Source organism: Procambarus clarkii, chromosome 36, assembly GCF_040958095.1.
Source record: "Procambarus clarkii isolate CNS0578487 chromosome 36, FALCON_Pclarkii_2.0, whole genome shotgun sequence".
In the NCBI taxonomy this organism is placed as follows: domain Eukaryota; kingdom Metazoa; phylum Arthropoda; class Malacostraca; order Decapoda; family Cambaridae; genus Procambarus; species Procambarus clarkii.
Genome location: NC_091185.1, coordinates 9,346,318 through 9,413,994, shown reverse-complemented (window position 1 = coordinate 9,413,994; position 67,677 = coordinate 9,346,318). Strand labels below are relative to the sequence as shown.

The following is a 67,677-nucleotide window of genomic DNA, read 5'->3' as shown; positions in this document are numbered from 1 at the left end:
GCACCAAGTGTTAGTGCCGAAGGAGTTTAGGGCGGCCGTGTTAGAACTAGCCCACTCCGTAGATATGGCAGGGCACTTGGGGGTGAAGAAGACCTTAAATAAGGTGCAGGAGCACTTCTACTGGCCGAACGTATGGAAGGAGGTAAAGAAATATTGTAGGACATGTTTGGCGTGCCAACGTGCAGGTAAGCCGGCTCCGGCTATACCAAAGGCACCCTTAAAGCCCATACCGGCATTTGGCGAGCCTTTTGAGAGAGTCTTGATAGACTGTGTAGGTCCGTTGCCGAGGACCAGAAAAGGCCACGAGTACTTACTGACCATAATGTGCACGGCCACCCGTTTCCCTGAAGCAATCCCCCTGAGAAGAGTGACGTCGAGAGCCGTTCTGGATAGACTACAGAACTACATTGCGTGGGTAGGAATGCCCAAGGTTATCCAGACGGACCAGGGGAGTGTCTTCCAGTCGAAGTTGTTTAGGGAAACTGTGAAAGGATGGAGAGTAGAGCAAGTGCGCTCGTCACCGTATCACCCTCAGTCGCAGGGAGCATTGGAGCGTTTCCATGGAACGCTAAAGAGCTTGTTGAGGATATACTGCGCTGAGGAAGGGAGTAGTTGGGACGAGGCATTACCATCCGTGTTGTTCGCCATCAGGGATGCGGTAGTAGAATCACTCGGATTCACCCCATTTCAACTGGTGTACGGACACTCCGTGAGGAGCCCAGTGGGCGCGCTGAAGGAGCAGCTCACCGTGGATAGGCCTAAGGTGGATGTGGGAAAATATGTGAAGACTTTTAGAGAGCGACTCTCTAGGGCCAGAGATTTGGCCAAGGAAAATTTGAGGACATCCCAGGCAGAGATGGTAAGGTACCACGACAGGAAGGCGAAGGGCAGGAAATTTCAAGAAGGAGATCAGGTGTTAGTCTTGCTACCGGTAAAAGGAAGTATATACGAGTCGAGATTTTGTGGACCATATACCATCCAGAAGGCATTAGGGGATGTGAATTATGTAATCCACATGCCAGATCGTCCGAGGAAGTCACAGGTTTGCCACGTGAACATGATAAAGAGGTACTATGACAGAGATAAGCCTCTAGGCGATGAAGAACCGATGGAAACCCCATTGCAGGCGACGGTGCTGTGTGGAGGAGACGGCAAAGGAATAGAAGAGGAGAACTGTAAGTTAGAGAGGGCCGATGGCGCGAAGATATCAAATACAGAAAGCCTGGCCAAGATAGGTGAGCGTCTGGGTCATTTGGAGGATGACCAACGCCAGGAGCTAGTGGAGATCCTACGGAGGAATAAGTCGTTATTCACGGACGTGCCTAGAAGACACCGCGGAACGGTGCACGAAGTGAATGTAGGGAGTGCTGAGCCCATCAAGCAGCACCCTTACAGAGTTAACCCGGAGAAAGCAGCGGCAATGAGAGCAGAAGTGAAGTATCTGCTAGATAACGACTTGGCAGAGGTTAGCGACAGTGATTGGAGTTCGCCGTGCCTCCTCGTGAAGAAGAGTGACGGCACGTACCGGTTCTGTACCGATTATAGGAAAGTGAATGCACTCACGGTCGCTGACTCGTTTCCGATACCGCGCATTGACGATTGCATAGATCGGATTGGGAGTGCACGGTATGTCTCGAAGATAGACCTGTTGAAGGGATACTACCAGATTCCCCTGTCTGAGGAGGCCAAGAGGATCTCAGCGTTCGTGACTCCCGACGGCTTGTACCAATATAAAGTGGTGCCGTTCGGAATGAAGAATAGTGGTAGTTGTTTTCAACGAGTAATGAATCAGGTATTACAAGGCGCGACCGGATGTGCAGTGTACATCGATGATATTGTGGTGTTCGCTGATTCCTGGAAGGATCACGTGGATCGACTTTTAGATTTGTTCGATCGTTTGGAGAAGGCCAACATGACGATCAACTTGGCAAAAAGCGAGTTCGGGAGAGCCCGCCTGGAGTACCTTGGATATATAGTAGGGCAAGGCGAGGTTGCTCCGGTAAGAACAAAGGTGGAGGCCATTGACAACTTCCCGGTGCCCAGGAGTAAGAAAGAATTGTTGAGATACCTCGGTATGATTGGATATTACCGGAAGTTCTGTGAAAATTTCTCCACCATAGCCGCTCCTATGACGAGTTTGCTATCAAAGAGCAAGAAGTGGGAGTGGAATGGAACAGCACAAGAAGCGTTTGAGAAGACCAAAAGACTGTTGACTGGGGCACCTGTACTAGTGTCGCCAGATTTTGAAGCGCCGTTTACGTTATTTGTAGATGCCAGTGATATAGGGGCCGGAGCTGTACTGACGCAGCAGAATGATGGAATTTACCGCCCCGTGTCCTTCTTCTCGAAGAAGTTCGTTAAGCACCAGAGGTCGTACAGTACAGTCGAGAAAGAGACTTTGGCCCTGGTGATGGCATTGAAACATTTTGAAGTGTATGTGAGTGGGGGAGGACACCCAGTAACGGTGTATACAGACCATAATCCCCTAGTTTTCCTGAAGAAAATGAAGCATGCAAACCAGAGATTAACCAGATGGTTTTTATCGCTCCAAGAGTATGACCTGGTGATAACGCACATAAGAGGGCGAGACAATGTAGTGGCTGATGCGTTATCTCGAGCCTAGCCACTGGAATAACTCTCAAAAATAAGGGGAGAGGAGTGTTATGATCTCAGCCTGCAGGAGAAACGCGTCTCCCTTCTTGAGAGTTATTCAGCAAGCCTGACCTGATTAGAAGGTCTAGCATATATTGAGGTGATAACCCATATGAAAAATAGTATGGTGGATTCAATGAGCAGTTTAAGATTATGGGCAGTAAGTAAGGAAATAGATAAATGACTGGCTAGGAGATGTGGACATTTTGCTGGAGGCGTGAGGCTCGCTTCCAGAGGACCTTGACCTCACTTGAGTGCCAGACATCGCAGGGGGAAGCCGCGCTCCGTTTGAGCTCCCGTCAGAAGGGAACCCCTAGTGATATATCTCTAAGAGAAGAGAAGTGTGCAGACGTGCCAGCTGTGGAATCGAGCTGGGGACGTGTGGTCTCAAGTCGTGGACGATAATTAGTGAATATTAAGCCGCCCGGAGGCATTATTGTGGGCCGTGGGAGCGCCCTGACCAGACGCCGTCAGAGGAAAAGCGCCCTCGATCAGTTAATCTGTGGTAAGCACGATATACGCCAGTTCATAGTGATCGCTTGTAGTTTGGTCGTGTGCCCAGCGACAGTAGCAATGTTTATTTATAAGTTAGACATGTTTTAATAAGGCAGAAGGCCTGAAATAAGAGAGTGGAGAGGGAGGAACACGGAGCGACGTCCGCCCCCTCTGAGCGCTGGCGGACGACTGAGGGAGCCTGGCTCCGGATGGAGGAAGACCCTCCAGCGAGTGAGGACCGCCGCCAGGCGAGGTGGAGTATGGACCCGCCCAAAACGGGGGAGTCCACTCTCACTGTATATAGAGGACAGATAGAGGTTTGAGGCAAGCATATTGTGTGGTTATTTTTGTTTATGTGTTAAAGGGGAACATTTTATTGGAACGTCGATGGGTTGCAGGTTTGTCTTTGGGGAAGAAGTTGCTGAGAACTTCGAAGCCAGCAGATGAAGTAGCTGATGAGATTCCAAGGTAGTGGAGCAGAGGACCTCGAGCTGTGAGGAGAAGCAGCAGTGAAGAGGAGTGTCACGTGCTTCTGTAGAGGTGGTGAAGCACCATAGTTACTCGAGGAAACTTCATGGTGTAGCAGCCAAGAGAGCTGTGGAGGAATCTAGCAGAAGGGTGAAGCACCGTAGGTACTCAAGGAAACTTCATGATAGCAGCCTGGAGGAGCTGCAGAGGATCCTGGTAGTGAAGCCCGGAAGAACCTAAGGATATTAGGGTTGTGAACTTCCAGAGGTGGAAGGGGAAGTTCTGGTGGATTACTTGTAGGGAGTTGATAGTGTTTGGTTGTCAGTAGCGTGCAAGACGCAGTGAGAGGTGAGTGACTGTTTGCATTCTTATGTCAAGGAGTGATTTATTCTGAAGTTTAGAGTTGCAGTCGTAGGCTTGATTACCTACAGATGTATGTGCTCGAGGACTGACAGTGATCGATTAATCATTGTTGTGTATCAATGAACATTTATACTGGTATATGTTATTGCATCCAAATGCTGATTTTCTATATATACATTATCTTGCTGATAGTGCAACAGTGTATGTAGGCTTGACCAACTTGAGGAGGTTAATAGAGTTCTGATGGTGTTGGAGTGCAACCTGATTGTGATATTATAGAGTATAGAATTCACTATTATTATATGTGTGTATGTATCGTGTATGTGCTTTGTCCAGTAAATGTGTCACAATTTGCTGGTGTTTGCCCTTGTCCTAGTGAGGCTTCCCAGGAGGTAGTAAAGAAGGAGAGAGAAAGAACCAAGAACCACTGCTGTGGACAGGGTAGGAGGTAATACTAGTAAGTCATAGGGGGATTGAGGAGATCATATCTCATAAGGAGAGAGTGGGGAGTCACAGCGGCTCGAGTGGGTGTGTGCACGTGACAACGAGGCTAAGTGTTGGAGCCGCATCCCCTGAACGTGTGACGTTGAGCCCCTCTCCAAGAGCCAGAAGCGCCAAGGGTGATCTCCTAGTATAATCACTCTGCCGAGTTGTGGGTTGGGTTGTCCATAGAGAAGGATCAACGACGACAACACCAACCAACCCACGAGTATAATAGTATGGATGGCAGGACAGTGAAGAAGAGGCGCCGACGTGGTGAAGAGGCCCTCCTGTGAGAGAGTGTGGGACTCCTGTCTTTCTGCCCAGTTGAAGGAGTGTTGGAGGTCGTGGAAGAAGAGGCTGACGATCTCCAGACTTATTATCCTTATTTTCATATTCATGTATTACTTGTGATTGTATGCGTGTTCATGTAATTTGCGTCAGTAAGTTCACACATTTTATCATTGTGTTTAAGTGTGCCTCCATTTATAATATTTCTCTACGAGCATACACGGAGGTTATCATAGTACCACCTAGGGAACACTACGTTCTCTATAGAAGTTCTTAGTGCCTGGAGAGTGGTTAAGACAGCACGTACTTATATAAAAGTGTACCCTTAGCCATCCGATCAGTATCAGTGCCTGAATGGTGGCAACTAGTAACGTGATGGCTAGAGAGAGGTAAAGCCACACAGACCTTCTTGGGAGAGTACCCTGGGCCGACAGTCTAGTAGCTATGGAAGTACTATGGGAGTAGCAATCTTCTGGCTACAAACAATATATAATACACCCACTGAATTGCATTGCTGGGGTGCAGATATAATAACCCAGCTGGCGACCTTGTTAAGAGGAAGATAGAGAAGACAGGCGGGAAAGGAGTTCCTGCAACCTTTTTGTCTGGCAGGCAAGACTCAGGGAGGTTATTGTTATAAGGTAAGCCTGAGTCTTCCTTCACTCCTCCACGGGTCTAGGCCGGAACTGTTAACAGTAGTTTCCCCGTGTTTGACTGAAGGGCTTCCAGGGTGAATCAGTGGCACCCCTTTTGTGGTGGAAGCGGAGGAACCTGCGGAGGTGGGCATTGTTGGTCCTCTCCCATGTGACCAAGGAGACTCCGGTGAATCCCGGGAGTCGGAGGGGCTGAGTATTCGGCCTTTTGAGCCCCTAGCAGCTGAGTGCTAGCAGAGCCCCGGCCCACCCCCCGTGACACTACATATTGATGTCTGTCACGAAGATAGGCTCGGATATAGTTCAGAGCAAAGCCTCGGACTCCATAATGGTGGAGTTTAAGTAAGAGGTAGTTATGGTTAACAGTATCAAAGGCCTTTCTCAGGTCGATGAAGAGTCCAATCGGAAACTCACTTTTGTCAAGGGCTGAGTAGATTAAGTCAAGCAGACTAACAATAGCATCGTTGGTACTCTTTTGGGAGCGGAAGTCAAACTGACAGGGATTTAGTATATTGAACTTTACAAGATAGGAGTAGAGCTGTTTGTAAATATTTTGTTCAAATATTTTTGATAATATAGGTAGATTCGATATTGGTCTGTAATTATTTATGTCTGCCGTGTTACCTCCTTTATGAACTGGCGTTACTCTTGCTTTTTTAAGGATATCAGGGAAGGTATGACACTCTAGAGATTTATTGAACAGCAGAGCTATGGGTGGTGTAAGGGCATAGGAGGCGCTCTTGTATACCATGGATGGCATTTCACTAATGTTCCCAGCTTTGGTTTTTAGCGAGTGAATGATGGACACAACATCTGTAGGGCTGACCGGAGAGAGGAGAAGAGAGTTTGGATAGCTGCGTGAAAGATATGTGGTAACATGTGTCTGAGTCTCTGGGATTTTTCGGGCAAGGTTAGCACCAATCTATGAAAAGAAACTATGAAATTCAGTTGCTGTTTCAAGATCTGTGGCAGGTGTATAACCATCCTTGGAGATTTTTATCTTATTATGTGAATGTTGTTTAGCTCCTAGGATGGTAGAGATGGCTCTCCATGCATGTGTTTTTCATGTTGCCTTTCGCTTCTTTGAATCTATTCTCGTAATAGGAACACTTTGCTCTTCTTATTATACTGGTAAGCACTGATGAGTACCTCTTAACTACTTCTTTTGCAACTAGGCCAATCTTAAGTTTTTTTCATATTCTTGTTTCTTGTCGATTGCTTTAAGTATGCCATTAGTGAGCCAGGGATTATTTAACCTTTTGCCAGTTACTTGCTTGGTGAGGAGAGGACAATAAGTATTGTAAAGGCTTAGAATTTTGGAAAGAAAGAGGCTAGTTAACGAATTATTATCCTGTATATTGATAAATTCAGATTCCCAGTTTATATTGTGGAGAGCATTTGAGAGGTTGCCTATTGCTGCTTCACTGTGTAACCTAAAGGTAATTTTCTTGTTACCTGGTGGTGTTATGGCCATGTTCGCTACAAGGAAGGTAGGATAGTGGTCAGTTGTTCTGTCAGTGATTATACCTGATGTAAGAGGAGCTGTTATTCAGATTCAGATTCAGATGTTTATTCAGGTAAGGTATATACATACAAGTGATGTTACATTAATGGATTGGTATATAGATAGAGCTAGTACATACAATGCCTAAAGCCACTATTACGCAATGCGTTTCGGGCAAGAAAACATTAATATCTAGAACTTAATACTAATTGAGCATAAAGAATAAAAGATGTTGAGAACAAATACAAATAAAGATAAAAAAAAGGGGGAAACATGACTGAAAAAGCAGCACAAATACAATAGGTTGACAAACAGTGTTGATTAAAAAAAAAAAAAAAAAAAAGAAAATAACAGACATGGGTTGACAATAGAGGAGTGAGGTAGATTACAGGGAATTTATTAGGTAGTGTTTAGTTTTTATCTTAAACTGGTTGAGAGAGGTACAGTCTTTAACATGGTTGGGAAGGTCATTCCACATTCTGGGCCCCTTGATTTGCAGAGCACTTCTAGTTTGATTAAGACGTACTCTAGGAATATCAAAACTGTATTTATTTCTGGTGTGGTGCTCATGGGTTCTGTTACAACCTACTATGAAGCTTTTAAGATCAGGATTGGCATTATAGTTTAGCGTTTTATATATGTATAATACACATGAGAGAATGTGCAGTGACTTAATATCTAACATATTAAGAGATTTGAGTAGGGGTACCGAGTGATGTCTGGGGCCAGAGTTGGATATTGTTCTAATAGCGGCTTTGTGTTGGGTAATTAGAGGACGTAAGTGATTTTGGGTAGTAGAACCCCAAGCACAAATACCATAGTTGAGATAAGGATAGATAAGGGAGTAATAGAGAGTCACCAGGGCAGGGCGTGGTACATAATATCTGATCTTAGAAAGAATGCCCACAGTTTTTGAAACTTTTTTAGATATATTTAGAATGTGTCCCTGGAAATTCAGCTTGTTGTCAATGAGAATGCCAAGGAATTTGCCATCTAATTTGTTACAAATTTGGGTATTGTTTATTTTGAGATTTATAAGACTAGAGGATTTATTGCCAAACAGAATATAGAAGGTTTTGTCAATGTTAAGGGTGAGTTTGTTGGCAGTTAGCCAAAGATGGACTTTATTTAGCTCAGTATTTACTGTGGCATTTAGAGCAAGAGGGTCAGGACTGGAGTAAATGAAGGTTGTGTCGTCAGCAAATAGAATTGGTTTGAGGTGTTGGGAGGCATTTGGAAGGTCATTAATGTAGATGAGAAAGAGGAGAGGGCCAAGTATGCTGCCCTGAGGAACACCAATGTTGATGGGTAGGGTGGGAGAAATTGTATTATTCACAGAAACATATTGGAGCCTGTCAGTAAGGTAGGACTCGAGGTATTGTAGGGAGTGTCCTCTGACTCCATAATGATGTAATTTAAGAAGAAGGTTATGGTGGTTGACAGTATCAAAAGCTTTACGCAGGTCCACAAATAACCCAACAGGGAACTCCTTTTTATCAAGAGCTGTATGAATCGAGTTAAGCATACTAATAAGTGCATCGTTAGTGCTTTTTTTGGGTCTGAAGCCATATTGGCAAGGGCTAAGTATATTGAGTTTGGCTAGATATGAGTAAAGCTGCTTGTATATAAGTTTTTCAAAAATTTTTGACAAGTTTGGCAGGATTGATATAGGTCTGTAGTTGTTAACATCTGTGGGGTCACCACATTTGTGGACAGGCGTTACTCTCGCTTTTTTTAGAATATCTGGAAAGGTTTGGAGTTCAAGTGACTTGTTGAAGAGCAAAGCAATAGCAGGGGCTAAAGATCTGGAGGCTTTTTTGTAAATTAAAGTTGGTATCTCCTCAAGGGCACCAGACTTGGTTTTAAGGGAAAGGATTATCTCATTGACGTCAGTGGAGTTAATAGGCTTTAGGTACAGAGACTGTGGATAGTTACCTGTAAGATAGTCCTTAATGTCAGTACTGGAAGATGGAATATCATTTGCAAGGGATGAACCAATGGAAGAGAAGAACCTATTAAACTCAATAGCAGAATCAGAGGCTGAAAGCTGACCATCGTTATTAGACAGGAGAGTCGGTTTGTTATTTAAAGATTTCTTTGATCCCAATATTTGTGAAATTGTGCTCCAAGTTTGTTTAATGTTGCTCTTTATTTGAGTAAATTTATCTTCGTAGTAATTAGTTTTGGCTCGTCTAATTATCTTAGATAGCAATAATGAGTAATTCTTTGAGAATTCTTTGGAGACAATTCCTAACCTATACTTCTTCTCAAGGTCGTGTTTTTTGTTAATGGATTTCAGTATTCCCTTTGTAAGCCAAGGATTGTTAAGCCTTTTGCTTGTGACTTGTTTTGTAAGCCTAGGACAGTGGGTGTTATAAAGGCTAAGAGTTGTTTGTAGAAAAGATTGCACTGCTAGGTTGATGTCCCCTATGTTACCTAACTCGGACTCCCAGTTGACATTATCAGCAGCAGTTATAAAATTGTTTATAGCAGTTTCATTGTGCAGCCTAAAGCTTAACTCCCTTGTTTCTAGAGGTGGTTTGCTAATGTTAGTTAAAAGAAATGTGGGGTAGTGGTCTGTAGTGCTATCGGTGATTATACCTGAAGTAAGCGGAGAGGTTATGTTGGTCCAGATGTGATCTAGAGTCGTGGCAGTGCTATCAGTGATTCTAGTAGGTCTAGTGATTAAGGGTATGAGGAGGCAGGAATTCATACAGTTGAGGAAGCTAACAGCAGTAGGGTGTTCTGGCTCGCAGAGGTCAATATTAAAGTCCCCTGCGATAATTAGGTGGTTTTTGTTCAGTCTGTTATCAAGTATTAGATTTCTAAGGTTTGAGTTGAATCCAGACACATCAGTGTTGGGAATTCTATAGACTGCACCCACAGACAGGACAGACTCGGCACCCTTGACTCTGAAGCTGGCGAAGATATACTCCCCATAGCAGTCTCTAGTTCTAATTTCTTTTAAGCATGTTAGTTCTTGGTGGTAGTAAAGAGCAGTGCCACCACCTCTCTGAAGTTGACGACAGTTGTGAATTGCTGAGTAGTTAGGCATGTTAAAGAGTTGAGTAGTATCCTCTTTCAACCATGTTTCAGTAAGTATAATAAAAGAGAATTTGTTGCCAATAGTTTCAATCAAGGCACTAACATCATCGAAGTGTTTACCTAGGGATCTAACGTTCAAATTGATTACAGAGATATTGTGATTATGAGTTAATACATTGTTTACATCATGTGCTGCAAAATATCTGCAATTTAGATCATTAAAGTGATTATTGTCATAGATAGTGGATAAGAGGTTAAGTTCAGGGTCTATACTTGACTGCATAAAAAAAGCTGATTGTAGAATCAGAAATAAGTAGAAAAAAACTATAAAATAGGGAAAAATATATACACAATACTGTACAAAACAAACACAAAAGGGGCTTACAGGGGTACAAAGGAGTAAGGGAGTATGGCTAGGCTAGGCAACCTAGGCAATTAATGAGATTAAAGAAAAAACATGTAAACATGAACTATACAAAACACAAGATATGGAAATACAAAACAAAAAATATAAGCAAGACTAAGCAATACAAAAAAAAAAAAGAAAAAAAAACAAATTGAGCAAAAAAGAGGTAGATTGCTTACGAGTACTCACAGGTACACTGTGAGTAACAATTTGCAATTTGAGATGCAGGCAAAGCCAGGGGTACAATGGAGTAAGGGAGCATGGCAAGGCTAGGCAACCTAGGTAATAAATGAAATCAAAGAAATGTTGAATAATAAACATAGGCAAATTTAAGCTAATGATTAATAACTATAGATAGTTCAGTAATGACTGTATAATTAAAAAGACCTGAAGAACTACTTAAAACTCAATTAAATAATTTCGGTAAATGACTAGGTAAGAGTAAGTTAAAAATTAAGTCAGAAAATGAACCAAGGAGACTTAGGATACCTAGCCCCACTAGTTGACAGGGGGTTAATTAAGTTAATTCATTGGGAGTGATAAGGTGAGACAAACCACATTGGGAGAGGAAAGTGTTGAGGTTTTCTTCTCTAGTAATAGTAAACATTTTGCCCTCTGCGGTTTTTCTCACCTTTATCAGACCATCTCTAACGAAGCACTGATGAATAGCATCTGGGTTTTGTTGCCGGATTTGACGCAGGCGGTAGAGGATTTGCTGTCTGTTCCTGGTCAAGCACTCGTTGATGTATAATCCCTTCCGTAGGGATGCAGCTGTCCGGACTAGATTGGATTTCATGAACTGGGAAGACAGCTTCAGGCGAATTTTCCGTTGATTTAGACCTGATGGATTCTTTTTGCCTACTCTGTAGGCAGCAATAACGTCAGTTTTGTTTAGATTGAGCTGCAGTTTGTTTTTTAAGAGATCCTGAGCTATTTCGAAACAATTTTCACCTTCATGTTCCACAGGTATATCTTGGGACGACACTATAACAGAGTCTAGCAGCTTTTGCTGGTCTTGTTCCTCCTGGGAGACGGAACGTTGAGCTGAAAATGTACTGATACATGCAGTCATTTTGCTGAGAGCTTCCTCCTGCTTTTTTAAGGCTTCATCAGTTTTCCGAAGGTTGTTTTCCTCATGGAGATCATTCAAATCATGCTGTAGTTGGTCTTGGCTAGCCTTGTAGTTTCTAATATCCTCGCGGAGGAGGGTTATACATACAGGAATACAGGTATACATACAGGTATATATACCTGTATATATACCTGTATGTATAACATATACCTGTTATACATACAGGTATACATACAGGAAATACAGGAGCATACAGGAATTCATGCTGTTAAGGAAATAGTCTACTTGAGGACTATTTTGTAGCCCAAGGTCAATATTGTAATAAAGCTCAATTACTATTAAGTTTTGGTTAGTGTTTTTCCCCACCTCGCCTTGCCCGAAACGCTGTGCGTACTAGTGGCTTTATATAGGTATTGTATGTACTACCTCTATCTATAAATCAATCAGAATTTTTGTAACTGCATCTATGTATGTACTTTTCCTCAATAAAATATTATTATTATTATTATTATTATTATTATTATTACTTACAAGATGAGTATGGGGTGCACAATAAACTACCACTCACAGGATGAGTATGGGGTGCACAATAAACTACCACTCACAGGATGAGTATGGGGTGCACAATAAGCTACCACTCACAGGATGAGTATGGGGTGCACAATAAACTACCACTCACAGGATGAGTATGGGGTGCACAATAAACTACCACTCACAGGATGAGTATGGGGTGCACAATAAACTACCACTTACAGGATGACTATGGGGTGCACAATAAACTACCACTCACAGGATGAGTATGGGGTGCACAATAACTACCACTCACAGGATGAGTATGGGGTGCACAATAAACTACCGCTCACAGGATGAGTATGGGTGGTCCATGACTCAGTGTAAAACCATGTTAAAGACAGTACCTCTCTCAACCAGTTTAAGTTAAAAACGAAGCTATACCTAATAAATTCCCTGTAACCTACCTTACCCCTCTGTTGTCAACCCATGTATGTTTTTTGTTTTTTTTTGTTTTTCAAATCAACGCTGTTTGAATGTAATTTTCTGTAATAATTTGTAATTGTATTTGTGCTGCTTTTTCAACAATGTTCCCCCCTCTTTTACCTCTATTTTTATTTGTTCTCAACACATTTTATTCTTTTTACCCATTAGTTTTAAGCTTTAGTCATTAATGTTTTTCCTGCCCGAAACGCTTTGCGTAATAGTGGCTTTAGGCATTGTATGTACTAGCTCTATCTATTAAGCCAACAAACTTTGTAAAATCTCTTTATGTATGTACCTTTACCTAAATAAATATTATTATTATTATTATTATTATAAAACATTACTTTTAATGTTGGGGAAAGTGAGCCAACAGTGTGAACAGTTTACCGGGAGTTCGAGCACATGCAGCGGAGGAAATATATATACGTCCTTAATTAAGCTCTTGAATTAATAAATTATGAAGTATATAGGTTTGTGGTTTATTATATGATAGGGTGAACCGCTAAAGGTAGAAGACATTACGGTAATATATGAAAGTTTAGCCAGGTGGGGTGTAGAGTCGGACATCATGTCGCTCCTAACTTGGGTATTGATTGTACTCAGAATGAGTCATACTTGTTTATGGTGTCAAGATGCGAATAACTGAGTTAAGATGGAGGTGAAGGAGCGTGAGAACCGAGGAGTGAGACGGTGATGTTATAGAACATGTTGTATGGGTGTCTTGACCCATACAATAGTCCCACTTACATATAAGCATCACCGTATATATACATCACACCTGCTCACTACTACTCTCCTAACATCCTTCATATTAAAATATTCTTATAACAAATGTCAAGATATAATTCTAGAGTGTGTAATAAGTGAGTATAATAGAGCTAAAATTATCTTAAACTTAAAATTATCTGTTAGATTAAGGACCTGCTCGAAACGCTGCGCGTACTAGTGGTTTTACAAGATTGTAAATACTATGCTATGTATTCTCACAAACCCAATGTACCTTCTTGTATATAAATAAATAAATAAATAAATAAATAAATAAATACAAGCTAGAGCGGAGAGATGAGAGTATGGAAGTGGGCGGAAAGTGGGGGAAATGTTCGAGATGATTCCCGAATGTTGTTGTTGTAGGTGGCGCTGGTGTCCGGCCCGGCCAGTCACTCTCCTCCAGCGGCGCCCCGTCCACCTCCCCGTCGCCGCCTGCTGTAGCCGCCGCCATCTCCGCCATCCCGGGCCCTCGCGCCCTCCTCCACCATGGCCGCCATGGGCCAGCTCGTGTTCGACGAGTACGGTAAACCCATCATCATCCTCAGGGACCAGGACCACCAGAAGCGGCTCACCGGCGCCGACGCTCTCAAGGTCCGTTCTCGCCATTGTTTGGTGCTCCTGCCTCGCCTACCTAGCCTGCCTCGCCTTCCTCGCCTATTCTGCCTATCCTGACACGCCTGCCTTGCCTACCTATCCTGCCTCACCTTCCTGGCTTGCCTTCTGCCTCGCCTATCCTGCCTCACGTGCCTATCCTGCCACTCGTGCTTATCCTGCCTCTCTCCCCCCTCCTGTACAAGTGGTCATTATTAGGAACAAAATGCCGTCACGAGTGTTGTTATGGTACAAACAGTTGTGTCGTCCTTTTATTTGAACTGATAGATTTATCTTTAGTTATCCATAGTTATTAATGCCAAAGAATTTAATAATTTACAAAATTAGTTGCAGGTCAATAGTAGATGTGTAGTTGGTTACGTGTCCCAGGCCCTAGTGTCCATACTCGCCTAATTGTACTTGCCTAATTATGCTTGCGGGGGTTGAGCTTTGGCTCTTTGGTCCTGCCTCTCAACTGTCAATCAACTGGTGTACAGATTCCTGAGCCTACTGGGCTCTATCATATCTACATTTGAAACTGTGTATGGAGTCAGCCTCCACCACATCACTTCCTAGTGCATTCCATTTATTAACTACTCTGACACTGAAAAAATTCTCTCTAACGTCTCTGTGGCTCATCTGGGTACTAAGTTTCCACCTGTGTCCCCTTGTTCGTGTCCCACCCGTGCTGAAGTTTGTCTTTGTCCACCCTGTCAATTCCCCTGAGAATTTTGTAGGTGGTTATCATGTCTCCCCTTACTCTTCTGCTTTTTCAGGGATGTGAGGTTCAGCTCCTTTAGCCTTTCCTCGTAGCTCAATCCTCTCGGTTCCGGGACGAGCCTGGTGGCATACCGCTGAATCTTCTCTAACTTTGTCTTGTGTTTAACTAGGTATGGACTCCAGGCTGGAGCTGCATACTCCAGGATTGGTCTTACAAAGTGGTATACAGGGTTCTGAAAGATTCCTTACACAAGTTTCTAAAGGCAGTTCTTATGTTAGCCAGTCTAGCATATGCCGCTGATGATATTCTTTTGATGTGGGCCTCTGGGGACAGGTTCGGTGTGATATCAACCCCCAAATCTTTCTCTCTATTTGACTCTTGCAGGATTTCACCTCCCAGATGATACCTTGTGTTCAGCCTCCTGCTCCCTTCGCCTAATTTCATCACCTTACACTTTCCTCCTGCCGTGTCCCTTTCCGTGTCCCAGGCCTTGTCCTAGTGTCCCAGGACTTGTCCCAATGCCCTAGTGTCCCAGGATTTGTCCCAATGCCCTAGTGTCCCAGGATTTGTCCCAATGCCCTTGTCCTAGTGTCCCAGTGTCCCGGTGCCCTAGTGACTCGGGGCCCCCAGTGTCAATGACAGTCGCCTATGTAATTTACATAATTATGTAAGGTATTTTGGTATTGTAAGGTTTATCATTAACAGTACTGTATGAAGTAGTATGTGTGTGTGTGTGTGTGTGAACCTCGACCAGTAGTGTACGGTACACTCAAAATTTGTTGTCACATTTTGCTCGCTTTAATTTTTTAAGATTATCGGTGGGTTAGTTTAGGTTAGGTTTATTGGGTTGTTAGGGTTTAAAATCTGTTGGCTAGCCATCCAGCCCGTCCTCCTAAGGTTTCCCAACGTCATTGTGTACTAAGGTGCCCTTATCCTAACCTAACAAAGGACCCACAAAGGTAAACGGGACAGTATGTCAGTTTTGTGAGCTGCAGCCATTTTCTAGTAAGACGATTTTTGGCCTTAAGTAGAGTACAGTATACGTCAAAATGTGGCGCTGTATTAGGACGGGTTGCAAAATCTTGTTTGAAGTGGCCTTTATCCTCTAGCAAGCAGGTACAGTGTACTTAGTACCTGTGGTGGCTTGCACTAAGTTTCAAATTTGAAAACGCTTGTTGTATATTATGTACATAGTATTATGTTTTGTGTATACAGTAGTACACTTCTATTCTGCTGCTTGGATTGGAATACCCTGTACATACAATATATAATTTGGCCTCTGTAAAGATGTCTCGTGCCTGTGTAAACTTGAATTGTGACGTGCACTTAAATTGTGAATTTAGTAGCTAATGATGTGCTATGCTCCGGATCAGTTTCTAGTATGTTTATAGCATGTTTGTGAATATATGATGTTTTTGTTTAAAAGTAATATTTGAAATACAGAATATTTAATGTGCAAAAAAGGCATTTGAAAGCGAATGTCAGCCCCCTCCCCCTATAAAACCATTTTTGGGTTATGTTGGCTAACATTTGCTAGGCTAATTTCTTGCCATCAAAGTGTGGGCGCGTGTCACGGCCTGTTGACACTGTGGGCGCGTGTCACGGCCTGTTGATACAGTGGGCGGGCGCGTGTCACGGCCTGTCGACACAGTGGGCGGGCGCGTGTCACGGCCTGTCGACACAGTGGGCGGGCGCGTGTCACGGCCTGTCGACACAGTGGGCGGGCGCGTGTCACGGCCTGTCGACACAGTGGGCGGGCGCGTGTCACGGCCTGTCGACACAGTGGGCGGGCGCGTGTCACGGCCTGTCGACACAGTGGGCGGGCGCGTGTCACGGCCTGTCGACACAGTGGGCGGGCGCGTGTCACGGCCTGTCGACACAGTGGGCGGGCGCGTGTCACGGCCTGTCGACACAGTGGGCGGGCGCGTGTCACGGCCTGTCGACACAGTGGGCGGGCGCGTGTCACGGCCTGTCGACACAGTGGGCGGGCGCGTGTCACGGCCTGTCGACACAGTGGGGCGGGCGCGTGTCACGGCCTGTCGACACAGTGGGCGGGCGCGTGTCACGGCCTGTCGACACAGTGGGCGGGCGCGTGTCACGGCCTGTCGACACAGTGGGCGGGCGCGTGTCACGGCCTGTCGACACAGTGGGCGGGCGCGTGTCACGGCCTGTCGACACAGTGGGCGGGCGCGTGTCGGGGCCTGTCGACACAGTGGGCGGGCGCGTGTCGGGGCCTGTCGACACAGTGGGCGGGCGCGTGTCGGGGCCTGTCGACACAGTGGGCGGGCGCGTGTCGGGGCCTGTCGACACAGTGGGCGGGCGCGTGTCGGGGCCTGTCGACACAGTGGGCGGGCGCGTGTCGGGGCCTGTCGACACAGTGGGCGCGTGTCGGGGCCTGTCGACACAGTGGGCGCGTGTCGGGGCCTGTCGACACAGTGGGCGCGTGTCGGGGCCTGTCGACACAGTGGGCGCGTGTCGGGGCCTGTCGACACAGTGGGCGCGTGTCGGGGCCTGTCGACACAGTGGGCGCGTGTCGGGGCCTGTCGACACAGTGGGCGCGTGTCGGGGCCTGTCGACACAGTGGGCGCGTGTCGGGGCCTGTCGACACAGTGGGCGCGTGTCGGGGCCTGTCGACACAGTGGGCGCGTGTCGGGGCCTGTCGACACAGTGGGCGCGTGTCGGGGCCTGTCGACACAGTGGGCGCGTGTCGGGGCCTGTCGACACAGTGGGCGCGTGTCGGGGCCTGTCGACACAGTGGGCGCGTGTCGGGGCCTGTCGACACAGTGGGCGCGTGTCGGGGCCTGTCGACACAGTGGGCGCGTGTCGGGGCCTGTCGACACAGTGGGCGCGTGTCGGGGCCTGTCGACACAGTGGGCGCGTGTCGGGGCCTGTCGACACAGTGGGCGCGTGTCGGGGCCTGTCGACACAGTGGGCGCGTGTCGGGGCCTGTCGACACAGTGGGCGCGTGTCGGGGCCTGTCGACACAGTGGGCGCGTGTCGGGGCCTGTCGACACAGTGGGCGCGTGTCGGGGCCTGTCGACACAGTGGGCGCGTGTCGGGGCCTGTCGACACAGTGGGCGCGTGTCGGGGCCTGTCGACACAGTGGGCGCGTGTCGGGGCCTGTCGACACAGTGGGCGCGTGTCGGGGCCTGTCGACACAGTGGGCGCGTGTCGGGGCCTGTCGACACAGTGGGCGCGTGTCGGGGCCTGTCGACACAGTGGGCGCGTGTCGGGGCCTGTCGACACAGTGGGCGCGTGTCGGGGCCTGTCGACACAGTGGGCGCGTGTCGGGGCCTGTCGACACAGTGGGCGCGTGTCGGGGCCTGTCGACACAGTGGGCGCGTGTCGGGGCCTGTCGACACAGTGGGCGCGTGTCGGGGCCTGTCGACACAGTGGGCGCGTGTCGGGGCCTGTCGACACAGTGGGCGCGTGTCGGGGCCTGTCGACACAGTGGGCGCGTGTCGGGGCCTGTCGACACAGTGGGCGCGTGTCGGGGCCTGTCGACACAGTGGGCGCGTGTCGGGGCCTGTCGACACAGTGGGCGCGTGTCGGGGCCTGTCGACACAGTGGGCGCGTGTCGGGGCCTGTCGACACAGTGGGCGCGTGTCGGGGCCTGTCGACACAGTGGGCGCGTGTCGGGGCCTGTCGACACAGTGGGGGCGTGTCGGGGCCTGTCGACACAGTGGGGGCGTGTCGGGGCCTGTCGACACAGTGGGGGCGTGTCGGGGCCTGTCGACACAGTGGGGGCGTGTCGGGGCCTGTCGACACAGTGGGGGCGTGTCGGGGCCTGTCGACACAGTGGGGGCGTGTCGGGGCCTGTCGACACAGTGGGGGCGTGTCGGGGCCTGTCGACACAGTGGGGGCGTGTCGGGGCCTGTCGACACAGTGGGGGCGTGTCGGGGCCTGTCGACACAGTGGGGGCGTGTCGGGGCCTGTCGACACAGTGGGGGCGTGTCGGGGCCTGTCGACACAGTGGGGGCGTGTCGGGGCCTGTCGACACAGTGGGGGCGTGTCGGGGCCTGTCGACACAGTGGGGGCGTGTCGGGGCCTGTCGACACAGTGGGGGCGTGTCGGGGCCTGTCGACACAGTGGGGGCGTGTCGGGGCCTGTCGACACAGTGGGCGCGTGTCGGGGCCTGTCGACACAGTGGGCGCGTGTCGGGGCCTGTCGACACAGTGGGCGCGTGTCGGGGCCTGTCGACACAGTGGGCGCGTGACGGGGCCTGTCGACACAGTGGGCGCGTGACGGGGCCTGTCGACACAGTGGGCGCCTGCCGGGGCCTGTCGACACAGTGGGCGCCTGCCGGGGCCTGTCGACACAGTGGGCGCCTGCCGGGGCCTGTCGACACAGTGGGCGCCTGCCGGGGCCTGTCGACACAGTGGGCGCCTGCCGGGGCCTGTCGACACAGTGGGCGCCTGCCGGGGCCTGTCGACACAGTGGGCGCCTGCCGGGGCCTGTCGACACAGTGGGCGCCTGCCGGGGCCTGTCGACACAGTGGGCGCCTGCCGGGGCCTGTCGACACAGTGGGCGCCTGCCGGGGCCTGTCGACACAGTGGGCGCCTGCCGGGGCCTGTCGACACAGTGGGCGCCTGCCGGGGCCTGTCGACACAGTGGGCGCCTGCCGGGGCCTGTCGACACAGTGGGCGCCTGCCGGGGCCTGTCGACACAGTGGGCGCCTGCCGGGGCCTGTCGACACAGTGGGCGCCTGCCGGGGCCTGTCGACACAGTGGGCGCCTGCCGGGGCCTGTCGACACAGTGGGCGCCTGCCGGGGCCTGTCGACACAGTGGGCGCCTGCCGGGGCCTGTCGACACAGTGGGCGGGCATGTAGACGGCAGGGATTGAGCAATCGTACTAACTGGGCAACATTAAGAAAGGTCAGCATTTAAGGTTAAAAATAAAAAAAATGTACTTAAATGTTAGAAAGGAAAAGTAATTTGGTGCATTTGCCTTTTGTTATACAATATTTCAGCGTAAATGACTGTTATTTATATTACAGTCTCACATCTTGGCGGCCAGAAGTGTGGCATCCATCCTGTGCTCCTCGTTGGGTCCTAAAGGCTTGGACAAGTTGATGGTGAGCCCAGATGGTGACATTACTGTCACAAATGATGGTGCAACCATCCTCAAGATGATGGATGTTGAACACCAAATAGCAAAATTGATGGTACAGCTCTCCCAATCACAAGATGATGAAATTGGTGATGGTACTACTGGAGTTGTAGGTAAGTCTAAAATTAAAAAGCTTTTGAACCAGTTTATGATATTAAATTTTTGGGGGCAGGAAAGAGGGAGGTTTCTTACTGTAAAATAGAGAATACCAAAGAATAATCAATATCTTTTTTGAGAAATATAATATTTTAATATTAATTAAAATAAGCTAACCTACAAACATAAATACACAGATTTGCGTCTTGTCCTACATAAAGTGTTTGAGGTGTCTTTACGTAGTCATTAATGTGCATTTACAAAGGTGAAATGCAATTCTGACCAGCTTCAACATATCCTGTATACAAATAATGTACACAAACATATATATTCACACATACCTACAAATATCCACATATATATATACATATCTTCTTGAGGTTATCTTGAGATGATTTCGGGGCTTTTTAGTGTCCCTGCGGCCCGGTCCTCAACCAGGCCTCCACCCCCAGGTAGCAGCCTGTGACAGCTGACTAACACCCAGGTTCCTATTTTACTGCTAGGTAACAGGGGCATAGGGTGAAAGAAACTCTGCCCATTGTTTCTCGCCAGCGCCCGGGATCGAACCCGGGACCACTGGATCACAAGTCCAGCGTGCTGTCCGCTCGGCCGACCGGCTCCCTCCCTCTACATACACCTATGTATCCTACTTTGACAGGGTAAGATAGCTTCTGTAGAAACTAGTGATATTAAACACTTAACCACTGAAGATGATTAAGATGCTTTTACAAGCTCAGGTTATAGGTACATATATTGTATAACAGATGTATTACATATTGTATAGGTACAATACATTGTATAACAGATATATTAGTCAATCTTTGGTACAAGTCCAGTATATCATAGTGTTCCAGTATTCATATAGTACAGTAGTTCAGCCCAGGAGGGGGGAAGTGTCAATATGGGACATTCTAAATACAATATTCAAGGGAGTGCATGTTTTCTCTTTCACAAAGTTGACACATTGTGTACTCGACATTTGGGTTTTGAGAAAGCTGCCAGATACGTCTATATCTCAGGCATATTCTGGCCACTATAACATCACATTGCTGAGATCTTACTCTATTAGTTCCATATATAAATGTCGCCTCACGATATTAATAATGTTTAATGCTACAACTTTCAGGCTTTTGTGAATTTGTTTGGCCAGGGAGATTTTCATTAGATATTTAAGTATTTGTTTTGTAACTGCTAATGCATTTCCATAAGCAGTGGTGGAAATGGGGGATTTTTTGGGGGGGAGGTATGCAGGGATACAACATACACCCACTTTGCAATTTCCAGGCTTCCAGAGAGGGGGGGGGGGGCAAATGGTCGCTCTCTGAAGCTAGCCACAGAGATAGTTTCACATGGATGGAGAAATACTAAAGAAATTGTTCACAACTTTTGTTAGACCAAAGCTGGACTATGCAGCGGTTGTATGGTGCCCATATCTTAAGAAGTACATAAATAAACTGGAAAAGGTGCAACGACATGCCACTAAGTGGCTCCCAGAATTGAAGGACAAAAGCTATGAGGAGAGGTTAGAGGCATTAAATATGCAAAAACTAGAAGATGGAAGAAAGAGGCGATATGATCACTACATACAAAATAGTAACAGGAATTGATAAAATTGATACGGATGAATTCCTGAGACTCGGAACTTCAAGAACAAGAGGTCATAGATTTAAACTAACGAAACAAAGCTGCCGGAGAAATATAAGAAAATTAACTTTTGTAAACAGAGTGGTAGACGGTTGGAACAAGTTCGGTGAGAAGGTGGTGGAGGCCAAAACCGTCAGTAGTTTCAAAGCGTTATATGACAAAGAGTGCTGGGAAGACGGGACACCACAAGCGTAGCTCTCATCCTGTAACTACACTTAGGTAATTGCATATATCTTCACCATGAATCCTTAATAGCCTACTTAGGACCAGAGCCACAACCTAGCCCCCCCTCAGGTTGATGAGGTTTGAACCCTCATCACGGCTCTTGTGGATTTGTTCATTGTCAAGATTAATATCGGACACATAGATAACATGCAAATTAGGTCGTAACGGACGACCCCACAGACGCATTCATAAATTTTAATGTGCTGTTCATTCAAAACTGATATTTTCTCAAATATAAATTAATGTTATATTAGCATATTGTGCACATAGAGGCATTGGTTAGGTTAAATGTTTAGGTTCTGTTTGCGATTATTTGTATTTGTAGTACTTGGGTGAAGCATTTATAGCGTGGTTCGAACAAAATTCGTCAAATGAAGCACTTGTTCCGGAACTGTTCGAACGTCATCAGTTACGAGTCGTATGTAAATTGCTTTTTATTCATAAACGGGGTTTGGCGGGTGCACGGAATCACTTATGGGCCTTATTTTTGTTTGGAGGACGGGCTGTTGCCCGAGCCACAGTGCTCATCCTTCTCCCTCAGTGTCTTAATGAACGCTGGTGTGTTGAGCCTCCCTGAGCTCCTGGGTGCGAACATATGCTGATTAATATAATACCATCGTGTTGCTACTTTAAAAGAGCTTTCCATACATATGTTATATAAAAAAAAAATTTTTTTGTCAATATTTTGTGGACCCTGGCCCCTTAATGTGATTTCATAGTGTGCATTGATAAGTATTGGAGGCAGAATTACTGGACTATAGCAGAGTGCACGTGGACAATGGGTGGAAACCCTGATTGAGCTTCATTTGAAGCCTCGGGACCCCTAGGAGATTCAGTGGAATCGCAAGTTGTATTGCTTTTGAAATGTTGTGTAGTAGTAGTCTAGGGCACTTGCATGGGAGAAGCAAGTGAGTAGGTTTGAATCCTTCATATGGCGCCTACTGATTTTCTCGAGCAACTTCAAGGTTCACAGAGAAGAGAAATGAAGCGGCAAATAATCCACTTTATGGTCAGTTTGAACTCCTCGTGAGTTACAGCTTGCCACCACCACTAGGTGGCAGCACCCAAGTAGATGCTGGCTCCCATGTCAGCACTGTACAGTCCCAATTTGTATCCAATTCTAGGTAAGTGTTGACCATCCTTTAGACTGGTATTGGGTGCCCATTTGCTTGTCATTCGAAGGTCTAGTCCTCGCAAGCCTTACTTGTGTGGACTTTAGAAATTTCATTTCAGGCTGTATGTGATTAGGGCAGCCTTTCCCTAAATGCTTGTTTAGTGATGTCCCTGCCTTGACAGGGTGACTTTCTTGGTGGGTTCAAGAGTTCCACAGGCTAGCCTTATGTGTAGGGTACCTTGCCATAAGTAGTGCAATGGTCATTGATTCCTGTGAGACTGGGGTTTGTTGAGGGGGTGCATTTGGGTTCACATACTTGTACATAGGCATGCTGCTGATGCACTTTGTAGCTTTGTTTCTCTTGAAGGCTTTGGGTTTTTGGTAAAGAACTCTAGTGCCTGGGTATCCTGTTTGGTCCATACATTGAAGTCCTTGCAAGCCCCATGGGACTTTGGTGTAGCTCATTATGGACCAACCTGCCGAGCCTTCGCTTGCTACTTGCAAGTTTGAGGGATATTTGTTGGTTTTTATGCCAACTGATGGCATAAAAATGATGGTAGTTTTTACTACCTCTCTGCCATCTGTTAGGTATGTATTATCCTCTACTCTGAGGCTTGCAACATTTGGGTTTACTGGTTCTCTATTTTGCCTATATTATGTCGTCTGGTTTTTTGTTTATTTTGTTATGATGAGGCTCAACAGGCAGTGGCTACTTCAGATTCATTTGCCTATTTTTGTTTTTGAGATTTGGTGCTTGAGTGGTTGCCTTGGAGTCTGCCTTGGCTTTTGGAGCTGGAGCCGCTTGTCTTTCTACTGTTGCTTTATTTGCTGTTGTACCTACCAAAGTCTGGTATACTTATATGGACCTCTTATGATCCCCACTCTTCTGCTTTGTGCTCTGAATTGTCTGCGGGTTTCAAACCTCGGCTGCAAGTAGCTCGGTGAGAATTTCCATTTCACATTGACCCCCGGAGACAGTTGAGCCATTGTGTCTCGCCAAGGAACCATATGAGTCTCTCTGGGTGGGAGTGTGATATATATTGCTAGTCTGCTGCCTGTTTACTTCTCTTGCGACAGTCTGGTACCCATTACTGTACGTCTTTATATGTTGCCGATAATTTACTGTCACTGCCCGTCATAAACTTATGATACATAATCATAAGTTTAGCTGTGCCCCTAGGCATTACTTTGGTCATATAGTTACTTAATTAAATTTACTCATTTGTCTAGGGAAGTGTGATTGATGTTAGCCTTCTAGTTAAGCCAAAGGAAATTCCAACAGGAGCATAGAAACATCTAAGTAGAATAACAGAAACAAGTATATATTTACAAAAACTTGACTACATACAACAAGTAAAATATTCAGGAGAAAATTCCTAATGTCCTTAATGACTTTCACACATAGGTGTATTAATAATCAATTGCCAATATGGTTTACCTTCCTCAAAGAACATAAACAATATGGTAAACCTAAATACTTTGGTCTGATAACCGTAAGCTTAACCACTGCACTGCAGAACACCTTTTGGCGCTGGATCGAGGGTGCTCAGAGTGCCTTGTGGTATTTTTAGTTATAGGGTGATTCAGAACTGCTGTGGGTACACAGGGTGCACATTCTGTGCCTTAGGACTCCTGTAAACAGATGCCATCTTGGAAAAAATTGTCAGCATCCGTGCTGGCTGTGAGAATGACCAAGGTTTGTGCATGCTGGAGCCACGCACAGCACTGCTGTGCAGCTAGGGGCCACAGCACCACTTGATGATGAATAAAATAGGTAACAAATTATTTTGCATTGATTGTGTTATAGATGATCCTGACTATGTACAACATTCAAATATCAATGAACACAATGTTATGATATTCATAGCATGAGGTAGAGAGAGACGGCACTCGGCCATTGTTTCCTGCATCTACGGATCATTAAACAACCTTATGTTCCATCACCAATGTTCAATGGAAATGGATTCATATTTGGGATTTTGTGACAGGAATGTGATAATAACAGCGGTTTTGTAATTAGTCATAGCGAGATGAGTAGAATATTGGCGCATTGTCTTGCATCATGTCTGCTTGTGGCTATATGCTGTTTGATTTTATCACCATACTCACCAGAACTGCTTATTAGCCTAACACTCAATCTCTAGTGACTGAATGCCGAGTCGTTCACTTTTCTCCTGATTTTGAGCGAGCGACTCCGTTGCGTCGCTTATATAAAATATTTAAAAAAAAAGTTAATTATCCGATCAACTTTCTTATTTCAAAATGAGCGCCTTTAGATTCCACACAATTTAGCACTTTCACACCCATATGTCGCTTGAGCACGACATTTTTTTCTCTTCTCTTGAATGCACCTCAAGCGGCATTTGAAAAAATATTTCTATAAAATCCAATTCTTATCCGATCAACTTGGGGATAGTATAAACATGTTTGCCATTAAATTTTTGTTTTCTCTAATAGCCACATAGCCTATTTGGGAGAACGGCATCATCGTGGTAAGACCATTATATTGTTGACACGACGAGTGTAATCGACGTAGTTTTTTATTTGGTGCCGGTCTAACGCATCCTTGTGTGACTTCTAGAACATTCTATTGCGAACACATTGACACAAAAATGAAGTACGTACATTGAAAATTAAGGTCAGGACAGTGAAAAGAATATAAACTTTTCAATAGGTGTTTCACCGATCTGTTGTCGGGTGTACCGTAAGAAGTAACACTTCAGCCACTTCCCACACTCTTGCGGATGGACTGCGACCATGATTCTACATTTATATGCATATGTCCGTGTAGGGAATTTTATTGCGGTCACAGTGATAACAAAATTAACGACGTAGAACAATTCTGGGGTTGACAAACATGAAAAGATCATAAACATTTCAGCGCGGTTTGACGCTCACGGCTAACGATCGCCATAGTTTTTTATTTGGTGCGGGTCTCATGTCGAGTTTGGTGAAATTTTACATATATATTCCTCTAGAACATTCTCTTGCGAACAAATTGATTCCAAATTTAAATACATACATAGAATATTAAGGTGAGCAGACCGAAAAGATTATAAACATTTTAGTGTCGCCGCGCGGTCGCCCGAAACGAAGGGTGCACTCCCAGAACCCTACAGTTTACTCCAGGGAGTTCGATAGTGTTAGTATGTTATGGTGCATATAAGTGTTGATAGTGATATAACGTGTATATAGTGTAATAACAACAGGACACTGGTTGATCTAAGAATATAATGTCACCATATATGAGCTTTGTATTTTTCAGAAAAGCGAAGTTCCACACATTTAACACTTTCGCGCTTTCCAGTAGACGTGACTCGTCACCAATATTTTAAGCACACAGCACTCGTGCCCCTTGGGGGCGTCACGAGCAAAAATATTTGTATAAAATCCATTTATTATCCGATCAACTTGGGAATAGTATACAAATGTTTGCCATGAAATTTACGTTTTCTCTAATAGCCGAACGGCTTATAAAAGAAAACGGCGTGGCAGTGAATCGTCGTGGTAAAACAATTGTATTATTGACACGACGAGTGTAATCGACGTAGTTTTTATATATGTTGCCGGTCGAACGCATCCTTATGTGACCTTTAATACATATGTTCTTATAGAACATTCTATTACGAGCACATTGGTACAAAAATGAAATACATACATCGACAAATAATGTCAGGACAGTGAATTGAATATACACTTTTCAAAGCGAGTTTCGCCGATATGCTGCCGCAGGTAACACTTCGGCCACTTCCCACACTGTTTTGGGTGGGCTACGACATTGAATCTATATTTATATGCATATGTCCGTGTAGAGAATTTTATTGCGATTCCAATGATACCACAATTAGCGATGTAGGACAACTGTAGGCTTTGCAACCATTAAGAGTGGAAACATTTTGTTGCTGTTTGGCGCTCTTGGCGAGTGATCTGAATAGTTTTTTATTTGGTGTTGATAGTCCTTATGCTTGGGCGGCATTTTATAGGTACTGTAACCCCGCGATTATCCGGGATTCGAACATCCGAAAAACGCCCTTATACGGCCAAAATCGTGAATGGATAAAGTTATCACAATATCCGGCCAAAATAGCCACAGGGACCGGATTAAAGCAGGTTTTCTGCAGAAATTACACTATCCGGTCAGTCCCCCAGATAATCGTGCCTTTGTCCGTATATGAAAACATGAGGCAGGCCATACGGTATTAATCCCGTCTGCCCGAGACTCGAGGCGCATGGTGTAGGTGGGGGTGGGGTGGGTGGGTGGTGTTGGGAGGGTGGGAGGGGTGCGTCAGGAGGGACTACCTGGGTACAGGAATTACCATTAATTTTAGAACAATTAATCATAGCCAAAAAACAAATAAAATAACTACTAGTAATTATGTAATAACAAATAAATAAGTTTCCTAAAAGCATTGTGCACAGGCTGAAGTTTCCTTAAAAAATATTGTGAATTTTTTTCCTCCTGGCGGCCTACATAACGCGTTATGGCTGCCCCAAGTGGACCTGTCCAACACTGGTCAACCCATGTGCGTCCGTCCCTCGTGTTATACACAGTGCTGCGCCATTAGTGAAATATTTTTTTAAATAACTTTTTTATTTTCATAGTAACTTTGAACATTTTTGGCCAAGACTATGTCTGGTAGCAGCATCAATCATTCTGGAGGTGTTAAGAGGAAGAAAGTTGTCCTAACAATTAAAGACAAGTCACAGTTATACGCCTCAACCAGTGCGGCCTCAGTGTTGCGCCATTAGTGAAATATTTTTTTTAAATAACTTTCTTAATTTTCATAGTAATTTTGAACATTTTTGGCCAAGAATATGTCTGGTAGCAGCATCAATCGTTCTGGAAGTGTTAAGAGGAAGAAGATTGTCCTAGCAATTAAAGACAAGTTACGTGTTGTTCAAACAGTGAGGCATCACAGGCAGCCAAGCGCCTTCAACAAGTGAGGCGCCACAGGCAAGCCAAGCTCCTTCAACAAGTGAGGCATTATAGGCAAGCCAAGCGCTTTCAACAAGTGAGGCGCCATAGGCAAGCCAAGCGCCTTCAACAAGTGAGGGCATGCAAGCGCTTCAACAAGTGAGGTGCAAGCAAGCACCTTCAACAAGTGAGGCCTCACAGGCAACCCAAATGCCCTCAACCAGTGAGGCTTCAGCAGCTGGCAGTCAAAACTAACTTAGCTTAATGAACTGTACAGTAATTTTAAGTGTTAATTTTAGTGTTGTGTTAGTATAGGTTACGTAAATTGTTAAGAATTTTTAACTTCAAGATGTGTGGCATCAATCAAGAAGACGAACACCAACAAGGTAAGTTGAGGTTTCTAGTTGAATATTTAATAATTGTATGTGGCAAGGTAATTCAAATTATGTTGTTTGTAGTATAAAAATAGTTGGAAATGGTCACTTTTGGACTCGTAGGTGAAAAAGTACCATTATCCGAAAAATGTGATAATCCGGCTGGGGGTCCTTCCCATATAGTCCGGATGATCGAGTGGAGACAGTATGCTCTTATAGACAATTTCATTGCGAACAGTGATACCAAATTTAAATACGTGCGCCTTCAATTATTGTCAGGACAGTAAAAAGAGTGTACACTTTTTCGGTCTTACCGCGTAGGCGCGCAGAGTGCCGAAAGCATCTAGGGTATTATTTTTTTTTGAGCGCCACGAGTGCGAAAGTGTTAAGCAAGACTTCGAGCCTCGCTTCAAGTGCTTCTCGGTCGGTGCGGAGATAATTCTCGATGGCAATTAACTATATACATACCATATATTACACACTTGAATAATATTACTGCAAACAAATTAAATATAAAGCATTCACAGACACTGAAATAATTATGTAAAAGTGTATTTGTGGCAGCCCCTGCCACACTCTGCTCTCGGCTACTAGGCTGACCTTGTATTCTTGTTCTGTGTACATAAACTCGGCACACAATCTTTGTGGTTCATTATGGTGCACAAACATGTAGATAGGTATATAAAATGTGTGCACATAATAATCCCATAATTTTGAATATAGTGATGTTCCACACATTAAACTATATGAAATCCACAAATTACACACTTTTAAATAACATTACAGCAAATAAAAACAGAGAAGAAACGAATGAAACGTCAAAATAATTGTGAAAAATTATATTCGCAGCAACTGGCTGCGAATATAATTTTTATCGACTCAGCCCCACGGGGTGGCGGAGTCGATTGACCCCGAGCGCTCGGCAGCGTGCTGAGCATCGCTCAGCGCCCATATTTAATTTGCTTAACATCTCGGCTCTATCATTGAGACTGCATTTTAACAACATAAGAAGAGGAAAATAAGAGAATCATTATTTGCAAAGAATTTATTTTTGGTGCACCATGGGTGTCATATTTTAAGGCAGTGCAGCACGGTGTTGAGCAAAAATCACACCTGCCATAGCATTTACCCCCCCCCCCCCCACACACACAAGTCACAAGTCAAGCCTGGCCTCGGGCCGGGCTTGGGGAGTAGAAGAACTCCCAGAACCCCATCAACCAGGTAACACACACATACACATCTTAAAAAAAACCTGGAGACTATTTATTCTACTTGGTAGTACCTCAAACTACTCTAGGATCTCCTGCAACTTGAATAAATTCAAGTGTGTGGCTTATCTGAATATCTGGCAGACTGTAACCCTCTAAAATAAAGGCCGTCAGTCAACACGTCCTCTGTCAAATCTCATCGGCGTCCGTCTGGTTTGCCACGTCACCCGCCCCTTGATGCCATATCTTTCATCATTACAGATCAATCTATATATTTGCATTTAAACATACTCTATTTGTAGGTTATATAAATGAGTCCATTTCTCCTTTACAAAAGATTTTCATACAATGCACAGATTCTCCAAAATACACCTTAGACTCGCTACTAGTTTCATGGGCGGAGTGACATCAGCAACCTTCCAGCTGCCAGGATCGTTCCCTCCAGGAAACAAGTGTCTAATACTTTTATGCGGCTTTCTCTCGGCCAAATTTTTTTATAACTTTTATCCAAAAATATTTACAGAGACAAGGTTCATAACGTGTATGGATCTGATCTTTTTAGTTTGGAGATGTCTTTGTCTGTCAAGACACGAGGCGTGCAACATGGCTCTAGCCTGAAGTCTGTCATTTTGGGCTTGTGGGACGGGAGGAATCTTGGGTGAGGCCCTGGTTGCCCAGCCCTTCATCTTTTCTTGCTGTGACTTATGTGGGGGTGGGTGATATTTTCCTCTGTGGTCGAGCTTGATTTCTCATTTGCTCCTCCCTGAGGTTCACTCCATGTATTGTACTGCTAGACTCCTTGGATGCAAAGTATTTTTGGAGGATTACATGATAAAGTACGTGCAGAGTAATCGTAAGAACATGAAAGGTAATTAGTAGTTGCATACAATGCATATTGAAAAAGCCACTAGTACATGAAGCATTTTTGGCTTAATTCAACTGAATTATTTTAAGTTTAATGGGGGGTAAACACTTGATACTAAATGAAAAGTAAGGTAATATATAATTGTTCAAGAATTAAGAATTATACAATATATGTGATACTATATGCGATTTACAAAATTCATGCAAATCAAAACCTACACAAACCCAACTTGCATTACAGTATGGATCAGAAACCACTAGAAATCCACCTTTTATTTCCATCTTTACAAAACGGAATATATTCTAACATTAATGTTTAATTCTCCCTCCCCTCCCCTTCCCTGTCACAAGATCAGCACATATAATCAATTCTATATACTGTATAATGTAAATGAGTCCATTTTTCTTGTGGAATCGGCTGTTGAAGGAATGTCAACATGGCTTGTAGTGCCAGGTACAGAATTGTATGGTCATGTCCTTGTCCTTAGTATGATGTACAAAAGTCAGCGGTAAGTTACAGTTGATAGTCCCTTTCATAAGTGAGTTTCACCTTCACAATTTGTTGAATACATAATAATATATTTTCATGTATTATGCATTGACACTGCTGAATTATTGTGTGAATTAATGTGTAAAAATAAAATTTATGATAACCAAGAAAACACCCCAAGTAAATTTTGTGATTAGTGAAGACCTTAATGGAACACAAATTGAAAGTTCTAAATGGGTCCAGTTAGTTGTTACACCGGCATAAGACACGTCAAATTTTTGGTGCCGATTCATTTATTTAATGTAGTTTGAAATTTAATTAAAATAAAAGGCCTTATTCTGATAAGGCATTGTGGGTATGAATATGTAGTGCAATGTAACATGCATACTTGCAAGGGTATATGGGTATATCCTGTTATAGGATATACCTTTACCCCATATTCTTAGGTACAGAGACCATCCTTACTTAAATTCCTGGATGGTCCAAACATGTTGTATTTTGTATAAATAGTTCACTTTAACATACAAATGTTTCATTGAGGATTGTTTAAGCCAAGGCCAAGTGTCGGGAGTGGGCTGTGTTAACACCCATGACCTATTGTACAGTGCTTAAAAACATCCATTAAACTTAAATATGACAATAATTTACAAATTATATTATAAAATGACAATTAAAAATATAACACAATAGACAAAAGTGAATATGATTATGGCATCACTCACATGTTCCTTCCCCAAATTAATTTTGTCAACTCAAAACTACAATATTAAGACAAAAATGCATCCATGCCAGGAGTTAGTAGATTGGTTCAAACACCATTGCTGGTTAGTAGGCGAAGATGCCTTAATGGAGTAACCATAATGCTTAAGATTGAAATAAAATGTTGGAATACAGTTCCATTCAAGTGCTTGGAACTGAATAAACATGAGCATAGCTGCCTCTGATTGGATGAAGTGAGCTTCATCTGAGGTGAAGTGAAGAAAGCTGACAAGTGAGCTTGGGGAGGAAGGGCAGTTGTCCTTCCCTACCTCTTATCACTGTGCTATATAGTCGTAATGGCTTGGTGCTTTCCTCTGATAGTTCAATTCAATTCATACGCTCTAGCATTAATTAACATTTCACCTGTTTGGTTTCAATGGTCTTGTATATAATATGAAATCCTGTGTAACAAATCGGCCTTGCACCATATGGTTCGTTAAAATGAGGATGCACTATATTGTGCTTATGATGAGAGCTTGGTAGTGCTGAAGTGGGCAATGGAGGCCTTTTGTATTTTGTAGAATATTTCTTATTAACTCCGTGATTTTTTTTCCTGCATTAGACCAGATATATATTTTTTGATTGTTTTATTAAGGCTTGTTTATTTCTTTTTCAGTTTTAGCTGGAGCACTGCTAGAGAAGGCAGAATATTTGTTGGACAAAGGTATTCACCCAATTAGGATTGCTGATGGCTATGAACTTGCTGCTAAGAAAGCCATTGAAAATTTGGAAAATATTGCAGACACATTTACTGTTGACACAAATCACTTAGAGCCCTTAATTTTGACTGCAATGACAACATTGGGCTCAAAGATTATCAATCGTTGCCATCGGCAAATGGCAGAAATTGCTGTGAATGCTGTAATGGCAGTTGCTGATATGGAAACACGTGATGTAAATTTTGAACTCATTAAAGTAGAAGGGAAAGTTGGAGGCAAGTTAGAAGACACAATGTTGGTTAAGGGTGTCGTCATCGATAAGGATTTCTCTCACCCCCAGATGCCAAAGGAGTTAAAGGATGTTAAGATGGCAATTCTAACCTGTCCATTTGAACCTCCCAAGCCCAAGACAAAGCATAAGCTTGAAATAAGTAGTGTAGAAGAGTACAATGCTCTTCACAAATATGAGCAGCAACAATTCATTGATATGGTGGACAAGGTAAAGGCAGCTGGAGCTAATCTAGCAATTTGTCAATGGGGCTTTGATGATGAAGCCAACCATCTTCTCCTTCAAAAAAAACTTCCTGCTGTGAGATGGGTTGGTGGACCCGAGATTGAACTCATTGCCATTGCAACCAATGGTCGAATTGTTCCAAGGTTTGAGGAACTGTCCCCAGAAAAACTTGGAACTTGTGGAAAAGTTCGTGAATTGAGCTTTGGAACGACAAAGGACAAAATGTTAGTTATTGAAGAGTGCCCCAACACCAAGGCTGTGACTATCTTCATCCGTGGAGGAAATAAGATGATTATTGAGGAAGCAAAGCGAAGTATTCATGATGCACTGTGCGTTGTAAGAAATTTGGTGCGGAACAACAAGATTGTGTACGGTGGTGGCGCTGCGGAAGTTTCCTGTGCCTTGGCTGTATCTGAGGAAGCTGATAAGGTAAGGCATTTCTTGTTTGTTTATGGTAGCTTAAGAAAGTGACTTTTCCCAGTTAGCAGGCATGTAGGCAGCCTGAGTATTAGCACCAAAGAAATTATAATAAAATATACAAGTGCAATCTCAATTCTGTGAACTACAGGATCTGACTTGTTAGTGAAGAATTTGTTGCAACTAGGTTACTTCTGAGTGCATTTCTTTTTTTATATGTGCAAGTGATAGAACAAGAAAAAAATCCATAAAAGTACAAAATTCTACTTCACTTGTCCTGTATCAGTTTTCCTTGCTTACACAAAGGAATGTGTATTGAAGGAATTTGATTGGGTCTTGAGTATTGTATTAAATGGAAGAACTTAAGTACAGCAGAGTACTATGTTGATTAATATAAACTACTGTACAGTAGTTACTGAACCTTTAATATAAAAAAGATATTTATTTGAACCTTAAATGAACCCCCCCCCCCCCCCCCAGCCTAACTGCACTCCCGCTAAGACCAACGTTAGTTTGCTGCTGCTTGTACCAACTTCAACATTATTCATGGGATGCACGTCAGTGACAGATTGAAGTTTAGTGCAGGGTTTGGTTGTGAACAGCCAGTCTTCCTTTGCCTGCTATGGTATTAAACAAACTCAAAATAAATTTGCCCCTATTGGTTACACAAGGTTGATATGAAGTTGTTGGCTACTTCCTTTTAAGTGGGGGCCTGACAGCCCAGTGGAGAGCACTTGGGATTTGTAGTTCTGAGGTTCCGGGTTCAACCCCCGTTAGAGGCGGAAACAAATGGGCAGAGTTTTTTCCCCCCTGATGTCCTTGTTCACCTAGCAGTAAATGGATACCTGGGAGTTAGACAGCTGCTATGGGCTGCTTCCTGGGGGGTGTAACTAAAAGGAGGCCTGGTTGAGGACCGAGGACTGGGGATATCATTATCCCCAGATCTTTTACATGCTGCTTTCCTACTTTGGGCAGATTTGATTGTTTTGTACCCTGTATATTGTTTACCCGTTTGGCTGTGCATCACATATGATGGGCGAGTGATTATGCTCTTGACTATGCATCACATCGCATATAGCAGTAGTCTACAGCGTAAGATTTTAAGACTTCCCGAGGTACACGGGGCTCATATTGGCTTCCTTAGGCCTCCAGTAAACAGATACCATTTTGAAACAAAGGTGTGGGTACCATTCCTGGGTGTGAAGACCACAGTACTGAGAGCTACCATGGGTAATGCATGCAGCAGCAGCTAACAACATTGCTGTTTAACTTGAAGCCACAGCATCGCTAAGTAATTCTGAAATATATATGAAACTGCTTTTATTTTGTGATAGTATTATAGAAGAGCCTGACTGATAAACACTATAGTGTTGAGATAGCAGTGCACACAATGCTGTTTATGTTCACAGTGTTAGGAAGGCAACCACAGCACTACCATTGTGGGGTCCATCTAAGCATCTTGAATGACAGTTTGTGTTCCTATAAAAAATTAACTTGTGGCAAAATATTCATTTACGGAATTATGATAATAGGAATGTGGTGAGAATTAGCAATGTGCATAGTACTGTAAGTTGGGTGGAGGATTCTTGCTGTGTGAGGTGACGTTGTCTGCTGGCTGGTGTGTGGTGACGCTCTACCGCTTGGACACCATACCAACTTAGTGGTTCATTATGGCGAATAAAAATGTAGACACGTTATATATAATGTATCTACAATATCCACTAGATTTAAGGACCATTGATTTACTGTTCTGCCGACTGTAACGTTAACTGGCGCCTTATTTATAGTTATTAGCCATTAAATCGGGAATACGGTATGAAGTTTAACTAGTGAGGTGCTCGTTAAACTGGAGGCCACCGCTGTTTGTGACATCCTTGCCCTTGCTAGGCCAGCGGTTACATTTTCCCTTCTCAGAGTTCACTGCCTCTGTTATGCAGCATCCAGCCAGCCAGTCAACCAGTGGCAGCCATTTTCTAGCCAGTCAGTCATAACCAGCCAAAGGCAGTTAGGTATTCAGTTGTGGTAGCAACCAGTCACAGTCTGTAAACAACACGAGTCTGATGATCTTTGCAGAACTTCAGTGTTTAGTACTCTCAAACCCAATGTAACTTCTTGTACAGAATTAATTTTCCTACTTTGCTAGTTATTTATTGTACAATAACACCAAGTTCACACTTGTTTACGAACTCTGTATATTACATTGGCATTTTGTTCATCGTCCATGAAATGGTGGATGAGCAACCATTCCACTCTAAACCCACGTTGGCCAGGGATAAATAGATGTTGTGACTCAACCTGTTTTATGATCTACTTAGCATACACTCTTAAAAGATTATAATATGATGAACCAATCCACAAGGGCCTTGATGATGGTTCAAACCTATGCATCAAGGCCCTTGTGGATTTGTTAATTTGATATAAGGCGTAGAGGTTGACAGAGCTCGAATGCATGGGGGAACTGTAAAACCCCGGTTGTGCTTCGGAGAAACTTTAGGATCCTAGTAAGGGCAGTAGTATTTCAGGTTGCAATTCTTTGACCATGTGGTGGTACAGCTGACTAAGGTGCTTCTGGGAACATCGCATGTGTGGGTTTGAACCCTCAAGACCCTCGTGGATTTGTCCATTTGATATATCGCAATATTGTGATTTCTGTGTATAATGTTAGCACTATTGTTCTGTAATTGTTTGTTTGCTTTTCTTTGTTGATTGGTGCAATCTTTACTGTTTGAATGGTGTTGGGGATAACAGATCTAGGGTTCTTTCCCAAATGATATTTAACACCTGCAATAGCGGTTTTCTGGAGGAGCTCATGTTAAACGTGGTATGTCATCACATAAGGAATGATGTGATTGGTATTGCCCTGGGTATTTTGTATGGTCTTTATCACCCATATTCCATCTTGTGCCATACTTTGACTACCCTTTTGATGGGTCTGCCTCCCTCATCCTTTCATTGACTGCAAGTATGGCTTACTTGGAGAATTCTCTCCCAGTTCATTTCCACAATGTATCTCCTCACAATTTCTACTTTATCCCTGGAGTTGGTCCTACAGTTGAAGTTTTGCAAGACTGATGAAGTCAGTGAAGACTTTTTCTCATCTTATGAAATGTCCCCCCCCCCCTGCCCCTCCCATTCGCACATTACTGGTAATTACCCAAGTGTTGTTCTTACAAGTAAGTGGTGTGGTGGTGTTCTTACAACTTACAAGTAAGTTGTAAGTGGTGTGTTGACAAGTGGGTACAGTCTGTTTAGGGTGTTGGCTACTGTACTTCGATTGTTTAAGTGCATTTCTTTTTTTAAATTTGTGGATGGAATTTGCTTCGGCAACCTCTTCCTTCAATGCATTCAACTTGACTTCCACCCGTAAAGGGAACGAGAATTTCCTTACACCTCCTTTACTTGACTGCATTCCCGACTTCCACCGATGTCCTCTTGTCCTCTCGCTCTATAATTTAAATAGGCTTCCTTTATCCACTTTATCTGTTCCCCACAAAATTCTGTATGTAGTTACCATATCTCCTCTGATTCTTTAACCTTTAAGCTGGTAAAGGTTCCTGAGGAGATTTACTCCCGTGCACGTGAAAAAAAATTAAATTTTTTTTTCTAAAAATGTTTAATTTTGTGTTCCCTGAACACGTGAAAAATAATACAAAAATTCTATTGTGCTTACCAATGACGTAATTGAGCTGACAAGTTTGCCGATGACGTTAGAGAGTGAACGCTCAAGGGTGTTGCATGTGGCGACTCAAGAGGCCAAAGTTGCTGCGAATTTATTTTTGCGGCATTATTCATAGTATCTATGGCACATTTTACAATAATTTTTTTTGCTAGTATTGTTCCAATTATTGTCACTTGATGTTGTATTATAATGCAACTGGTATAAATTCACTACGTGCTCACATATTATTGTCACAAGTATGCGCACCAAAATGGTATGTATTACAGGAAATATACAATGTATTTTTGTTTTTTCAATATTTACACTAAAATTCACTTGATATGTACATATATTTACAAAAGGATTAGACATTTAGTAGTCCTGGAGACTGTGATACTGTGCAAATCAGTCGACACGGCACAGAGGGACTACACACGCTTCGCACCATGTTAACACCAATTTACGTTTCCTCATTTTTGTGCTGTAACATACAACACTGACACTGGCCTGCTGCACGCACTCCAGTTGGTGGTAATTTCTTGATTTGGTGTACCAGAAAGGCCTCCCTGTAAGCGAGCCTGGGTGTAGGAGCATGGTCCAATATTGGGTCCTGAATGGGTTTTTGTATGCCAGGGGTGTCTTTGCCAAACTTACCTAGTAATTGTTTCACAACTTGAAAACTAAACGAACAGAAATATGGTTTTTTTATCTGTTTTCACAAGATACATGTTGTAACTGTTCAGCATTGTTACGTCAATAAGGTGGAAAATCATCTTTGTTCACTTCACTGTTTTCCCATACACACACTACAGCACCCACCATTATGTCGCATTTATCAACTAAATGCATGTTGATGTTGTTGTCCATCACAATCTGGCTTATATATTATTTGTTTTGTTCTGTTCACCTTGCCACTGTTCACCATTGTACCAGGGTGAATGATGGTCAGCATGTTCACTTCGTCTGTCTTTCCACTGCACTGAAATCATTGCACCACTTTTTCTTGCCTTGCAATCACCTACTTGCATAGCATTGTCAAACACAGGCAATTTCCCTTTGTTTTGGTTGCACTGTGCCACTCACTCCAGTTTTATCAAGCAAGAACCTGGTTAGCAAGGAACTGGTATGATGACCAGACCACACACTAGAAGGTGAAGGGACGATGTTGTTTTGGTCCGTCCTGGACCATTCTCAAGTTGATTGTGATGAGGAAGTAAATGCAGGTAATAAATTGCCTGCATTTACTTACGGTTAAGGTTGCGAGTCAAGAGTTCATTCCCCTTGTTCTCATTTCTTAGTCCTTTCAATTCCGGTACTAATTAAGTTGCAAACCTCTGAAGTTTCTGTTGATGCTGCGCAAGGTGTGGGTTACATGCTGGAGCTGAGTACTAAAGTAATGGTCTCGCACAGGCAGTGTATTGTACAGTGTATGGATTTGTAAGCTTCCTTGTTTAGACAAGGAAGACTTAAATGACAATGACATTTGTAGGATTGGTAAGTTGCCATGTGCTGATGCTGATGCCCTGTTTATCTTGGCTTGTAGTGTTAGTTGGAATATGTCTACTCCCAGGTCTTTTTCCCTTCTTTCTTGTTTTTCTTGTATGTTTCTGTATATGCCACCATTCTCCGGAGACTTGGCATTTTCACGAAAGAGCTTTACACAATTTTTGAATGCTCTTACACCGCCTGAATTTTGTGCCAGTATTTCTTTATTATTGTGGTTAACTGACAGTGTTCTTGTGGTTCTAATTGTTTAGCCATTCCCATCTTGTGGTTAAAATCCAATACTGGCAAATTCTTGGCTTAAGCAGATCAGTCAAATTTTGCTAGATACCCAGTAGTAATGGTGGTACTGCATCTGTAGGCATGATTGATGGTCAGGCCTTTCATTTCTGGTACACTAGTCCAGCGTACTAGTTCACTAATAGTCCAGTGAGGTCACTAATAGCAAACTGCATATTAAATATAACCTATGGACATTCTCTTACCATTGTAATAGGTGGTGGGAAACGGCTCTGGCTAGGGATTGTAGCAGCTACATGTGCTCAACTCATGGACACACAATGGAAGCATGCTTTGCTCCTTATTTCTGAACTACATTGTCCTGCTTACAGTTGTGCAACGCATAAAATGTCCCTCAATAGAACCCTTGGTTATTATGATGCCTTTGCTGCTGCTCATTGTCTTTTTGGTCTTGCTGCAGTGTAGAGAGAGATTTAAAATGTTTGCCTATTCTGCGACACATTTCTAAGTTGTCTTCCTGGTTTGGGACCCTCTTTCTTGATATTATTTGACATGGTCTACTAATTAGCATGTATTTTTTTTTTAAGTACAGTATCAGTGTGCATGCCATTTTTTCCAAAATTGAAGCCAACTCGCCAGTTCACACCCCTGTGGATATAATGCAATATACCTTCTCTAGCCTGGAACTTGATTTAGACAAACTTAATTGAAAGAAAACTTTTCGAAAGTGATTTGTGAAGTCTGTATATACGTTAGCATTTTGCTTATTGCCATGTCATCCAAAGCCATGTCATGGTGCTCTTCTGCCCTAGGTCCTCTTGTTGTCTCCCATGGGTAAGCCTCGGCTGCATTTTTGTTTCCAGAAATCCTGGCTGCGTCTGCTGTGATTTTGGAAGCATTCCCTCTTACACTTCTTGTCCATTCCACAAAACAGATTTTCTCATTTTGGGTAGGTTGGGTTGGATTGGGGTAAGGAGTAGGTATGATGGGGGGTAAAAATGTTCTCGGGTCAAAGACTCTGCTTGTCTTGGCAGGTTCAGTATGTTTGCATAACAGCAATGATCATTGCTCATACTGAACGTACTTATTTTAAGCTTATGCTTTCTGATTTTTTTTTCTTCACAATTTTGAAGTAACCAGATTCCTGGTAAGCAAAAGTGGTTCTTGGAAGCCTACATTTTCCCAAGATGCAGTGATAAGCTTAAAGGAACTGCTACCAAGATCCTCCACCAGAAAAGAGTGATTACATTTAATGATTGATTTTTTTTACCATGTACAGCTAAGGCATTTATCAGTTTGTATCATGTATAAACAAATTGTATCTTTTTTCTCTCAGATCTCGACTCTGGAGCAATATGCATTCCGTGCCTTCGCTGATGCCTTGGAGAGCATTCCGCTTGCCCTTGCTGAGAATTCTGGTCTGTCTCCCATCCACACCTTGGCTGAATGCAAGGCACGACAGGTCTCAGAGAAGAACCCATCTTTAGGAATAGACTGCAATAGCAGGGGAACGAGTGGTTAGTATTGATCTCAGTTATTTTATTCAAAAACTCATAGTTATTTCAGGTTAATGTTATAGCATAGCATAGCATGTTTAAGGGGCCATAATGCTGGATATTAGAAGCTGTTCAATGACAAAGTTTTTTGACTAGTTGTATATGAAAAGGGCTGCAACTGTTCTAAGTTTCAATATCACAGCCTAAATAGAAAGGAGAAAAAATATATTTTAAAAAAATTTCAACATTTTCAAAATTACTCTACAACTGCAAGTTTCAAATTAAATCATTTCTATGACACTCGTCTATCACATTATTATATGCTATTGTGATATGAGTCAGACATGTTTCAATTGACAATTGTATTTTGATATTTATTTTTGAACATTTTGAAAATACTCATAATTCAATATTTTTTCAAATCCCTATCTATTTATACTACAATGCTGAGATTGGACCAGCTGAAGCCCTTTTCATATACAACTAGTCAAAAAAAATTTGATTGAAATCGAACAAGTTTCCATTTATTGCATTTGTGGGCAATATGAGTGTCCAAAGGGCAAATCAAATCTTAAGTTCTTGTATTGCCATGATTATCTTTTAATTATATATATATATATTTTTTCTTGGCAGATATGAAGGAACAACATGTGATTGAGACTCTGCACAGCAAGAAGCAGCAGCTGCTTCTTGCCACTCAGCTTGTGAAAATGATTCTAAAGATCGATGATATTCGCACTCCGGGTGAAGCATTACATGGTTAATTATAAAGAAACAATGGACTTAAATTCCCTTTAAGATGAACATGTTTGAGATGGAAAGCTAATATTGTACCGTTAATCCGTCTGCTTTACCTCGGCGACTTAAGGTGTTTTTCTTATTTAAATCTGTAAACGAGTCATTTTTCTAAGTTCGCATTTTGCTCTATACTTTTGTCACAGTACAGACTTCTGTAATTTAATAAAACAATAAATAAATAGTTTTATTTACTGTACCCGATGTCAACCTAGTTTGTGACTTTCCATTCTGAACCACCTCCAGAGTGTCACCTTGTCGTGGTGAGGGGGCTCATTTAGGACTCTGAGGCCGGTGAGGGGTTCCTTGACCCTCCTTGCCCCTCCCTGTGTGTTGTACGTGCCAAGACGCGCGCACCCGTATACTTTAGCAAGTACACCCATGTACTTTGGCAAGTACACGGGGGTTGCTACACCCGTGTACTTCAGCAAGTACACCAGTTTACTTCAGTAAGTACACCCGTGTACTTTTAGCGGGTACATCCGTGTACCTCTGCAAGGACTTGTACTTGCTGAGGTACATTGAAAGATGTCTTGGCACCAGTGTGAGAGAATGTACGAGGCAAGGTTGTTAAGAAGTGGGAGCATCTCTGGGGACTTGAAAATATCCATATACTGTAGCTGGTAAGCGGGGGGATGGAGTGGCAAGGGAAGGATTTAGGAAAACAAGGTGGTTTGGTGGAGAGTGGGAAGGACAGGGTAGTGGCCCAACCACTTTGGCTTGTGAGTGATAATAAGTTATGTGATATGATGGCCGAGGCAAGATTGCACTCTGATGGTTTTCTTGTGGTTATTTTGAATGTTGCCTAACTGCCAATAGCAGCGAGCTGTAGCTGCTGTACAACAGGAGAGTAGTTGCCATGTGAGGACAGGGTTTCAGTCTTGCTGTTGTACCGAGAGAGCAGTACTGTGGTGACTTGCAGATGTGTAGTTGCTAGAGAAGCTTGTAGTTGATGTTCACAATGATTTTATCCTGGTTGGTAGAGGTAATGGTGTCAGGTGTTGACTTGTTAGTTCATAGTTTGTGCATGCTAAGTGTATAATGGATCAGAAGGATCCCATTCATCGCGTGGTAGTAATTATAAAAAAGGCACCAAACCGGGAAGGAAATGTAGTACCACATCACATGGTAGGTTACTATGTATCCTGGGCTGTAGGTCGTCCTCGCTGTCCGGCCAGTTGATGCCGTGAGGGGGTTTGGTGGGCGGCTGCCGGAGTGTGATGCTCCATGAGACAGTCCTCTGTCCTTTTGTGGCCTTATACTCCTGCTGCTGTCCTCTCAAATTGTGCTGGATGTCGGAAAATCCGACACCATTTAATATCAATGCAATTGCAGATAATATTGCTGCGTTGTATACACAAGTTACCCATAGAAAATGTAACTTGTGGAATTTTCCGTCTATAGAAAACGGGATATCATTGCCATATACTATTATAAATTCACCAACTATTCTGCTGGGAATTCTTAAATACATTAGTCTGGACTTTTACCATCATAAAAACATCTTATTTAAATTAATTTAATTATCTATCAAAATAGAGTAAATGTGACCCTTCTATCACTTGCTGATATCTGGACAAATAGGCCAGTAGGGTGAGTGGGGAAGGAGTGGTCAGCCATTGTTGTTTAAGGCCAGAGGCGCAGTGGAGCAAAATTCGGCTCCTATTATTTCTCTTGGACGAAGTGTTATGGAAACCAAAGGTCTACCATCATCAACACGCTGTCAACAATAATCAAGGGAAGTGTTCTGCTGAAACCCATTTATCTAATCATTTTTGGCCATTAATGTCGGTAGATAGGGCGAATCGGTTAGAATGCGAACAGCCTCTTAAAAAAAGGTAATTAAACCTTGGTCCTTATCTGATTCATTGTACAGTGTTTTCTCTGATATAGCCGTCATATATAAGGATTCTGACTTTACAGCTAGTGCCTTTGACAGGTCAAGAAGAGGAAGCAAACTTTGTGTATCAGTTACTGGGTGACGGAAGCTGCCTCACAGAGGATAATTTGGTGTCTACATCCTAGTTATATCTGGTGGACTAAGCCTGCTGTATAATAAGATAAGGAACCTCTTCAATGTATACTAATATATGTAGTTTAATACTGTAGTTTGATTGGCTGCATATATATAAATTCAATATAAATCCCCCCCCCCCCAATGTGTAGAGGATCGATTTGTGAGATTATTGCAGAAATACACTTAACATCAAACAAATTGCTATCGAAATATATAAATTAATGTAAATATAAATTCTATATAAATTCATATAAATTAAATATATATAAATCTCACAGGTCGGTTCCCACACTGGACAACTTTTCCTTGTGTTTTCGTTTTTCTTCCCCTCCCCCCACCCCATCGTCTCCTTTCTATCTTGAGATGATTTCGGGGCTTTTTAGTGTCCCGCGGCCCGGTCCTCGATCAGGCCTCTACCCCCAGGAAGCAGCCCGTGACAGCTAACACCAAGGTACCTATTTTTACTGCTAGGTAACAGGGGCATAGGGTGAAAGAAACTCTGCCCATTGTTTCTCGCCGGCGCTTGGGATCGAACCCAGGACCACAGGATCACAAGTCCAGCGTGCTGTCTGCTCGGCCGCTCGGCTCCCATAATTTCTAATTTTCATTTCCCGCCGACCTTTTGCCTGTTTTGATCATTCTTTTGGCCTCCTTTTGTTTTGACGCCCGGGTGTTTGAGGAGGCATACTCTTGCACCCGTAGAACTAGTACCCAACGTCTCGAGCGAGGGGACCCTTTTATTGTCAATCCTCCTTTCGTCACAAACCAATCTCGACGGACTGACGGTTCTTAAGGTGGCGTTTGTGGAGCGTATACTCACGACGCACCCTTGGGGTGCCCTGGCAAGATCGGCAACAAGTCTCTTGTTGGGTGTCCTGCCTCTAATTGTGGTTCCGTGGTGGTTATGGGGGCACATTCGTAAATGAAAGTCTTGCCTCTCATTTTCATGTTGATAAATACCATTCCTCTTATGCTTTCACAGGCTCGTGGGGTGGGCCACCAAGCCCCCGAGTCGGACTGTGTTGGAAGACCGGGCTCTGTAGCCCCAGCTATATTGGGCCCAGACCTAGCTGCTCCCCTCCCTCTGTGGTTGGGTCGAGCCATACGCCCCCAGCGGTGACCACCTCGTCCCCTGGCGCGGCTCAGTGTCTCATTGTGATAACTGCACCTTTTAACCCCTCTCTCGGGGTTCTCAACGCCGTCCCCGCCACGGCCGTACTAGCACGATCCCTTCCCATATTAATATGTACCAAGCCTTGTTTGGTCCTGCTTCGTGGGCTAAATATTTTGATCTCCCTCTGGATTCTACACCTGATGTTTTCTTACTCCATAAACACCTTGTTGATTCGGTGGATACCTCTGTCACTTTTAACCTCACCCGTTTAGGTACACGTTTCGTCGCTGCTCCTTCACTGGATGCAGCTACCCGTTTAGCCACTTTGTCCTGCATTGGGGAGACCCCTGTTCGGGGTCTCCAAAAACTCTGTTAAATGCCAGTGTTGACACTGTTCTCCTCCCGCACTGTGTTGCAACTGGTGTTAGGGACCTAAACGACTGCCATGAGGATATTAAACATATCCTCGAAGCCCAAGGCCATCCTGTCCTCCAGGTAGATACATTTACTCGACCCCCTCGTGGTCGTCGCCGTCAGCCCCTTCGAGTTGTGAAAATCACCTTTGATAGTAGGACCCTTCCGCCCTCTATAATTCTTGCTGGTGCCAGATGCTCCGTTCAGGAGTACATTCCCTCTCCTAGACTTTCCAATAAGTGCTGGAAGTTCGGACATGGTGTCCTCAAATACTCAAGTACTGTCTATATATGCCCCATGTGTGGGACCGATGATCACTATAATAATAATAATAATTTTTTATTTAGGTAAAGGTACATACATAAAGAGATTTTACAAAGTTTGTTGGCTTTATAGATAGAGCTAGTACATACAATGCCTAAAGCCACTATTACTCAAAGCGTTTCGGGCAGGAAAAAACACTAATGACTAAAGCTTAAAACTAATGGGTAAAAAGAATAAAATGTGTTGAGTACAACTAAAAATAGAGGTAAAAGAGGGGGGAACATTGTTGAAAAAGCAGCACAAATACAATTACAAATTATTACAGAAAATTACATTCAAACAGCGTTGATTTGAAAAACAAAAAAAAAACAAAAAACATACATGGGTTGACAACAGAGGGGTAAGGTAGGTTACAGGGAATTTATTAGGTATAGCTTCGTTTTTAACTTAAACTGGTTGAGAGAGGTACAGTCTTTAACATGGTTGGGAAGGTCATTCCACATTCTGGGCCCCTTGATTTGTAGAGCATTTCTGGTTTGATTAAGTCGTACTCTAGGAATATCAAAACTGTATTTATTTCTGGTGTGGTGCTCATGGGTTCTGTTACAACCTTCTATGAAGCTTTTGAGATCAGGATTGGCATTATAGTTTAGCGTTTTATATATGTATAATACACATGAGAGAATGTGCAGTGACTTAATGTCTAACATATTCAGAGATTTGAGTAGGGGTACCGAGTGATGTCTGGGGCCAGAATTGGATATTGTCCTAATAGCAGCTTTGTGTTGAGTAATTAGAGGACGTAAGTGATTTTGGGTAGTAGAGCCCCAAGCACAAATACCATAGTTGAGATATGGATAGATAAGGGAGTAATAGAGAGTCACCAGGGCAGGGCGGGGTACATAATATCTGATCTTAGAAAGAATGCCCACAGTTTTTGAAACTTTTTTTGATATGTTTAGAATGTGTCCCTGGAAATTCAGCTTGTGGTCAATGAGAATGCCAAGGAATTTGCCATCTAATTTGGTACAAATTTGGGTATTGTTTATTTTGAGATTTATTTGATTAGAGGATATATTGCCAAACAGAATATAGAAAGTTTTGTCAATGTTAAGGGTGAGTTTGTTGGCAGTTAGCCACAGATGGACTTTATTTAGCTCAGTATTTACTGTGGCATTTAGAGCAAGGGGATCAGGACTGGAGTAAAGGAAGGTTGTGTCGTCAGCAAATAGAATTGGTTTGAGGTGTTGGGAGGCATTTGGAAGGTCATTAATGTAGATGAGAAAGAGGAGAGGGCCAAGTATGCTGCCCTGGGGAACACCAATGTTGATGGGTAGGGTGGGAGAAATTGTATTATTCACAGAAACACATTGGAGCCTGTCAGTAAGGTAGGATTTGAGGTATTGTAGGGAGTGTCCTCTGACACCATAATGATGTAATTTAAGAAGAAGGTTTTGGTGGTTGACAGTATCGAAAGCTTTACGCAGGTCCACAAATAACCCAACAGGGAACTCATTTTTATCAAGAGCTGTATGAATCGAGTTAAGCATACTAATAAGTGCATCGTTAGTGCTTTTTTTGGGCCTGAAGCCATATTGGCAAGGGCTAAGTATATTGAGTTTGGCTAGATATGAGTAAAGCTGCTTATAGATTAGTTTTTCAAAAATTTTTGACAAGTTTGGCAGGATTGATATAGGTCTGTAGTTGTTAACATCTGTGAGATCACCACATTTGTGGACAGGCGTTACTCTCGCTTTTTTAGAATATCTGGAAAGGTTTGGAGTTCAAGTGACTTGTTGAAGAGCAAAGCAATAGCAGGGGCTAAAGATCTGGAGGCTTTTTTGTAGATTAAAGTTGGTATCTCCTCAAGGGCACCAGACTTGGTTTTAAGGGAAAGGATTATCTCATTGACGTCAGTGGAATTAATAGGCTTTAGGTACAGAGACTGGGGATAGTTCCCTGTAAGATAGTCCTTAATGTCAGTACTGGAAGATGGAATATCATTAGCAAGGGATGAACCAATGGAAGAGAAGAACCTATTGAACTCAATAGCAGAATCAGAGGCTGAAAGCTGACCATCGTTATTAGACAGGAGAGTCGGTTTGTTATTTAAAGACTTCTTTGATCCCAATATTTGTGAAATTGTTCTCCAAGTTTGTTTAATGTTGCTCTTTATTTGGGTAAATTTATCTTCGTAGTATTTAGTTTTGGCTCGTCTAATTATCTTAGATAGCAATAATGAGTAATTCTTTGAGAATTCTTTGGAGACAATTCCTAACCTATACTTCTTCTCAAGGTCATGTTTTTTATTAATAGATTTAAGTATTCCCTTTGTAAGCCAGGGATTGTTAAGCCTTTTGGTTGTGACTTGTTTTGTAAGCATAGGACAGTGGGTATTATAAAGGCTAAGAGTTTTTTGAAGAAAAGATTGAACTGCTAGGTTGATGTCCTCTATGTTACCTAACTCGGACTCCCAGTTGACATTATCAGTAGCAGTTATAAAATCCGACTGCACTAAATCCGACTGCACTTCTCCCCAGGCTTGCTGCCTCAATTGCGGTGAGCCCCACCCTACTTTCTCCTGCTCGTGTATACACTACAAATTTGAGGAAGCCGTCTTCAACTTTAAACACTGGGATCGTCTGCATTTTCCTGATGCGAGACGTCAAGTTTGCTCTCTCACCCCTTTCGCTGCCATATCCTACACTCGCGTGTTGCGTTCTACCTCTCCTCGTCCTTCCCACCTTACTCAGTCTCACAACCGTTTTCAGATCTTAGACCCGGACACGCTCACCACCTCTTCTCCTGTTCCTTTACGTTCTGTCCCGAAGGGGCCCTCTCCGGGTTCTCCATCTGAAGTTTCCCCGCTTCCTACTCAGTCTGCCATGTTTCATGTGTGTTCTTTCCCTTCTTTCCCCAATCCTTCTTCCCATCCCTCCCCCCAGTCTTTTGGCCCTCCACGCCGCCTGTCTGTTCAGGTTGATGTCCATCACCCTGCAATCTCTATGTTGTTCACTCCCGTTCATCTTCTGTTGAGACAATTGAGTCTCAGCCCAGTTCGTTGTTGCTGGAACACCTGTCTCTTTGAGTCAGAAACGTAAGCCTGGCTCCTCTCCTTCGTCCTCCCCGGCTGGGAAGAAGGTATCACTTTCTTCCTCACCCTCTACTGCAGACACTCGCTCCGTCCCCTTCCATTTCGGTGGTCGGGCCCCCTGTCCCAGCTATGGAGTTTTTTTTTAGCCCCTGATTCCCTCTCGGTTGCTGCTCTTGCTGAGGTACCTCCCCAGTTCCTGCCCTTCCCCCCTTCTCCTGCCGTCCTTGACCTCCCCTCTCAGTTGTCTCCTCCTCCGGACCTTACCCCTCTGCCTCTGGTCTGTCCTCTCGCTCCCTTCACTCAATCCTTACTCAGTTTACCCATGCTCCCTAACCCTAATTTTACTGACCCTGATCCTGATCCTGAGCTTACTTAAATAATTATTATTATACCATGTTAATCTTTACCTTTGTTTCTTACCTTTCTGTTGCTGTCCTTTTTCTTTTTGATAATGTCTATTCTTTAATGGAATATTCGTGGATTTTATGCCAACTTCCATGAACTCCAACTTCTGATTACACAGTTTTCACCGCTTTGTGTTTGTCTCCAGGAACCAATGCTTGGTGTTCGTCCTGGTAACTTTCCTGGTTATTCCTTTCTTTCTCCCCCCCCTCCCCAGCTCTTGCTGGGGCCCATAACTCGACTGCTCTCTTGATTCGTACTGATATTCCCTTCGTCCCACTACTGTTTCCATCGCCTATCTATGGTTCTGCTGCCCGTGTTCTTGTGAGTAAATGGGATACAGTCTGTTCCATTTATCTCCCTCCAAATGTCCTGCTTTCCCTTCCTGATCTTAAGCACTTTCTTGACTCCTTGCCAGAGCCAGTGCTCCTGTTGGGTGATTTCAACTGTCGACATATCCTCTGGGGTGATGTTCTGACAAGCACCTGAAGCCGCGTTCTCGAACCGTTCGTCCTCTCTTCTTCCTTGTCACTTCTGAATTCTGGTGAGCCCACCCATGCAGACTCTCGCACTCACACCCTTTCCTGTCTTGATCTTTCTCTGCTCGTCGTCCCTTTACTTTAATCTCATGTGACGGGTTCTTGATGACCTCCATAAGTGACAATTTCCTCCATCCTTATTTTCTTTTTCTCTTCACCCTCCTCTCTCCTTCCCTAGGTGGCAGTTTGCCAAAGCTGACTGGAACCTATTCACCCTCCGTGCTACTCTCACTGACCTCTCCTCTCTGCCTCTTTCTCGTGCCCTCCTCCTTTTTCATAACACCATCTTCGATGTTGCCCTCCGCTCTATTCCTCGCTCTACCTCCCGGGGCACGCGGAAGTGCGTTCCCTGGTGGAATGCGGACTGTGCTCGGGCTGTCCGCTGTAAGTGTGCAGCCTGGAAGACACACCGACGCTGACAGATGGCTGATTATTTTATTTTGTTTCGGAAGGCAAGTGCTGTGGCCCGAAGGACCATCCGTACAGCTAAGCATGAGAATTGGAAATCTTATGTTTTCACCATTACGTCCGATACTCCTCTACCGCAGATCTGGAAGAAGGTCCGCAAGATTGTGGGTAAGTTCGTTCCAGATGTCTCGCCGGTTCTTCACCTCCGTGGTACTCTTGTGGCGGACTCAGTGAAGGTCATGACCGAACTGGGTTCCCACTTTTCTACTGTTAGTTCTGGTTCTTCCTCAATCCTTTCTTCTTCATAAGCCCATCCTTGAATCTCATCCCTTACATTTCCGCACTCATCTCCGCCTTCCCTATAACGATCCTTTCTCTCTCTCTGAACTTCAGTCTGCCTTGGCCCTCTGCAGATCTATGGCAGCGAACTCGGATGACATTCATTATGAGATGCTTCGCCATCTCCCTCCGTGCACGTCTCGGTATTTACTAAGTCTGTATAACCAGGTCTGGGAGTCGTCGTCAGTCCCTAAGGAACTGGCTCGATGCTGTTGTACTTCCAATTCGGAAACCTAGGTCTCTCAGGATATCCCCTAAGGACTTCCACCCTATTGCCCTCACGAGTTGTGTCTGCAAACTCTTTGAGCATATGGTAAATGTTCATCTGATGTGGCTTTTGGAACACCATCACCATCTCTCTCCTTCTCAATTTGGTTTTCGGAAGTGCCGTAGCACGATTGATGTCCTGGTGAACTTGGAGGTCTATATTCGTACTGCTTCTGCTGCGAAGACCTCCGTTGTTGTTGTCCTTTTTGACCTGGAAAAGGCTTATGACACAACCTGGAGATACCATATTCTGTCCCAACTTCGTTCTTTTGGCCTTCGTGGTAATCTCCCTCTCTTCCTCCAAAGCTTCCTCTCTCGTCGTTCCTTTCGAGTCATGCTTGGTACCACTCTCTCTGCCTCTTTTCGGCAATACGAGGGTGTACCCCAAGGTAGTGTTGTGAGCACTTTTCTTTTTCTGGTTGCCCTCAATGGTCTTCATTCTTCCCTTTCTTCTGGCATCTTCTCCGCTCTTTATGACGACGATATTACTCTTTGCTGTCGAGGTGATGATTCGCCTCTCCTTCAACGGTGGCTTCAACTTGTGATTGATGCTGTGTTGTCTTGGGAAATCAAGCATGGCTTCAAGTTCTCTGCAACTAAGACTTGTGCTAATTCCTTTACTCGAAAGCATGTCGTCTTTCGTCCTTCTTTGTCACTTTATGGTCATCCCCTTGTGTACAAAGATTCCTCGAAGCTTTTGGGGTTAATCTTTGACACTCGTTTGTCTTGGTCAGCCCATATCTCTTACCTCCGGGTTGAATGCTCTAAGGCCCTTAACCTCCTTTAGGTTTTGTCCCATACTTCTTGGGGAGTGGATAGGCGCACGCTCCTCTATTTGTTCTCCTCTCTTGTACTGTCTAAACTCGATTATGGTTGCCCTTATTACTCTTCTGCTTTTCTTTCTATTCTTTGTAGTCTTGATTCTTTGCACCATACTGGGTTGCACCTCAGCTTCGGTGCCTTTCGTTCAACTCCTACCCTCAGCTTGTACGCTGACACTGGCTTCCTATCTCTCCAGGACCGCCGTGATCGCTACCGCCTTCGCTATCTTGCACGGTCCTTACAACATCCTCGCTCTCGCTTTTGTCGTACTTTGAATTTTACCCCTCCTGTAGTTCCTGTTCCTCTTCACCACCTTCCTCTTTCTGTCCGTTTGTCTCGCTTACAAGATATCTCTTTCGGTTCATATTACCAATGTTTCTCCTCTTATTGTTCCGTTGTTGCGTCCGTGGAGGGTTCCCCTTCCCAAATTTTGAACTTCTGATCCTTCTGACCCTGATCCTCATTACTAACGCTTTTACCCCCCTCCTACAGTTCTGAAACGCCTTTTCCTTGAACATTTTTCTTCACACTCCCACTCCGTTTCCATCTTCACCGATGGGACTACGTCTGCTGACGGTGTGGGCTACTCTGTTGTTTTTCCTGACTATACTTATATGTGTCGTCTCCCTCCGGAGGCTAGCATCTTCACAGCAGAACTTTATGCTATTCTGTATGCTCTTTGTCTCCTGCTTTCTCGTTGTCAATCCTCCTTTGTGGTGGTAGTTGACTCTCGTAGTGCCCTCATGGCTTTGGGGTCCTTTAATTCGATCCACCCGGTGGTCATCGAGATTCAACATTGGCTGTTTCTTATCTCCAGTAAATTTAAGTCTGTACAGTTTTGCTGGGTTCCCAGCCATGTTGGTGTCTCTTTAAATGAGCGTGCAGATGCTGCTACTAAGGAAGCTATCCACACTTGTTCCATCTCCCATAAAGGTATTCCTTATTCCGACTTTTACCCAGTAATTCATTCCTCCATCCTTGCCCGTTGGCAGGATTGTTGGTCTTCTGTTACTGGTAACAAACTGCGTACTCTTAAGAGTAGTGTGTCCTCATGGCCGTCCTCCTACCACCGTAACCGGCAGTAGGAAACAGCTCTGGCAAAGTTGCGTATTGGCCATACTCGCTTAACACACGGTCACCTAATGAAGCGCTGCCCTGCTCCGTATTGTCCAAATTGCATTGTCCCTCTTACAGTTGAGCACATCCTTGTTGAATGTCCTGACTTCCAGGATGAGTGTGTTTTGCTTTCCGACCGTCCCTCGCCGTCACTTGTCCCTCGATAGAATTCTTGGTGAATCGGATACTTTTGATATTGTTCGTCTCATGCGTTTCTGTTCTCGTATTGGCATCCCTGGTGATATTTAGCGCCCTCTGATTATTCTGCACATTTGATGGTGCTATATAGCCTTCCCGGTTCGGTGCCTTCTTTTGATAATTACCTTACCTGAGCTGTGGGTAATTCCTGTTATGGATGTACCGTCTGACTTTTTGTTGTGGTGACATCCTCCTTGTTCTATGGGGCTGATCTTTTATCTCATAGTTAGTAGTGTTATATACCCTAAAGGGGTCATCACGATTTGATAGTTAGGTGCTCTTCATTTTGTATAGCTGCTTTGCTGAGAAGTTGTGGAGGCGTCTATTAAGAAAAATTGCTCTTTGTAAGAGCGAGCGAGGTGTTTGGGTATTCTAAGAGGTCGAATAAGCATTCTGTAGCTTCACAAGTTGCGTTGCTTGCCTGAATCGGTACAGCCGTGCTTTGGCTGAGGCTACTTTCTTATTAATATTCTCAGTGGGATTCAACAGTCTCGATATTACATAGCTCAGGATTGTAGTGGACTTCTGAACATGTATTAACGTGCCGCCAATATTGATGACTCCGAGTGAACTAGCCCAGCAGCCCTCCGAACAGAGTTGTATCATGTTAGGGTTTGTCATGATTTTCCAGTCTTGTTCCCAACTTGCTGTGGCTGCTAGTTCCGCTTTCGTGTTCCTTATGACTGAATCGTGTTTAGTTCCTTGGCCAGCAGGCATCAACGGCACTATATGAATGACATTGACCACAAATTGAGTTATAATAGTGTCTATAAATAGGGCGTGGCAAATCATTTAGAGAGATTGAAGAAGAGTGGGCTGATGCACGATCCCTGAGGAACTCCTGCTGACGGGGTAAAGACTTCAGCTTTGTTGTTAAACATTGGAATTATTGTTATATTTTTTCCTAAAATAGAGGCACTGATATGTAAAACATAATAATGTGGACTCTACAACTGGCCTTAAAAAACAAACAAATATATTTTACCTTAAATACCACAACCAGGCCTAGATGTTTCCCCTTCACTTCCCTTCATCACCTTCCCTACCCTTCACCCCCTTTCCTTCCCCTTCACCACCTTCTCTACCATTCACAATCTTCACTACCCAATCTGCAATCTACATCTGCGATCACTACACAATCTGCAACTTAGTGATCCACCAAGCTGTTTTGACTGCATATGTTTGTCTATTTTATGTTTACTCATTGCACTGTAATTGTTGTTATGCAGCTAAATATGAAATATATTAAATGGCAGTTTATTATGCCCATGGGAGCCGGTCGGCTGAGCGGACAGCACACTGGACTTGTGATCCTGTGGTCCTGGGTTCGATCCCAGGCGCCGGCGAGAAACAATGGGCAGAGTTTCTTTCACCCTATGTCCCTGTTACCTAGCAGTAAAATAGGTACCTGGGTGTTAGTCAGCTGTCACGGGCTGCTTCCTGGGGGTGGCGGCCTGGTCGAGGACCGGGCCGCGGGACACTAAAAGCCCCGAAATCATCTCAAGATAATCTTAAGAAACCCTTCACCTTCCCTACCATTCACAATCTTCACTACCCTTCACCTTCCCAACCCTTCAACTCCTCTCCTAACCTACACCACCTTCACTATCTTTCACCACCTTCATTACCCTTCACCACCCCCTCCCTTTCCGGCCCGTTGTCGTCGTGAGGGGGTTTGGTGGACAGCTGCCGGAGTGTGATGCTCCATGGGACAGTCCTCTATCCTTTTGAAGCCTTATGCTCTTTCTTCTGTCTTCACTAATTTTGCCCGTTGTCTTTTCATTTTCCTTATGTTTCATTTTTCTCTCCCCCCTCTTCTCCTTTCTCATTGTCATTTCCCGCCGACCTCTTGCCCGTCTTGATTCTTCTTTTGGACTTCTTCTGTTTTGATGCCCGGGTGTTTTGGGAGGCACTCTCACCCGTGGAACTGTGGTACCCAACGTCACGAGCGAGGAGACCCTTTTATTGTCAATCCTTCTTTTGTCACTGAACCCAATCTCGACGGATTGACGGTTCTTAAGGTGGCGCTTGTGAGGAGTATACTCACGACGCACCCCTGGGAAGGCCCGGCTAGACCTGTCTCTTGTTGGGTGTCCTATCCTCTAATTGTGGCACTGCGGTGAGTGTGGAGGCACATTCGTGAATGAAAGTATTACTTCTCGTTTTCATGTCGCTGAATACTGTTCCTCTTATGACTTCTCAGGCTCATCGGGTGGGCGACCAAGCCCCCGAGTAGGACTGTGCTGGAAGATTGGGCTCTGTAGCCCCCGCTACATTGGGCTCAGACCTAGCTCCTCCTCTGACCCTCCTGACTACTCCCCTCCATCCCTCTGTGGTTGGGTCGAGCCTCAAGCCCTCTGTGGTGACTACCTCGTTCCCTGGCGAGGTTCAGTCTCTCATTGTGACTACTGCACCTTTTAACCCCTCGCTCTCTGGGGGGGTTCTCACCGCCGTCCCTGCCATGGCTGCACTCGGACGATTCCTTCCCAGACGGAAGGGGACATACCACACCTTGTTTGGTCCTGCTTCGTTTGCTAAATACTTTGATCTCCTCCATATGGATCCTACACCTGATGATTTCTCCCTCCATAAACACCTTGTCAATTCGGTAGATGCCTCTGTTACTTTTAACCCCACCCGTCTCGGTATACGTGTCGTCGCTGCTCCTTCCCAGGATGCAGCTACCTGCTTAGCCGCCTTGTCCTGCATTGAGGAGACCCCTGTTCGGGTTTCCAAAAACGCTCGGTTAAATCCCAATGTTGGCACTGTTCTCCCGCACCATGTTGCAACTGATGTTAAGGATCTAAAAGACTGCCATCAGGATATTAAACATGTCCTCGAAGCCCAAGGCCATCCTGTCCTCCAGGTGGACATGTTCACTCGATCCCCTCGTGGTCGTCGTCATCAGCCCCTTCGAGTTGTGAAAATCACCTTCCATAGTAGGACCCTTCTGCCCTCTTATCATTCTTGCTGGCGCCAGGTGCTCCGTTCAGGAGGACATTCCCTCTGCTAGACTGTAATAAGTGCTAGAAGTTCGGGCACAGTGCCCTCAAATGCATAAATCTTGTGTCTCTATGCCCCATGTGTGAGGACGATTACCACACTAAGACAGATTGCTCTTCTTCCCAGGCTTGCTGCCTCAATTGCGGTGAGGCCCACCCCTACCTGCTCCCGCACGTGTATCCACTACAAGCTTGAGGAAGCCATCCTCAACTTGAAACACCGGTATCATTTGATTTCCTGAAGCGAGACGCCATTCACTGGTGTTTCTTATGCTCGCGTGTTACGTTCTACTTCTCCATGTTCTTCGCACCTTCCTCAGTCACACAACCGCTTCCAGGACATCCTTGGATCCGGACACGCCCACCGCCTCCTCCCCCTGTTCCTTTACATTCTGTCCTGACGGGTCTCCCTCTTGGTTCTCCATCTGGAGTTTCCCCCCCCCTTCCTATCCCTGTCTGCCATGTCTCCTGTGTCTTCTTTCCCATCTCCCCCGATTCTTCTTCCCAAACATCCCCCTAGTCTCTTGGCTCTCTACGCCACCTGTCTGTCCAAGTTATTGTCCATCATCCTCCCAGCAATCTTCATGTTGTTCGCCCTCGTTCTTCTTCTTCTCCTGTTGAGACCATTGAGTCTGTCGCCCAGTACGTTGTTGCTGGAACACCTGTCTCTTTTGAGTCGGAAACGTAAGCCTGGCTCCTCTCCTTTCTCTTCTCCAGCGGGTAAGAAGGCATCGCTTTCTTCCTTGCTCCCCACCTCTGCCTCTATCGCTACGTCCCCTCCCATTTCGGTGGTCGGGCTAACTATCCTAGCTGATATTAATAGGAGATTAACCCATTAATCTCAGGTTAAACCTGAGAGTTGGAAATCTTATGTTTCCACCATTACGTCCGATACTCCTCTGCCGCAGATCTGGAAGAAGGTGGGCAAGATTGTGGGTAAGTTCGTTCCAGATGTCTCGCCGGTTCTTCACCTCCGTGGTACTCTTGTGGCAGACTCAGTGAAGGTCACGACCGAACTGGGTTCCCACTTTTCTACTGTTAGTTCTGGTTCTCGTCTTCCTCAATCCTTTCTTCTTCATAAGCCCATCCTTGAATCTCATCCCTTACATTTCCACACTCATCTCCGCCTTCCCTATAACGATCCCTTCTCTCTTTCTGAACTTCAGTCTGCCTTGGCCCTGTGCGGATCTACGGCAGCGAGCTCGGATGACATTCATTATGAGATGCTTCGCCATCTCCCTCCGTGCACGTCTCGGTATTTACTGAGTCTGTATAACCAGGTCTGGGAGTCGTCGTCAGACCCTGAGGACTGGCTCGATGCCGTTGTACTTCCAATTCGGAAACCTAGGTCTCTCAGGATATCCCCTAAGGATGTTTTTGGCAGTATGAAGGTGTACCCCAAGGTAGTGTTCTGATCACTACTCTTTTTCTGGTTGCCCTCAATGGTCTTGTTTCCTTCCTTCCTTCTGGCGTCTTCTCCACTCTTTATGTCGACGATCTTACTCTTTGCTGTCGAAGTGATGATTTGCCTCTTCTTCAACTTACGATTGATGCCGTGTCATCTTGGGCCACCAATCATGGCTTCAAGTTCTCTGCAACTAAGACTTGTGCTATGACTCGGAAGCATGTCGTTCTTCGTCCCTTTTTGTCACTTTATGGTCTCCTTCTTGTGTACAAAGATTCCACGAAGCTTTTGGGGTTAATCTCTGACACTCGTTTGTTTTGGTCGCCCCATATCTCTTACCTCCGGGTTGAATGCTCTAAGGTCCTTAACCTAGTTAAGGTTTTGTCCCATACTTCTTAGGGAGCGGATAGACACACGATCCTCTCTTTACATTCCTCTCTCGTACTGTCTAAACTCGATTACGGTTGCCCTGCTTATTCTTCTGCTTCTCCTTCTACTCTTTGCTGTCTTGATCCTTTACACCATACTGGGTTGCGCCTCAGCTCTGGTGCCTTTCGTTCGACTCCTACCCTCAGCTTGTTCGTTGACACTGGCTTCCTGTCTAAATGACCGCAGAGATCGCTACTGTCTTCGCTACCTTGCACAGTCCTTACAACACCCTTGCTCTCGTGTCGTGCTTTGACTTCTCCCCCTCCTGTAGTTCCTGTTTCCCCTTCACCACCTCCCTCTTTCTGTCCGGTTGTCTCGCCTGCAATATTCTCTTTTGGTTTGTATTACTAATATTTCTCCTCGCGTTGTTCCATCCTTGCCCCCGTGGAGGGTCCCCCTTCCTCAATATTGTAAATCTCTGACCCACATCACCAAAGCTTTTACCCCCTCCTACAGTTCTGAAACGCCTTTTCCTTGAACACTTTTCTTCACACTCCCACTTCGTTTCCATCTTCACCAATGGGTCTAAGTCTGCTGACGGTGTAGGCTACTCTGTTGTTTCTCCTGACCACACCTGTATGTGTTGCCTGCCTCCGGAGACTAGCATTTCACGGCAGAATTTTATGCTATTGTCTATGCTCTTCGTCTCCAGCTTTCTTGCCGTCAATCCTCCTTTGTGGTTGTAGTTGACTCTCGGAGTGCCCTCATGGTTCTGGAGTCCTTTAATCCAGTCCATCGGGTGGTAGTCGAGATTCAACAATGACTGTTTCTTATCTCCAGTAGATTTAAGACAGTTGAGTTTTGCTGGGTTCCCAGTCATATTGGTGTCTCTTTAAATGATCGCACGGACACTGCCGCTAAGGAAGCTATCCGCACTTGTCCCATCTCCCGTAAAGGTATTCCTTATTCCGATTTTACCCAGTTATTCATTCCTCCATCCTTGCCCGTTGGCAGGGTTGTTGGTCGTCTGTTACTGGTAACAAACTGCGTACTCTTAAGAGTAGTGTGTCCCGGTGGCCTTCCTCCTACCACCATAACTGACAGTGGGAAACGGCTCTGGCAATGTTACGTATTGGCCGTATGCGCTTAACTCACGGAAATTTAATGAAGCGCCGCCCTGCTCCTTATTTTCCCTAACTGCATTGTCCCTCTTACAGTTGTGCACATCCTTGTTGAATGTCCTGACTTCCAGGACGAGCGTGTGTCTTGCTTTCCGACCGTCCCCCGCGGTCACTTGCCCCTCGATAAAATTCTTGGTGAATCGGATACTTTTGATATCGTTCGCCTTATCCGTTTCTGTTCTCATATTGGCATCCTTGGTGATATTTAGCGCCCTCTGATTATCCCGTACATTTGATGGTGCTGCCTAACCTTCCCGGCTCGGTGCCTACTTTTGATAATTACTTATTTACTTAGTACTCTTCACCATCTTCACTACCCTTCACCACCTTCACTACCCTTCACCACCTTCACTATCCTTCACCACTTTCCCTACCCTTCACCACCTTCACTGTCCTTCACCACCTTCACTACCCTTCACCACCTTCACTATCCTTCACCACTTTCCCTACCCTTCACCACCTTCACTATCCTTCACCACTTTCCCTACCCTTCACCACCTTCACTGTCCTTCACCACCTTCACTACCCTTCACCACCTTCACTACCCTTCACCACCTTCACTACCCTTCACCACCTTCACTATCCTTCACCACCTTCACTATCCTTCACCACCTTCACTATCCTTCACCACCTTCACTATCCTTCACCACCTTCACTACCCTTCACCACCTTCACTATCCTTCACCACCTTCACTACCCTTCACCACCTTCACTACCCTTCACCACTTTCACTACCCTTCACCACCTTCACTATCCTTCACCACCTTCACTACCCTTCACCACCTTCACTACCCTTCACCACCTTCACTACCCTTCACCACCTTCACTATCCTTCACCACCTTCACTATCCTTCACCACCTTCACTACCCTTCACCACCTTCACTGTCCTTCACCACCTTCACTACCCTTCACCACCTTCACTATCCTTCACCACCTTCACTACCCTTCACCACCTTCACTGTCCTTCACCACCTTCACTACCCTTCACCACCTTCACTATCCTTCACCACCTTCACTACCCTTCACCACCTTCACTGTCCTTCACCACCTTCCCTACCCTTCATCACCTTTACTACCCTTCACTACCCTTCACCACCTTCACTACCCTTCACCACCTTCACTATCCTTCACCACCTTCACTATCCTTCACCACCTTCACTACCCTTCACCACCTTCACTACCCTTCACCACCTTCACTACCCTTCACCACCTTCACTGTCCTTCACCACCTTCACTACCCTTCACCACCTTCACTATCCTTCACCACCTTCACTACCCTTCACCACCTTCACTGTCCTTCACCACCTTCCCTACCCTTCACCACCTTCACTATCCTTCACCACCTTCACTACCCTTCACCACCTTCACTATCCTTCACCACCTTCACTACCCTTCACCACCTTCACTACCCTTCACCACCTTCACTACCCTTCACCACCTTCCCTACCCTTCACCACCTTCACTGTCCTTCACCACCTTCACTACCCTTCACCACCTTCACTATCCTTCACCACCTTCACTACCCTTCACCACCTTCACTACCCTTCACCACCCTTCACCACCTTCACTACCCTTCACCACCTTCACTACCCTTCACCACCTTCACTACCCTTCACCACCTTCACTGTCCTTCACCACCTTCACTACCCTTCACCATCTTCACTATCCTTCACCACCTTCACTACCCTTCACCACCTTCACTGTCCTTCACCACCTTCCCTACCCTTCACCACCTTCACTACCCTTCACCACCTTCACTACCCTTCACCACCTTCACTACCCTTCACCACCTTCACTACCCTTCACCACCTTCCCTACCCTTCACCACCTTCACTATCCTTCACCACCTTCACTACCCTTCACCACCTTCACTACCCTTCACCACCTTCACTACCCTTCACCACCTTCACTACCCTTCACCACCTTCACTATCCTTCACCACCTTCACTACCCTTCACCACCTTCACTATCCTTCACCACCTTCACTACCCTTCACCACCTTCACTGTCCTTCACCACCTTCCCTACCCTTCACCACCTTCACTACCCTTCACCACCTTCACTACCCTTCACCACCTTCACTACCCTTCACCACCTTCACTACCCTTCACCACCTTCCCTACCCTTCACCACCTTCACTATCCTTCACCACCTTCACTACCCTTCACCACCTTCACTATCCTTCACCACCTTCACTATCCTTCACCACCTTCACTACCCTTCACCACCTTCACTACCCTTCACCACCTTCACTACCCTTCACCACCTTCACTACCCTTCACCACCTTCACTACCCTTCACCACCTTCACTACCCTTCACCACCTTCACTACCCTTCACCACCCTTCACCACCTTCACTATCCTTCACCACCTTCACTACCCTTCACCCCCTTCACTATCCTTCACCACCTTCACTACCCTTCACCCCCTTCACTATCCTTCACCACCTTCACTACCCTTCACCACCTTCACTACCCTTCACCACCTTCACTACCCTTCACCACCTTCACTACCCTTCACCACCTTCACTACCCTTCACCACCTTCACTATCCTTCACCACCTTCACTACCCTTCACCCCCTTCACTATCCTTCACCACCTTCACTACCCTTCACCACCTTCACTACCCTTCACCACCTTCACTACCCTTCACCACCTTCACTATCCTTCACCACCTTCACTACCCTTCACCCCCTTCACTATCCTTCACCACCTTCACTATCCTTCACCACCTTCACTACCCTTCACCCCCTTCACTATCCTTCACCACCTTCACTACCCTTCACCACCTTCACTACCCTTCACCACCTTCACTACCTGGAGTGACCCCACCACTCCTAGCATGCTGATCACGAGTAATCCAGTCTAGTAAGCTTAGTAGTGGGCATCCGTCAGGATAAGTGAAACATGGTGGATGGTACACCACCACCTTCTCTCACCTCTGCTCACTAAACATGGTGGATGGTGCACCACCACCTTCTCTCACCTCTGCTCACTAAACATGGTGGATGGTACACCACCACCTTCTCTCACCTCTGCTCACTAAACATGGTGGATGGTACACCACCACCTTCTCTCACCTCTGCTCACTAAACATGGTGGATGGTACACCACCACCTTCTCTCACCTCTGCTCACTAAACATGGTGGATGGTACACCACCACCTTCTCTCACCTCTGCTCACTAAAGCACACTCCCAATGGTCCCCAGCCCGTCCGTTAGGCCTACCCGTGAATCACCTTCATCTTCACTAAGTTTTCACCATCTGTGATATTCTTCAGACCTTTGTGTGTGTGTCACCTTAGCTCTCAGTATTCCTGCTTATAGGAGTCCCAAGAGCCTTCCACTCAGGTCGAGACAAGAAAAATGGCATCTGGGGTTCAGGAGCGCCAGAAGCGAGTTCTGGAGATGGAGGAGGAGGGCGTCGCTACGTCTGCAGGAGGCAAGAGACTGCGGCGGGAAGTGAGTTTGTCGCAAGGAAAAAAGGTTCGAAAGGGAGCGACTACAGTCCCTGAAGGTTATTCAATGGCAGAGAAACTGTCCCGAGTTCGATCTAAAATGTCGTCATATCGATCACAATCAACCCAGAAAACGGAGGTAAAAATAACATTACATGAAAGACTTCAACATTTCCTTAAACAACAAAATGATACAAAAATTGAAAAATAAAAGAAGAAAAAGGAGAGGAAGGAGAACCAGCGCCGACTAAAGGACTTGGAGACATTGATCAATAAACATCAAGAGGTTGATGAAGGCGAAGAATCAGAGCGTAACCAATGGCCAGGCACCATGAAGCAAGATTTACTTATGTTCGATACGTTCTCAGATTATGAGCACGAAAATGGTTCACAAACCACACAGGGTTGAGAACTGGCTGCCTTCCCCTGAATTATTACTATTATTATTGTTATTGTAAACATTTTTGTTTTAAATAAAGTATTTTAGCCTATAATGATAATTGTTGCTTTATTATTCTTTGACTTAAGATCCTGAAAATTGAATGTGGCAATTTACTTTGACATTAAAAAATGATAGTACATTGGTGGTCCGGGATGGACCAATTAAATAAATAAATAAATAATAAATAAATAAATGTTTATTCAGGTATGGTATTCAGGTAGAGAGAGAGAGAGAGAGAGACAGAGCCTGAGATAGAAACAAAGAGACAGAGAGAGACTGAAACAGAGACAGAGAGAGACTGAGACAGAGGCAGAGAGAGGGGTCTGGTTTGCTGATCTACTGGCAAACCACTTTGCTGCCAAGATGCAGGTCCCTGATCCTGAACATCAGTCTCCAAATCTTGCCCCAAGCACTGTGTCTAGGATGACTGAAGTGGTTACACAGCAGGCGAAAGTTCTCCATCTCCTTAACACGCTAGACACAAGCAAAGCTGTGGGGCCAGATAAGGTCAGTCCAAGACTACTACGCTGCTGCGCTGACCTGTTGGCTCCACCTCTCACGCGCCTCTTCCAACTGTGCCTGGCTGAAGGACTGTGGCCCTCCTTGTAGAAGACGGCAGATGTTGTTCCAGTGCACAAAACGAAGAGCCGCTCAGTAGTTGGTAACTACAGACCAGCGTCATTGCTCTCCATTACTGGCAAGATCCAAGAATCATTAATTGCTCAGCTAATGATATCATTTTTTGACAATAATCGGCAAATTTGTGATCGACAGTATGATTTTAGAAAAGGCCGATCTGCTGCTGATCTATAATAATAATAATAATAATAATAATAATAATAATAATAATAATAATAATAATAATAATAATTTATTTAGGAACAGTACATACATAGTTGCAGCGTTACAGTACAAACATTCTGTTAGATTTAAAGATAGAGGTAGTACATACAATACCTAAAGCCACTATATATTACGCATAGCGTTTCGGGCAAGGAGAGGTTGGGAAAAAACACTTAGACTAAAACTTAATAGTAATTGAGCTTAAAGTATAAATTGTGTTGAATGAAAAAAAAATAATAAAAGATAAAAAAAGGGGGAATATGGTAGAAAATAGCCAATATACAAGTTGGTCAACAAACAGCATTTTTTTTAAATAGCAAGACATGGCTTGACATTAAGGGGTAAGGTAGGTTACATGGAATTAATTAGGTAGTACTTAGTTTTCATCTTAAACTGGTTGAGAGAGGTACAGTCTTTAACATGGTTGGGAAGGTCATTCCACATTCTGGGTCCCTTGATTTGTAGAGCATTTCTAGTTTGATTAAGTCGTACTCTTGGAATATCAAATAGGTATTTGTTTCTGGTGTTGTGCCCATGAGTTCTGTTACAACCTTCTAGGAAGCGTTGAAGGTCAGGATTGACATTACAATTCAGAGTTGTAAATATATAGAGTACACAAGAGAGGATGTGCAGTGACTTAATATCTAACATATTCAGAGATTTGAGTAAGGGTACCGAGTGATGTCTGGGGGCCAGAGTTGGATATTGTCCTAATAGCAGCTTTGTGTTGAGTAATTAGAGGACGTAAATGATTTTGGGTAGTAGAACCCCAGGCACAAATACCATAGTTGAGATAAGGATAGATGAGGGAGTAATAGAGAGTCACCAGGGCAGGGCGGGGTACATAATATCTGATCTTAGAAAGAACGCCAACAGTTTTAGAAACTTATTTTGCTTTATTTAGAATGTGTCCCTGGAAATTCAGCTTGTTATCGATGAGGACACCAAGGAATTTACCATCAACTTTACTACTGATCTGTATATTGTTTATTCTTAAATTAATTTCATTTGAGGATTTATTACCAAACAAAATATAGAAAGTTTTGTCAATGTTAAGGGTGAGTTTGTTAGCAGTTAGCCAAAGATGGACTTTATTTAGGTCAATATTCACAGTGACATTTAGAGCAAGAGGGTCAGGACTGGAGAAGATGAAAGTTGTGTCATCAGCAAATAAGATTGGTTTGAGGTGTTGGGAGGTATTTGGAAGGTCATTAATGTAGATGAAAAAGAGGAGAGGGCCAAGTATGCTGCCCTGTGGAACACCAATGTTTATAGGTAGTGTCGTAGAAATGGAATTATTCACAGAAACATTCTGGAGCCTTTCAGTAAGATAGGACTGAAGGTATTGCAGGGAGTGACCTCTGACTCCATAATGATGTAATTTAAAAAGAAGGTTTTGGTGGTTGACAGTGTCAAAAGCCTTACGTAGGTCCACAAATATCCCAACAGGGAACTCATTTTTATCAAGAGCTGCATGTATCAAGTTAATCATATTAATTAGTGCATCGTTAGTGCTTTTTTGGGGTCTGAAGCCATATTGACAAGAGCTTAGTATATTGTGTTTGGCTAGATAAGAGTAAAGCTGCTTTTAGATTAGTTTTTCAAATATTTTTGACAAGTTTGGCAGAATTGATATAGGTCTGAAGTTGTTGACATCAGTGAGATCACCACATTTGTGGACTAGGGTTACTCTCACTTTTTTTTTACAATATCTGGAAAAGTTTGGAGTTCAAGTGACTTGTTGAAGAGCAGTGCAATAGCAGGGGCTAAAGATCTGGAGGCTTTTTTGTAGATTAGAGTTGGTATCTCCGCAAGGGCACTAGACTTGGTCTTAAGGGAAAGGATTACCTCATTTACATCAGTGAAATTAGCGGGCGTTAGGTACAGAGACTGTGGGTAGTTACCTGTAAGATAGTCCTGAACATCAGTACTGGAAGATGGAATATAATTAGCAAGGGATGACCCAATGGATGAGAAGAACCTATTGAATTCAATAGCAGTATCAGTGGCTGAAAGCAGACCATCGTTATTGGACAGGATTATTGGTTTGTTATTTAAAATCTTTTTTGATCCCAATATTTGTGAAATTTTGTCCATGTTTTCTTGATGTTGCCCTTTGTTTGAGTAAATTTATCTTCATAGTATTTAATTTTGGCTCTTCTAATTATTTTAGATAGTAATGATGAGAAATTCTTTGAAAGTTCTTTGGAGACGATTCCTAACCTATACTTCTTCTCAAGTTCATGTTTTTTATTAATAGATTTAAGTATTCCCTTTGTAAGCCAAGGATTGTTTAGCCTTTTAGTTGTGACTTGTTTCGTTAGCATAGAACAGTGGGTGTTATAAAGGCTGATATATAAAAGGTTATAAATCTCTTGCTAAATATCTCCACTAAGTGGCATCAGTCAGTGGATGAGTCTAAGATCAGCTGGGTTGTTCCTCTTGACATAGCAGGAGCCTTTAATCGGAGTCTGGCACTCGGAATTAGTAGTGAAGCTTCAACCACTAGGCACTGCAGGCTACATCTTAGTGTTATTAAAAGACTACCTTCAAGAACGGACTCTAAGGGTTGTTCTCATTGGAGCAGAAAGAGGGTGAGAAAGAGAGAGAGAGAGAGAGAGAGAGAGAGAGAGAGAGAGAGAGAGAGAGAGAGAGAGAGAGAGAGAGAGAGAGAGAGAGAGAGAGAGAGAGAGAGGGAGAGACAGCGAGAGAGAGAGAGACAAATTTTGCTACAATGTACCTATTTATTTTCTTCAAATTTTCTTACAATATCACTGTTAATATTCTTCAAATTTTGCTACAAAATACTTACTTAAAAATGTTAGATTAAGCACCTGGCCAAAACGCGCTGCGTGTTAGTTGCTTCACAAGAATGTCAAGCCATCAATGCTATGTACTCTCATTAACCCAATGTACCTTCTTGCTTGTTAAATAAAATATAAAAAAATAAGTAAGCTTCTATAATACTGTTGCATAACCAGACGTCGTGTGACTTTGCTCATACTTTATGTGAATCGCAAACAAGATTACCAACCCAGAGACACCCAACACGATGGTACTCTAACCTGAGGGAACGATAACCATGTTGCACAGTGCACAGTAATCTGCAACAATGGGTGTGTGAACTTTTTCTGAGACACTACTCTTCTCGTACAGCAGGAGTCGTGTCTGTGGTGTCTGAGAGGAAGAGTCGTGTGTGGAATGTGGAATGACCTTCCCAACCATGTTAAAGACTGTACCTCTCTCAACCAGTTTAAGATAAAAACTAAACACTACCTAATAAATTCCCTGTAATCTACCTCACTCCTCTATTGTCAACCCATGTCTGTTATTTTTTTTTTTTTTTTTTTTTTAATCAACACTGTTTGTCAACCTATTGTATTTGTGCTGCTTTTTCAGTCATGTTCCCCCTTTTTTTTATCTTTATTTGTATTTGTTCTCAACACCTTTTATTCTTTATGCTCAATTAGTATTAAGTTCTAGATATTAATGTTTTTCTTGCCCGAAACGCATTGCGTAATAGTGGCTTTAGGCATTGTATGTACTAGCTCTATCTATATATCAATCCTTTAATGTAACATCACTTGAATGTATATACCTTACCTGAATAAACATCTGAATCTGAATCTGAATCTGAATCTGTGTCTGTAATGTCTGAGAGGAAGAGTCGTGTCTGAGAGGAAGAGTCGTGTCTGAGAGGAAGAGTCGTGTCTGTAATGTCTGAGAGGAAGAGTCGTGTCTGTGGTGCCTGAGAGGAAGAGTCGTGTCTGTGGTGCCTGAGAGGAAGAGTCGTGTCTGTGGTGCCTGAGAGGAAGAGTCGTGTCTGTAGTGTCTGAGAGGAAGAGTCGTGTCTGTAGTGCCAGAGAGGAAGAGTCGTGTCTGTAGTGCCTGAGAGGAAGAGTCGTGTCTGTAGTGCCAGAGAGGAAGAGTCGTGTCTGTGGTGTCTGAGAGGAAGAGTCGTGTCAGTAGTGCCAGAGAGGAAGAGTCGTGTCTGTAGTGTCTGAGAGGAAGAGTCGTGTCTGTAGTGTCTGAGAGGAAGAGTCGTGTCTGTAGTGTCTGAGAGGAAGAGTCGTGTCTGTAGTGCCAGAGAGGAAGAGTCGTGTCTGTGGTGTCTGAGAGGAAGAGTCGTGTCAGTAGTGCCAGAGAGGAAGAGTCGTGTCTGTAGTGTCTGAGAGGAAGAGTCGTGTCTGTAGTGCCAGAGAGGAAGAGTCATGTCTGTGGTGTCTGAGAGGAAGAGTCGTGTCAGTAGTGCCAGAGAGGAAGAGTCGTGTCTGTAGTGTCTGAGAGGAAGAGTCGTGTCTGTAGTGCCAGAGAGGAAGAGTCGTGTCTGTGGTGTCTGAGAGGAAGAGTCGTGTCTGTGGTGTCTGAGAGGAAGAGTCGTGTCAGTAGTGCCAGAGAGGAAGAGTCGTGTCTGTAGTGCCAGAGAGGAAGAGTCGTGTCAGTAGTGCCAGAGAGGAGGAGACAAATATGCGTGGAATGCGACCATTATATTCCACAACAGGAGGAGCGGGAGGAGAGGTTGAGGTAACACCGTGGTGTTGATGGCTGACCACGGGCGTGTGTTGAGGTGTTGCTGACTCCCACCAACACCAACAGTCACAGTCAGCGGTTACTTCTCCACTCCTGCCACCCTCCATGTTAGTGACTGTTGGTGAGTGAGCGCTTGTGTTCCGGCGCCTCCACCCTCCATGTTAGTGACTGCTGGTGAGTGAGCGCTTGTGTTCCGGCGCCTCCACCCTCCATGTTAGTGACTGTTGGTGAGTGAGCGCTTGTGTTCCGGCGCCTCCACCCTCCATGTTAGTGACTGCTGGTGAGTGAGCGCTTGTGTTCCGGCGCCTCCACCCTCCATGTTAGTGACTGCTGGTGAGTGAGCGCTTGTGTTCCGGCGCCTCCACCCTCCATGTTAGTGACTGTTGGTGAGTGAGCGCTTGTGTTCCGGCGCCTCCACCCTCCATGTTAGTGACTGCTGGTGAGTGAGCGCTTGTGTTCCGGCGCCTCCACCCTCCATGTTAGTGACTGCTGGTGAGTGAGCGCTTGTGTTCCGGCGCCTCCACCCTCCATGTTAGTGACTGCTGGTGAGTGAGCGCTTGTGTTCCGGCGCCTCCACCCTCCATGTTAGTGACTGCTGGTGAGTGAGCGCTTGTGTTCCGGCGCCTCCACCCTCCATGTTAGTGACTGCTGGTGAGTGAGCGCTTGTGTTCCGGCGCCTCCACCCTCCATGTTAGTGACTGCTGGTGAGTGAGCGCTTGTGTTCCGGCGCCTCCACCCTCCTGGTAATTATTTTATTTTATTTTTATTTTTTATTTATTTATATACAAAAAGGTACATTGGGTTTGTGAGAATACATAGCATAGTATTTACACTCTTGTAAAGCCACTGGTACGCGCAGTGTTTCGG

At 44.5% G+C, this 67,677-nt stretch overlaps 2 protein-coding genes across 2 annotated transcripts; one reads left to right on the top strand and one right to left on the bottom strand.

Annotated features, from left to right (window-relative positions):
* Window positions 1–13,539: 13,539 nt before the first annotated feature.
* Window positions 13,540–40,768, top strand: LOC123756097 (chaperonin containing TCP1 subunit 5). Its single transcript, XM_045739098.2, has 5 exons — window positions 13,540–13,784; window positions 19,503–19,728; window positions 31,921–32,906; window positions 39,632–39,812; window positions 40,425–40,768. Exons 1-5 carry the CDS (start codon window positions 13,680–13,682, stop codon window positions 40,553–40,555), a joined length of 1,629 nt encoding a protein of 542 aa, XP_045595054.1. The 5' UTR covers window positions 13,540–13,679; the 3' UTR covers window positions 40,556–40,768.
* Window positions 40,769–61,518: 20,750 nt separating this feature from the next.
* On the bottom strand, window positions 61,519–66,493 carry LOC138371585 (putative proline-rich protein 21). Its single transcript, XM_069336469.1, has 2 exons — window positions 65,884–66,493; window positions 61,519–61,526 (listed from the first exon to the last, which is right to left on the bottom strand). Exons 1-2 carry the CDS (start codon window positions 66,491–66,493, stop codon window positions 61,519–61,521), a joined length of 618 nt encoding a protein of 205 aa, XP_069192570.1.
* Between the last annotated feature and the right edge of the window lie 1,184 nt (window positions 66,494–67,677).

Excerpts from the sequence above, each read along its gene's own strand:
- LOC123756097 (XM_045739098.2), top strand. The coding sequence starts at position 13,680 with ATGGCCGCCATGGGCCAGCTCGTGTTCGACGAGTACGGTAAACCCATC. Across the intron at positions 19,729-31,920 it reads TGGTACTACTGGAGTTGTAG|TTTTAGCTGGAGCACTGCTA; the intron begins GTAAGTCTAAAA and ends TTTCTTTTTCAG. Across the intron at positions 39,813-40,424 it reads CAATAGCAGGGGAACGAGTG|ATATGAAGGAACAACATGTG; the intron begins GTTAGTATTGAT and ends TTTTCTTGGCAG.
- LOC138371585 (XM_069336469.1), bottom strand. The coding sequence starts at position 66,493 with ATGACTCTTCCTCTCTGGCACTACAGACACGACTCTTCCTCTCAGACA.